At 31.1% G+C, this 59,871-nt stretch overlaps 5 protein-coding genes across 7 annotated transcripts; 2 read left to right on the top strand and 3 right to left on the bottom strand.

Annotated features, from left to right (window-relative positions):
* The first annotated feature begins 5,446 nt into the window (after positions 1-5,446).
* Positions 5,447-6,073, top strand: LOC130807732 (uncharacterized). The gene has a single exon (XM_057673054.1). The coding sequence runs from the start codon at positions 5,447-5,449 to the stop codon at positions 6,071-6,073; it is 627 nt and encodes a 208-aa protein (XP_057529037.1).
* Positions 6,074-13,658: 7,585 nt separating this feature from the next.
* LOC130807735 (receptor-like protein 9DC3) lies at positions 13,659-14,591 on the bottom strand. Its single transcript, XM_057673057.1, has 2 exons — positions 14,576-14,591; positions 13,659-14,494 (listed from the first exon to the last, which is right to left on the bottom strand). Exons 1-2 carry the CDS (start codon positions 14,589-14,591, stop codon positions 13,659-13,661), a joined length of 852 nt encoding a protein of 283 aa, XP_057529040.1.
* LOC130808052 (leucine-rich repeat receptor-like serine/threonine-protein kinase BAM3) lies at positions 14,517-16,927 on the bottom strand. 2 transcript variants are annotated; one of them, XM_057673489.1, is made up of 2 exons: positions 15,447-16,927; positions 14,517-14,822 (listed from the first exon to the last, which is right to left on the bottom strand). In XM_057673489.1, the coding sequence occupies exon 1, from the start codon at positions 16,522-16,524 to the stop codon at positions 15,586-15,588; it is 939 nt and encodes a 312-aa protein (XP_057529472.1). In that variant the 5' UTR covers positions 16,525-16,927; the 3' UTR covers positions 14,517-14,822; positions 15,447-15,585. The 2 variants fall into 2 exon arrangements, with proteins under 2 accessions (XP_057529472.1, XP_057529471.1); XM_057673488.1 differs by having other exon boundaries at positions 15,072-16,927.
* An 11,627-nt stretch (positions 16,928-28,554) lies between these two features.
* LOC130808053 (receptor-like protein 35) lies at positions 28,555-34,317 on the bottom strand. Of its 2 annotated transcripts, none has more exons than XM_057673490.1 (2): positions 31,787-34,317; positions 28,555-30,291 (listed from the first exon to the last, which is right to left on the bottom strand). In XM_057673490.1, the coding sequence occupies exons 1-2, from the start codon at positions 33,639-33,641 to the stop codon at positions 29,048-29,050; spliced, it is 3,099 nt and encodes a 1,032-aa protein (XP_057529473.1). In that variant the 5' UTR covers positions 33,642-34,317; the 3' UTR covers positions 28,555-29,047. The 2 variants fall into 2 exon arrangements, 1 of the variants encoding a protein (XP_057529473.1); XR_009040695.1 differs by lacking the exon at positions 31,787-34,317 and adding an exon at positions 30,436-30,964 and having other exon boundaries at positions 30,156-30,291.
* Positions 34,318-36,557: 2,240 nt separating this feature from the next.
* On the top strand, positions 36,558-45,921 carry LOC130808054 (uncharacterized). Its single transcript, XM_057673491.1, has 3 exons — positions 36,558-37,000; positions 43,881-45,697; positions 45,784-45,921. Exons 2-3 carry the CDS (start codon positions 45,242-45,244, stop codon positions 45,901-45,903), a joined length of 576 nt encoding a protein of 191 aa, XP_057529474.1. The 5' UTR covers positions 36,558-37,000; positions 43,881-45,241; the 3' UTR covers positions 45,904-45,921.
* The last annotated feature ends 13,950 nt before the right edge of the window (positions 45,922-59,871 follow it).

The following is a 59,871-nucleotide window of genomic DNA, read 5'->3' on the forward strand; positions in this document are numbered from 1 at the left end:
GCGAAGAGAATGCTATCATATGCAAAAATAGGTGAGAAATAGTAGGAACCCCTGCATGTACTAATGAGTGTTATTATTTTCCTTTTCTTTTTAGGAAAAATAACCCAAAATAATTCAACCTTTCTTCGATTTTCCTACAATAATTTCAAATATCAATTAATCATGAATAATCTCATATATTAACTCATTTAACCCATATTGTTGTTAGTTAACCTGCAACTAGACCTGGGAAAATTTGATCCGACCCGAAAATAAACCCGGGACCCGACCTGACAAAACCCGAACCCGACCGACCCGAAAGCGACTTAATCCGAAACATGACCGACCCGATAATTATCCGACCGAAAATGACCCGACCGGAAACCGACCCGTTTTGACAGATTTAATATCAATTTTTAGAGTAATTTCAATGTTACAATTCATTTCAAATAAAATTTTAGTTTTCAAAGTATCTCAACATATTGAGTATATCACTTGAACCCTAAAACTCATCAATAGATCTCAAAAAACACGTATTTAACGTCTTTTTAGCCATCGTAATTATTTTTCTTTAAAAACAGGACGTTATAATCATCTTAATTGAATACATGTATCTTGTTAAATCAGTCAAATGAGTTTTTAATTCTTCTACATTTCAGTAAGCAAATCAATATAATTTATACGAACGTTTCGCACGTTTGAATGAGCTTTTCAAAAAACGAATGTCGCTACCCTAAATTATAAAACGCGTATCTTATATGACGAAATAAGTATTTAGTTAGTTGTATATCTTTCCAACATGAAAATTGTGAAGATAATTTTAACGTCATTTTTATCTAATGTTACAATTATAATAAACAAAATAACTTTTATAAAGCGCGTATCTTACAAATCTTTCAAAATAAGTATTAATTCCCCTATTTTTCTTGCACTTAAATGAACCTGACATACCAACTATTTTTTGAAAATCGTACATGTAATTTCTCTAATGATTTTTTTAGACATTTTAATGATTTTTTTTAATGTTGAATTAGTCGATTGGATATTCTAATGTTTTATGGTAACCCGTTGGGTCAATCCGAACCTACCCGAAACCCAGAGTAATCCGACCTGAAACTGACTTGATCCGAAACTGACCCGACCCGAAAATGACCCGACCGAAATTGATCCGACCCAAAACCCGACCGACCAACCGTTTTCCCAGGTCCACCTGCAACCGTTACTATTATTTAAAAAGAAATTTCCTTTTTTTTTACTTTCCTAAATTCATTTTTTACTTCCCTTTTGCTGATTAATTCCTAGCAAATAACCAACTATCCTAAATTCATTAGTGCAGCTCGATTAGTACAGTAGCACATGCACACATCCTTGAAGGCAAAATATTTAGAAGCATGATATAAACAAAAAAGAGTTTAGTAATGAGCAAAATGTGGAATGTAAAAAGAGTTTATGCATTATTATCTCTGTTCTTCTTCTTGCAGGTGAATGGAGATCTATACAGTATGTAATAAGTCACACTAACACCAGATGGAACTTTATAGACCATCAGAACCTCTGGAGTATCCAAGTTAAGATATGCTCTTTTTATTTGGATGAGATGAGAAAAAAAAAATAGAGAAACAAATGAAGATCAGATGAAGAAAAGTGAAGTTTTTTGGTTTTAATGGAGTAAAATTGATAAATGAGGAAGATAAATACCTTTTTTCTGCTAAATCTTTTTTTTTTTCTGCTAACACCATAACAATATTTTGTATGAATTAGAACTGTACGGGTTGAGGGCTTATTTGGGGTTTGGAGCCCAACATTAAATATGCAGGTTTAAATGGATTTTAAATGGGTCAGCTTTTGAATGAGTTAGACTTTAAACGGATCGGTTATTTACATAAATTCAATGAGTCAAAATTTTTTTTTTTCTTTTTGAATTATAATACATTATTACATATTTATAATAGTTAATAAATCGATTATATATTATAAAAGTAAGTAATTAAATAATAAGAAATTTATCAGAAAGAAGGTAAAGTTCATATCTGGTGTAGGATCTGCAGATTCTTTTTTATTTAGCTTCTTCAAATATCTTATGTATCTTCTTTTAACTGTATTTTTTTTTTTTGCAAGTTTTTTGATCAGAAATTTTTTATTTGGTGTTGCATTGTAGGATTCTGGATTTGATAAATGAAGCTTCATCAATAATAACTTTAGATGATATCATTGCCAAACATGAAAAATCGATTTCTAGTCGTTCATATCAGCAGAAAACTGATTCCTGCAAGAGCATTACAATGGGGAAAGTAGAGGCTTCTTGCGAGGTATCATTTGTTGACATCATAACTGAGTTATATGTGATGCTATGATATTCTAGCATGCTACATTAATTGATATTTGTGTTGTTTGATTCTTTTATTGGAGCATGTATGTGGATAAAAAGTAGTATTTCCTTGGATGATGGAGGTAAGTGCTTGACTTCAGCCATGGAAGATCCTAGTGTTAGTAATATACAATTTGCTACATAGTTTTGTTAATTTAGTGAAAGTTGGCCTTGAATGTGCATATTTTGGTTCACAATATGCTTTGGGATCAGCAAATTAGGCAACACCTATACATCCTTTGTAAATTTTTTAAAGCCCTTTGTAGCGAAGCCTCTAAGTTGGTCGTTTTCTGTCTAATTAGCAATACCTTCAAAGCACCTTTTAGTGATGCCATCAAATTTATAATCTTGGCTTCTTGCTCCTTACCAAGGTGTTGTAGTATTTTCACCTTATTAGGTTAGCCCAGGCGTGACTTGGAAGCACATAATTGCGTTAAAATTTCATACAAAAAACTATGTCCTTTTTGATAATAGATAGTTGGTCGTTGAATGGATTAATGTGATTGGGTTGCAGGATATACTTTATAACTAGGCTGAGATAAATAGATAAATTCTAAAATTTTCAGTAGGATGTTGTTATCACTTTAAACTCACTGGTACAAGCATTATAATACAATAATAATCCGAAAGTAATGCCACAATAATATAAAAAAGGGAGATAAAACCATCAACAACGTAACAAAGTTATTATCACTTTTTCTACTCACGCCTGCGTGAAGACTGAAGTTCCTTCTCAAAATTTTTGTTGTTTTAAATCATGGGTAGCACGTGCTACCCAAGGTTATATACTGCACATGCCTAAGCTTCTAGTTATACGCTTATTCCTCCATGGCCTTTCTACTAGTTAACCTCATCGCCTTTTCCTTCCAAAGTCAATATGTAAAAACTTTCTACATTGTTTTGTTCTACTTGGTTGTTGATGAGATCAATGAAATAACTTAATTAATGAGTGTTTTGATTGAGAGATTATTTAACTAAATAAAAATCATACCCCATAATGTATGAGTACATAGCCATCTGTTGTCAGGTTTTAGTTTGTGGTTGTTGGTTTGGCTAGCTTATTGTGAGAGTTTATTATTCAATTGTTTGTTATGGTACTTATTTTTCATACTAAAAAGGGAAAAAAAAAACTTTTTTTTCGAAGATAAGAAACATTTGTTGTTTTATATTCCCTCAATTTCTATTTGTTGTTCCCATAAGGAATTATCTCAAGAATGATGAAAAGTTGAAATTTTGAAATGGTAGAGATATTATCTTATTTAATTATAAAGTTAATGGAGAAAAAGTGAGGAGGACTATAAGTATTAAAAAATATATAAATTAAAGATAGCGAAAAAAAATGAGACAACCCTAAAAAAATGTTAAATAAAGTTAAGGAGAAACATGTGGAGACCAAAAACTAAAAACTATTGAAATAAAGTTAGTGGAAAATTTATGGGGAACGAAAGCATTAAAAAATTATTAAAATCTGGATGGCTAAGACTAATCATGTCTACAAATTTTGTAATATAAAAAGAAACATTCTTTAGGGGAACAATAAATAGAACCGCCTGACGCAGAGGGAGTAGTAGATTAGCTGGAAATACAATCAGGTTTTCTGGTTCTGAACATACTTTTGACATTGATTATGTCTTGTTAAATTGCATCACTCAATGTTGGTCTTAGAGGTGAATATTTAACCTTTACCTATAAGTATTAAAAAATATATAAAATAAAATCAATAAGGTGGTTGAAAAAAAGGAAAATCCCAGGAACTCTGATTAAACTTGATTTTCAAAAGGCATATGATTCAGTTAACTGGTCTTTCCTGAAACAAGTCATGGAGAAGCTTGGCTTTGGTAGGAAATGGATAAGGTGGATTATGGACTGTGTTACCACGGCCTCGATGTCGATTCTCCTTAACGGCTCACCCTTGAAACCCTTCAAGATGGAGAAGGGCCTGAGACAAGGTGATCCCTTATCTCCATATCTTTTTCTTCTTGTCAGTGAAGCACTGGTATGCCTCCTCAGGAAGGCTGAGGAAAGGAATATGATCGAGGCTATGCGTATAGGAAAGTCCAATGTAAGTCTGAAACACTTACAATTTGCGGATGATATTCTAATCTTTGCGCCTAGAAATCCCACGTGCATCACGAATTATTTCAGAATACTCGATGTTTTTGCTCTGATATCTGGTTTGAAACTGAACTATAGCAAATCCTGCTTCATATCTTGGAACTCGACAGATCAAGATTGGGCAAAGGAAACTGCAAAGAATACGGGGTGCCTCCACTCATCTTGCCGGTTCACTTATCTGGGTTTTCCCCTTGGAGACAACATGAATAGATGCTCAGTATGGAAGCCGGTGATGGAAAAAATACAACATCGATTAGCATCATGGAAATCAAAAATTCTATCTCGAGCAGGGAGACACACCCTCATTAAAAGCGTTCTCAATAGCCTACCCGTGTACTATATGAGTATGTTCAAAATGCTAAAAGCCATTGTTCTGAAAATAGTTAAAATACAAAGAAGGTTTTTCTGGGGAGGTTCAAATGAAGACAACAATAACAAAAGGGATGCCCGATGATTAAATGGGAAAGCATTGAACTTCCGCAAGAACTAGGAGGTCTCGGAGTAGGAAACATGATGCATAAAAATCTGATATTATTATTCAAATGGTGGTGGCGGTTCTCCGAATCTGATAATACGCTGTGGAAAAGAATTCTTACATTTGTTCATGACATCAAAGGGCTCAAAGCCTCATCGGAAACATTTAAAAAAGCCAAGGAGGGTACATTGTTACAGTTAATGAGCAATGAAGCAGACACATCCAAAATTAGATCCATTGTTGAAGAGGGCATGCTTGTAAAAGTAGGGAATGGAAACACCGTTCGATTTTGGCATGACAGATGGTGTGAAGCAGGAATTCTTATGAGGTCATTCCCAAGATTGTATGCAATATCACTACAAAAACACTCCTTTATAAGTCAGATGGGGAAGTGGAATGATGAATCTTGGGCTTGGGATCTCAGATGGCGCAGAACCCTTTACGAGTGGGAATATGGTACAGTTGCCACACTCAAATAGCAGATTGAACAGATACGGCCAAATAGAGAAATGACCGATGGTGTGTGCTGGAATAATTCTGATAACGTCGGATACCCTGTAAAAAACATTGTCGAGAAGATGAGTGAATCTTATGCTCCCGCTCTCCCCAAACCCGTTATCAACCTGGTATGGCAAAAGTTTCTACCCCCAAGAGCTCAACTGTTGGTATGGATGGCAAATCTGGGTAAACTAAAAACGGGCGACCATCTAGCTAAATGGGGGATTATTGAAGCGCCGCATGCAGTGTGCCCGTTCTGTAACATGGAAACAGAAACAAACAATCACATCCTTTTTACATGCAGATTCTCATGGTGTGCATGGATGAAAATGTTAGAATGGTGGAATATCTCTGGTGCTCTACACAACCAGTGTATCATATTCAGCGCTCAATGGTTTGGCCTGGTAAAGAACCGATATTGTCGAAAATTATGGAGAATGATCTTAGGATGCTGCATATGGTCACTATGGTACGAGAGGAACAAAATAAAATTCGAAAGGCAATCTCCAAACATCCATAATTTCGTCGTCATGCTAAAGATCAGAATAGGAATATGGGCAAAAGAAATGCTGGGGGATTTAGGAATCTCACCCACTGAGGTGACATATAATATAGAATCGATGTTGAGACAAACATAGGAAAATGTAATAGAAATCGATATAGGAACTGGGATGGTTAGAATGACATAACTATAACTATGGTGTGTAAGGTGTGGAAATAGGCAAACACAGAGTTTTTTTTGCGGGTTATGATGAGATACGTTTGCTAATGCATAGCCCACCCCTATGCTGTTTCGGGTGGACTGTTTCATTGATCCCCTCTTTCCTATGGCTTTTTCCCCTACGTGGGTTTTTTATGCCGGCGGCAGAGGTGCGTTCTGGTTACAGTTTTTCTCTCTTTCCTTTCGATTTATATATTCCAATTTTTCAAAAAAAAAACAATAAAGTTAGCGAAAAAAAATGAGCACCACAACAATAAAAAAAATGTCTCAGAAATGATGAAAACTTGAAATTTTGAAATGGTAGAGATATTATCTTATTGAATTATAAAGTTAATGGAGAAAAAGTGGGGACTATAAGTATTAAAAAATATATAAAATAAAGTTAGCGAAAAAAAATGAGCACCACAACCATAAAAAAATTGTTAAATAAAGTTAAGGAGAAATATGTGGAGACCAAAAACTAAAAACTATTAAAATAAAGTTAGTGGAAAATTTGTAGGGAACAAAAGCATTAAAAAATTATAAAAATTAGGATGGCTAAGGCTAATCATGTCTACAAATTTTGTAATATAAAAAGAAACATTCTTTAGGGGAACAATAAATGGAACCGCCTGACGCGGAGGGAGTAGTAGATTAGCTGGAAATACAATCAGGTTTTCTTGCAGGGCATTGATTATGTGTTGCCCGCTTATTGCAAGGCAAGCTCAGAGTTTACCTTGCTCCTTTCCTTCATGGTATGCGCTATACATCGTTTGGTCGGCATTTTACCAAGTTTGAGAAGCTTAAGGAGGTACATTACCCTATTTTGATGGCTGAGAAATTGCTGTTATTGCTACTGCAGCATGGTATTTGTCTTATTAAATTTGTTCATTAAGATGAGCTCTAATTGCATCACTCAATGTTGGTCTTAGAGGTGAAAATTTAACCTTTACCTTAAATGTCATTTAGCCCAAGCTAACTTCCTAACACTGACCTGTTCTTGTCATTTAATTCTTCTGGTCCTTGTAAAATGCATTTGGTCCTTGTTTGAACTTATGTGTACTTGGATGAATGACCTTGATAGTAAGGAAATGTCGAACTACGGACTGGCGTGTAATCTGGCGCCCGTGTTTCCGGGCACGCAGAAATGCGGGGTTAGACAAGGGGTCCGGGAGAGTCCCATCCTGTAGAAGCTCGAGCATAAAAATTGGTGGAGTGACGACTTCCATCACTGTTAGAGTTTGGAATATGTTTCTCCTTTAGCCAGACCCTTACATATATCAGAAAGTCATTATTATGTGTGTGTGCAAATGTGATTTTGGGTCTAAGTAGATCCATTGGATGAATCTTATAGTTACTAGGTGTAGGTCACTGTAGCAAATATATTATTTACATTCGTGTGATGAATGTGAAAATTTTTGGAAAGTATTCGAGAATTAAAAATGAGAAACGAGAACCGAGGAATTAAAAATCGAGTTTTGAAATGTACTTTGGATATCTTTTGAATATATTATGATTGTCATAGTATTACATTGTTGAGGAGTTTGTACTCGGCGTTAGGCGCTGATTCCGATTCAAATGGATGTCATCCGTATCATGAATGACAGTATTTTGCAAGAAGGTTTAGCTTCAGGTTTCGATCCGGGCAGCAGCATTTACTATTTATCGAGAACTTAGCTGCTTTTTGTACCTTTCATGATGACTTGATGATGATGATGTATCTTTTTATTTTGAACAAATAGTATTTCTTATCAGACGTAATATTTTACTATTTTATTTTTAAAGAATTTTAGTTTTTATAATTTAAAGTTTTTAACAGTTCGGCATTTTGAGACTTAGGCAATATTATTGTATCCGACGTTATTATTATTATTATTATTATTATTATTATTATTATTAAATGATAATCATGTATCGAGAATACCGCTACTGTTACACCTAATCTCAAACTTTTGTTCTATTGAAAAGGTTAATAAAGATATTCAAGCTAAGGTTCATCAAACATAGATTCAATCATAAGAATTCAAATTTCATATAATTAATCAAATAAAATCATTCTATACATCATATTAGGGTCAATCCCTCAATCCTAGAGAGAAAATCTACTCACAAGACATAGACACTAAAATTTGAAATTAACAATAAGCAAAGCCCTAATTATGATGATAAACATGATGAAAATATATAATTAAAGACAATTAAATGAATATATAATTAATGAACAAAATAAAGATACTTAAGAATTGGACTGTAAATAAACCATGGATTGCATGAAAATAAATAAAAGAACATAAAAACTGAGTTTTTTAGACTAAGAACATAACTAGAACATTAGGGCATAAAAACTAATTAAAGACTTTGTAAATCTGAAATTAACTAACCTATTTATACTCCAAGGTTACTTGGGAGACAATTTTCCCAAAAAGTAATTGATTTCTAATAATAAAATAAAGCTAAAATAAATTAAATTATTGAAGAAGTCGGCGGAAAACCGATGCACTTGGAGTTCCAGCAACTGACGACGAGTCATTGCCATAACATTGCGGCTCGTCACTTCTTCAAAACACGCAAATGAAGAATTCCAGAACTTAGCGATGACTTGTCGCCCATAGGTAGTGTAAAAGCGACGAGTCGCGACCTTTTTCTGATCTTCATATTTAAAAGCAGTGAGTTGTGATGAGTCGCCGCCTCTCGGTCAGGCAAAAGCGACGACTCGTCTCCAACTTTTGCCTTGTGAGACGCTTGGATTTTTATGCGACGAGTCGTTTGCTTGGGCTTTCTTTGCTAGCAACTTATGCCCACTCAATACTTAAAATATTTTTGTGACTTCTTTTCATTCTTTAACTCATAGAGTACTACTTTCTTCCTTCCCATAGTGCCCTGCAATTGTATTAGCCACATTTGTTGCACAAATAATAAACAAGAGGCATCATCGGCCTTGTAACAAAATATCACCGCGGAATGATCATCGTCTAATCCTCTGTCGACATGCTAAGCATGGATCATGGTTCCAATGTAAACGCTTGAGTTTGAAGAAAGAAAAAGAACGATAAACTATTTAAGTCATACAAACCACAAAAACAACGCAACAGAAATAACTTATACAAAAGGAGAACATGTGCCTCAAACTCAAAATATAAACAACCTAAATGAAAAGAAGGCAGATTCAAAACAATAACATTAGTGCGCACTTCAAGATTCTCACTCATTTTCCCCCGTATGCAATGCAAAGAAGCTCCATCACCTGTAATGTCTATCTATGATATCCCCGCTACTCAACGTAAGATAATAGACCAACGTGTCGTACCAGGGCCATCAAAGACGAGCCATCAACAATGACAACAAATAGTATACGTCAGTAACTAACAACATGTTATCTATATAACCAACAATCAATATCAACATAACAATGACAAGATAAAGGAGACATTTCCATATGTAAGTATTAACTCTAACTACTTCTCATTACTTCTTAATGCCTTCACCATATTTCTTCTCTTCTTTGATTTCATATATTCTCTTATGTGACAAAAGGTCACCATATTCGGGTTTGCAAGACCCACATGGCAACACCTCAGCCAAGGGCGGTGACGGCCATGCCGGCGCCCATTGGAAAAGTATGATCATACCCCGTACAACAACCATATACAGATAGGGATGGACATGGGTTTTGGACCCAAAGGGTCTAGACCCATCTCGACCATAATTTAAGGGTTTGGATCCACCTATTTTTGGACCCTATGGGTCCGGGTCGGATCTAGGTCCATGACCTTAGGGTCCGGGTCCAGGTCCACACGTTTGAGACCCAGATCCAACCTAGATCCGACCCATGGAACCATTGACATCTTTTTTTCAAAATTATATATTAGCTATCATGTGTATTTAATTGTTTGATATGGAACTTTGTTATATATTGGAACATTATGGGATTTGGAACTTTTTCAGTGCATGTAATTTGTAATGTGGTCGTTGTATATATACTTTAAAAATCAAAATATTTGATGAATATTTCGTTTTTAACAACTTGAATGTTGGAAAGCTTCAAATATTTGGTTGTTCAATTAGTATAAGATATTAGAAGATACTTGTTAGTAGAAAATGTTTAAACAATTTTATACAAGCGGACGAAAATTATATAGGAAAAATTACCCTTAATAATCCAATCTTTCACTGATTTTCCTACAATAATCCCAACTTTTGATTAACCATGAATAATACCAGTTTTTAAGTTAATTACTCATAAATGTTGTTGTGCATATGGTAACCTGTTTTTGTATGTAATTTAACAAAAAAAGAAAATAAAATAGCAAAAATAACGTAACACCCCAAGATTTTCTGACGTCATTAATTAATATTTAATGACTTTTGGTTATTTTATAATTATATTAAAATTAATTTTGAAGTAGTTTTAATAAATTCCTTTTATATACTAATTTAAGTATTAACATATATTTATATTAAAAATACAATTACGATTTCTAAATAAAGAGGTTCGAATCAAAACAATTATTTTATTAAAATGTGTGAGCACACGAAGGTAAGTTTCTTAGTTGGGCCTCGCAAGAAGATATACCTAGGTAAATAAATAAATAAATAAGTAAATAAATAAAATAAAAGGATGTGTTAGGGTTGTGAGTACTCCTTCCCTCACTCACAAAGAAAATCACGCCACTCTTCTCCCTCCTTCCCTCTTTCCCTCTCTTCTCTCTCTTCCCCTTGTGTGTGCCGCCAGCTGCTACCCCAAATGGCTGCCCACGGAGCCCAGCAGCCACCTCCATTTCTCCCTCCTTCTCCCACGTCAAACCGCCAGCAGCACTAGCCACTTACTGACCGTGAGCTGCACCATAGCAGGGCAGCTGAGTCTCCCTTTTCACCATCAGCAACCGCGTCATTCCTTGCCGCCATCAACTAGAGGCTGTGACAACAACAGTATGAGCCGTGACTCCATCCACCACCACACTAACCACTCTTCTATTCACCCTTTTCTCTTGTTCACCTAAGTAAGCCATATCCTCTTCCGTAATTGATTTTCTCTTTTTTTTAATTAAAATTGTTATTAAGTTTATGAGTTAGTAATGATTTTTGTATTATTTTCATTGAATCTTTTGTGGGTAAGAGTTTGATTGATGAATTGAACATACTTATGATTTAGGGTTTGTAGTATGATTAGAATTATGGGTTGTGTTGATTGTGTATTAATTTGGTTTAATCTTAACATGGGTAATAGAAATGGTGTTATCCTTGAGCATTAAGTGGTTAGGGTTTGATTATAGAATGATTACTCTTAATCGTGTGTACTATCATACTACATTTTTGAAGTATTGTGGTCATTTGGATAGCTTTGAATAAGTATTAGTGGAAGAAATTGTGGTTGAATAGGGTGGTGGTATTGGTTTTAGTATTGGTTAGGATCGTTGGCCGCAAAGAATGTTTACTAATTGCCCTTATTATCTTTGTTAATGTTGATTAGTGATTATTGCTAACTAATCGTGGTTGTTGATTAATATCATTAGTCGCTAAAAGTTGTTATTTTACGATTGTATGGTTGTCGTTATTAGTTGTAATTATCGTTGTTATGCTTGGATATTTTGATTGTAAGTTGTGTAACCTTAGTATACTCATAAGTTATAGTGCTCGATGTCATTGTGAGTTACTTTGAACATACTTGGCGCTAACCCTTATTCACTATGGTAATTAACTATGAGAAATGTAGTGAATGGCATTATGACACATCATTTTGATTAATTGTCATCATGGTTATAAATGTTAGGTTATGCATTAAACGAGATTGGATGTATTAGTTCATTTTCTTGGTAATAAGTATTTCTAGAGCTCCAAACATTGTAAAATAAAGAAGGGATCTCTTGGGTGCTAGTCGTTATCAAAATGATTGAAAAAGTTGGTTTGGTTATTAAGTTTAGTTGATGTCGTGAATTCGTGATCAAAGTACTGATTATCACACTTTATAAAATAGCACATTTTATAAAACTTAATACAAGAATTCATTCTGATTATCACTACTTAACATCAATAACTAAAAAGAGACTACACAGTAAAAATACTTCCAAAAATAAAAAACCACTAGAACAACAACAATTTATAAACTTCATTATAAAATATATAAGTTAAATTCAAGAAAAAAAGAATATCTAAATGTTTGTCAAATTGACCTGTATTAAAAAGATAAATAGTTTAAACAAATTCATAAGTTAAAATCAATTCTGTATAAAAGTCATGCCAATTTCTTTTAGATGTCCCACCAAAATTAGAATGAATAAAATATCTTCCATTAAGAAATCCCTTTCTAACCCATCAAATCAACCCTCTAAATCAAGCACTCAAAAATCCATTCCAATTGACAAAACAAGACAAGAAAAACATGCAGTATGAAACGAAAGTATTTAATCCTTTTAGAATAGTTGATTTCGGCACTATTCATTAAGCAAACTCACTTTTATATTATTAGTAATTTATAAGTTAAAATATAGTCATATGAGACCTTATTTGAATTGTTTCGATTCAACGTTTATTAATTTCTAGTTTCCATAATTTTTTGATTGCATAAATAGAGATATTAACGATTGAATTCGTATATTGAAAAGTGTGAAAAAACAAATGGTACAAGTAAAGAAGAATGGAGAAATTCTTTCTCTTAATCAACAAGAAAATAAAGGCACAAATAACAATATAGTAATGGTTCTTTGGTTGCTTAATCTTTTTCTTGAATTTAGATTATTAAAATTTGTAGATGAATAGTGAAACGAGAAATAAAATGGCAAACTCTGAAGAACAAAAAAAAAAGTCTGTTATTTATCCATGGCATTGTGTGACTATTTCTGGGTAAAGACTACAATTACTTTTAACAGTTGAAAATTGTGATGTTTTGGAAAATTTTTAATCATTTATTAGAATTAATGTATGATTAATTGGAAAAAAGGAAAGATTAAATGAGACTGAGAGAAAAGTAGGAAAATAATAATCTAACATTTTATTTTCTTTTCCCAACTTGAAAATGACGATTAAATTTAATGGTGACTTAAGTTATTAGCCCTTTTCAAGATTGGGCCCTAGGCGGCAGCACTCCTCGCTTACACCCACGGTCGGGGTTGTGTTATTGTAAATAGAGTAAAAGCTGACAATTAATTTATTGATCAAACTCGGAAAAACAAAATCAACTGACTTAACAATGCAGTGGAAAACATGACATTTTATGCTTTATAGACATCTCATGAAATGAAATGTTTCTTTCATAGATAGATTATCACATTCACCCATTTGGCACATATTTATATTTTTTTATGGAAAAGAAATTTTATTATCAAAAAATATAATTATGAATAAAGTACAATGAAAAGTAATAGGAAATGCTACAAATTCAAGTAAAGCCCAAAAGAGCCCATTACATCACACTCTACTTCTTGCTACAAATGAAATGTTTCTCAGATAGATGATCACTTTTAGTTCTTTGTTCTTCTTGTTCTACTTCTTCTACTGAAATGGTGGTCATGAAAATCAAGTAAAACTCATTCCATCTTGTTCAACAATTTAAAAAGCCAAAAAGGCTTCCCCACTGACAATATGTAGTACCCCCAAGCCAAACCAACTATTGTACCACTTCCAAATCCAATCACTACAACTTCCCACATCGATAATTCTGTTTTTTCTTCCACATTATCATTGTTCAAAGATTGCACAATAGTATTGTTTTTGCATTCAAGTAATGGTGCTCCACACAATTCAAGATTTCCCTCGTACGAATTAGATGAGAAGGTATCAAAATTGTTACCATGGGGTATAGGCCTTTCCAGTTGATTATATGAAACATTAAAAACCTCGAGAAATGTTAAAATAACAAGTTCTTGAGGGATTTCTTCAATAAGCCTATTTGATGATAGGTCTAAACCATCCAAAAATGATAAGTTCCCGATGGATGGAGGGATGTTTCCGGTAAGTAGGTTATGCGAGAGATTAAGATTTCGAAGTGCTCGCAACATCCCTATAGAATTTGGAATCTCTCCTTCAAAGTGATTATTAGACATATCAAATGTTGACATAGAAGTAATTATCTTCGTATAATCCAGTTGCTTCCCCTTTACTATCATCTTGATGGAGTACATATAATTACAAAATTTATTTTCTAAGTACCTTGGACTTCCTATAGTAGACATGTCGATATCCATCATGGAACGAAATTGTTTGATGTACATGAATGGCAACTTACCACAAAAGTTATTGTTTGAAAGGTGGAGAATTTGTAGATTTGAAAAAGGAGATGTTGCAATCTTTGATAAATTGTTAGTTATATCACCATGAAATTTATTAAAGGGCAGGCTGAGAACCTCTAAAGACGGAAGGCTACCTAACAAATAGGGGAATACATCTTTGAATTTATTGTTCCTCAAAATTTAGGACTTTCAGGTTTCTACATTTAGATAAAGACCTAGGTATAGCTCCATCTAACTGATTGTCAGTGAAATCTACATATTCCAATAAATCACAAGTACAAAATGTTGATGGAAGGATGCCCTTGAAATTATTTGATTGGAGATTCAATACAACTAATTTAGTACTAGTATTGCCCAAGCAATGAGGAACTTCTCCATTAAACTTGTTATAAGATAAATCAAGGATTTCAAGATCAACCAAGTTGCAGATAGAATAGTTTTTAAAATTCGTGATATTGTATCCTGGAATGCATGACAAATATGAAAGAATTTAGAGAAAGTTGTAGCTTCATATAATAATGTATAAATACATCATAGTAAAAGAATATGCTACCAAGAAATTTAATCTTTTTTGAAAACAAAAAAAATAAATTTGACCACATGACTCCTTAAAAAAGTTAGAGTACATGTAAGCACGTTAGGATAATTCCACTCAACTTTATGGAATATCTTGTTTTAAAAAATAAAACAATAACTATAAACTTAGTGTACCTGTAATCACGTTAGGATAATTCCACTCAGTAAACTGTGCGGTGATGCTTCCTATGTTGGCATATTAGATGTGAGATAATTGATATATTATTTTTTTATAATCTTTATTAATGTATACAAAATATAAATATCAAAAATCAAAGAAATACATTATAGAACTTGTTTAATATATTTTTATTGGTTACATTAATCAATGTTATAAAAAAAAAAAAGCAAATATGAAAAACCTTAATAATACAAGAAATATATTTTTATTAGTGACAAGCGAATTCAAAAAAGAAAATAATAATTTAACAGTTGGAAGTCTCAATGTATGCAATGGCGAACTATTTTGGAAGACGCAATTTAGATAGGCATTGCTAAAGACTAGTGTACCTGTAATCTGTGGTGTGATTTTTCCAATCAAGTTATTGTTGGCAACCAACAAATAACGAAGACTCGTAAGCTTTCCAATGTTGACAGGTAACTGACCCGTGAGTTGATTATCTGTCAAATTTAGAAAATATAGTGACTTTCAACTCCCTAAACTCTCAGGGATTGGACCACTAAGCTTATTTGAAGAAACATCTAGGACACTCAATATCCCATTCGTCCCCAACTTACGTGGAATTCTTCTTGGAAAGTTATTATCCCAAAAAACAAGTACTTCTAACTTAAATAAATCCCCAATAAACTCTGTTATGAAACCTTGTAAGTTGTTTTGACAAAGACTTAAGGACGTCAAGTTTGTAAGAAGAGAAAAAGAATTTGGTATCTCACCATGTAATTGATTATTTGATAAATCCAATTGAATCAAATTTGTAAGAAGAGAAAAAGAATTTGGTATCTCTCCATGTAATTGATTATTTGATAAATCCAAATAATTCAAATTTTTAAGAAGAGAAAAACAATTTGGTATCTCACCATGTAATTGATTATTTGATAAAAACAAAGTAATCAAATTTGTAAGAAGAGGAAAAATATTTGGTATCTCACCATGTAATTGATTATTTGATAAGAACAAATAAATCAAATTTGTAAGAAGAGAAAAAGAATTTGGTATCTCACCATGTAATTGATTATTTGATAAATACAAACTCCTCAAATTTGTAAGAAGAGAAAAAGAATTTGGTATCTCACCATGTAAAAGGTTATATGATAAATCCAAATAAATCAATTTTGTAAGAAGAGAAAAAGAATTTGGTATCTCACCATGTAATTGATTATTTGTTAAACCCAAATGAATTAAATTTGTAAGAAGAGAAAAAGAATTTGATATCTCACTATGTAACTGATTATGTGATAAATCTAAAGTTTTCAACCTCTTTAAGAATCCTAATTCATAAGGAAGTAATCCCCAAAGATTGTTGTTAGAAAGATCCAAAACTTGAAGCTTTTGAAGTTTACTAAACTCTGGCGATATTGTACCAGAAAAGTAGTTCCCAGTAAGGGAAAGGCACCGAAGCTCCGACATATTAACAATTAAAGGGAGTGGACCACTAAATTGGTTTAATTCTAGGTCGAGATATTGGAGTTTTGTAAGGATAGGAAGAGAAGACGGGACATGCCCATAAAAATTGTTATAAAGGAGAGATAGCTTTTGCAGGTTTATAAGAAAACCGATTTGAGGAGAGAGAGTACCACTGAGTTCTAAGTTGGAGATGTCCAGGGAAATGACAGTGGGAGAGTGAGAAGACGAAGAGCAAGTGACGAACGACTAATTGCAATGGTGAGTAGTGTTTTTCCAAGATGATAAACTTTTATGAGGATCATCTATAATGGCAGATTTAATAGCTAATAATGCTTCTTGTTCTGATAATGTTCCGCCATTGATGAAGCTAATATTCAGACAGTGAATAAACAAGAAAAAAACAAGAATTCGCATTTTGTTATTTTTGTTTCTTTTACTTTGATGGGTAGAATACTAGAATTAAGATAAATGATGAGAGGAAAATGAAAGACTATTTCTAATGTGTTAAAATAATCTACAAAAATCTAGGATTTTAATTAAATATAAAAAATATCTAAATTAAAGAATTAAAAAATTAAAAGTATTTAAGATAATATAATAGAAGTTTCTAGAAAAAGTAATTAAAAAGTAAAAATATTTAAGATATCTTTAGTAAACTTATAACTAAACTCATCACTATAAATATCCATTGATGTAATCAATTTGGAGCAATGAATAAGAATAGTCATTTTATATATTCACTTATCTTCCTCTCCAAATAAATCAATTCATAATTTTACCATCTAAATTTTCCTACACAATGCTATGTAGTTCTTTTTGAAAGCAACTTAGGATACTACTTTAATGTATCCTTAAATATGTATCTATCGTATTCAATTATAGAAAATAATTTCATATATTTTAAAAGTAAATTGAATTATATGTTAAGGTCATATGGTGTTTTTAATCAAAATGTATTATTTAGATTGAATTGAACTTAATTGTTTTTAATCAAAATGTATTATATTATATGATTTTTCCTTATCATTGAAATTTATTCTTATTAATTTTGTATTCTTTTTCTTATTCAAAATTACTAATTTTGATTGAATTAAAACTTTTTCTGAACTCAAAATAAAATTTTAACTTATAATAACTTATTTTTACGACATAAGCTGATTTTTACTGATTTAAACTAAATTTTATCAAACTTTAATTATTTTTATTTTTTAATATGAATTTAAGATGAATCTAATAAGTTCTTGAAAAAAAAATAAATGTCAAGAATTAAGTTTGATTAAGTGGGAATGATGATCTCTTCAAAAAAAACTGAGAATGATGATCAAAGAACGAAGTCATAATTGGGAGACGTTTGTTAAATCTATTTTCATGTTTTATTCAGTGGTAATGAAAATTAATGAAAAATAGATTTTGATCATATAATAAAAATGCTCCTTCCGCCTCTTTTATTTTGCTACGCAATACATAAAAACCTTCCATTTTTATTTTCGTATTGTAGCAAAATTAAGTGGATAAAAGAGTATATTTGTACTCTAAGAATCCTCCCCAACGATTTTTTTGGCAAGATACATAAATGTTATTTTGCACTGACATATAATTCGAATCCCTCAAGTGATAATGAATGAAAATAATTTTGTAGAAGAAAATTTATTTTTATTAGAATAAGACAATCATAATCATAAAGTCCGTTAAATAATTTAATATATTCAAATATATTAAAGTTTTATTTTTATTCTCATCAATTAATACAATAATTAATCGCATTACTAGTAAGCTAGATAATATAGTACACTTACTCAAAACAATTGAAGCTACATACTTTCTCCGTCCCTTTTAATTTATTTCTAAAAGATATAATTTTTCTTATAACATATTACATATATAACTTTTACGCGATTCAGTGTGTTATGTCGATCATTTATATATTGAAATATGCAAATCTAAAAATTATAAAAAGTTAATATTATGAAAGTATGCGATTAGACGATTCAAACAAGATCTCACTTGACTATATTTCTTCTTACACATTAATTACAATAGATAAAATAAGCTTGAAGGATTAATAGTATCAAAAACCGTAATATAGCAAGTATTTCAGAACCGAAGAAGTAGATATATAGTAGTACAAGTCTACTAAAAAGCCAAGTCATCCATGACTTTAATTAATGGAGCATAAGCTATTAAGGCCTCAAGGTACAACTTTGTCTTTATAGACAAGACTTTGACTTGTATCCGTCAAATGGACCCATGCCCCTCTGAAACCTTCGTTACGCTTACGCTTATGGAGAGATACTCTCTCCATCTTATGAGAAAGCATTATATAATTTAAAAATTTGAGTGTTTTTTAAGTCATATGTTATCAATTCAGAGAGACAACGGAAATATATAATTATTTAAGGAAATTAATTATGTGGGTATGAACTAAGTTGGTTGCAGAACGAAGAAAATTTTGACATTATCAATTTCCTTCATTTGCGAAGGAAACAGTCTAAAAACTAAGCTTTAGATTGTATATTTAGGATATGTTATATACTTTATTATATCTTTTCACACGAGAGTTGTTTCAAGTACAAGAGTAAATGTAGTTACAACACATACCTTCTTCAAAACAAATGCTAAATCACCGACTAATCGGAAACAGTCGGAAATTTTCGTGTAACTTACCGACTAACTGTAGTCAGTCGGACATTCTGACTAAATTCCTACTAGCCCAAAATTGTAGGAAAATCCGACTAATCACCGACTGAAAGATAATCGGGAATTTTCGACTGCCCAATATAGTCGGTATTTAGTCGGAATATTTGGAGGAGGAGGGTTGGTAGGTATTCAGTCGGTGGATAGTCGGAATTTTATATTTACGATTTCCCAATCGCAGTCCTTTTCCATCCTTTATCATCCTTTTCCCTCAATTACCCTCAAATTCTACAACCAAATATACCTCACTCTCTCAAAAATTTCTTCTCCCTACCCTAAACAATTTAATTTCTTCTAACAAAAATATCATATAAGTATTCAACAAAATATCAAGGTATGTTATTTATAAAAGTCATATTTACATTATTTATTATTTTAAATATGCTTTATGTTATATTTATTATGTAATGAAAAAAAATTTAATAAGCTTTTTAGTGCAGACATTTATTCGTAATAATTATAAGTACTTACTAGAAGAAGTAGTTTTTCTCTTAATTATATTCACCTATGTACTATAAAAATGTGTTAGAAATGAAGAAAATATGTTACTCAAAGCTAATGAAATTCAACATCGTATTCTTTACTTATAGTAATACCTCCCCGCTAGTTGCAACAATCAAATTTTGCATAAAGATACAAAAAAATTTAACTACTAAAATAACTAAAATTTTATTGTTGCAATTTATTAGCATAAGTAAAGTTTACAATACTGGATTTCACTAGATTTGAGGAACATATATTCAACATTTCCACCTTTTTATAGTGCATAGGAAAGTATTAATAAGAGAAAAACTATTATTTCTACTAGTAAGTACTTATAATTATCATGCAAAAATTGGCTGCACCGAAAAGCGTATTAAATTTTTTTTTAAGAATTACCGACTATTTTCCCACTGGAATTCAGTTGGAAATTTCAAAATTCGGTGAACAGTCGGTAAATTGAAAAGCCGATTCCCTTTTCAGCTGTTTTTGTTAAATTATTTTACGGATTTCATAAATTGTTATTTCGCAGAATAATAGACTTACGTAGTGAAAGAAGTTGGATGTATAAGCGAAGTTATAAAGGAGTTTATAATATTATATATTTAGAAGGGGTTGAGAAATTTATACAATTTGCAGAAAAAAAAATCATCTAATCTTTAATAATATTTTGAGCACAGTTCAAATCATCTGATCTTCTTTTGTCCTATATACAGCTCTATATAAATTAGTTGTCATATAATTCATAGCACACTAAACTAATTATTTGTTATACTATTCATGTAAATTGTAAAACTACAACTATATAGTTGTTTACATAGAGAATTTGAGACTTCTATAAAAACAAATTATATCATGTACTACTTCATTTTCCGTTATATATTTTGTTTTCATCTAAACTTGTATATACCGCTTGCCCACGGTTCCCACCACTAAAAAAAAGGCGTGTGGTGACAAAAAAAACTCAAAAAAATCGCCACCCTTTTACGCAATCCGGTCGCGTGTTTTTACGCGACTATATCGCGGTCCAGTCGCGTGTTTTACGCGACTAGATGTACTAAAAATCACTGCAAAGTTTAAACGATTGTCATTTCTTGCTCGATTAACGGAATTGGGCATATATATATAGTTGGAAAGCTCTTGAAGTCTAGTTTCTAATGCCGCAAAACCTTGCATTAATGCGATTTTTCTACAAAAAGTTATGGCCAAAAGATTGAACATGTATCAAATTTCAGCACAACACAAACTTTAAACGATCGTCATTTCTCGCTCGGTTATCGGAATCGGGCATATAATATAAAGTTTAGGTTCTAATGCTACAAACATTGCAATTATGTAATTTTCCTATCAAAAGTTATGGCCAAAAGAGTGAACATGTATCAAATTTCAACACAAGCAATTGTTTTTTTGAAATTAAAGATCGTTATCGATGATTACCGAATCTTTTTGGTGATTATTTTCATTTGTCATAGTGTTTTGATATTGAATTTTAGTTCAAAGAGTTTTTTTAGAGAGAAGTTAGAGAGATAAAGTAATGAAATTTCATTAAGGGTAATATTGAAATTTTAATATATAAAGGGTGGCGAACACAATGAAAAAAAATGGCGACTTTTAATAATGCCCAGAAAAAAAAAAACTAAACCTATTAAAATATGTCGGCTTTGCAATTTTAGACCTACTGGCAAATTTTTTCAGTTAATCATGATTCATTATCTTGTTAGTCCTCAATTTATTTTTTAATATTTGAAACACCAAATTTTGAGCAAGAAAATGTTGAATTACAGTTAGAATTGTATTAGCTTTATTGTTAGTATAACTTATAAGAGTTGTATAGCTTTATTACATGCTTCATTGTAGCTTTCTTTTGATCACATAATTAGTTATTAGTTGAAGCAAACGATACAAATAATAAATTTTTTGTATAATTACTATTATTAAAAAATATTATTTGTATCATTTGCTTGAAACAAACGATACAAATAATCTTTGGTTTCCAAAAGGTACAAATAATGTGTTATTTGTAACCTCTTATTAATAACCCACAATATAAAATACAAATAGCCTTAAACCATAGATACAAATAAGACTTTTTCCACCAGCAAAATACTTGTTAAAAATGTGGAAAACCCTGACATTGCTAAATGAGTTACTTTGTGTTCAAGAAAAGACAAAAGAACTTGAAGCAAGGCATGCTTCATCAAATAAGGATCATCCTACTAAAGGTAATTTTGCAGAATTGATTTTGGTTTGATTTTTTCTTCCATATATTCTAATATGAATGTTGTGCGACATGATCACATGTTTTGATGGATTGGTTTCGAAGTTTCAAAATATGTTTGTAACATTAAACAAACGTTCACATCTTTACATATAGTTGTGGATGGAGAAAGTCTTTACATTGGATATAATTCTTCAATTAAAATCTATGGCAAAGGACAAGTAAAACTTCTGTTTACATTGATAAATCATTTAATCCTAAAATATGTGTGTTTTGCACCCGGTATTAGTAGAAATTTTGTTTCTAACCCCATATTGAATTGTGTAGGATATAACTTGGTGTTTGAAGCCGATAGACTACTCTGACTGAAACCTGATGAGATGGAGTTAGTATGTTTCATTATTTGATATATAGTGGCTATATCTCGTATTTATTAAACTTTAACTCTATTTTTAATTTTTAATAAATAAAAATAAAATAAATAAATAATGCCAAACTAAATAAGGTCCTAATTTAATTTTCCCACACAATATGATACAACATGTCACTATTAGTAGGAAGTGTTTCTGAACAAAGGTAATATAAATGACGACATAGTAGTGTAGTGTTTTTTCAATTATTTTTGGGTTAATAGTTACTAAGTTTTTTTTTTGATATTTTCTTTTTCCGACCAAATCATTGAATTTAGGTATTCAAGTATAGATTGTTAATTTATTGTATTTTAGTGATTAACTAGTGCAAAAACCAGTGCAAAGCACAATTTTTTTAGCATCGACATATATAAACATATGATATAAAAAAAATAAAGTGAGATATTATGCAGTAGAAACACTCAATTTTGATAGTTATATTTATAAATTAACTCTATAATTTTAAAAATTGTCAACAATATATTATGCAATATATTATAGGAAAAAATGTTTCTAAAAGGCCAACATTTTGGCCATCTGCAAATAAAAGGCCAATGTTTCATTTATTCTTTAAAAATCCAACCTTTTGCTCAATTTTGCAAAGAAAGAGCTATTTTACTAGTCACCGGTAAAATCATTAAATTCCTATACCAACCAAGTCATAGCTGTCAGTTAGACTTTATTTCAAAAAATAAAGGTTACTATCTTCTTCTTCACACATGGAATTACCTTCTTTAACCAAAAATAATCTAACCTTCAGCATTCTTGTGATGGAGGTTCAAGCAAAATTTTAAGGCAACTTCCCTTTCTTCGGCATTGCAAAGGAGATTTCGAGAAAAACATCACAACACAAGTAAGTTTTTAATTTTAAATTCGCAATTGATACCTTATTATTCAACTGATAATTTTTCGATTTTTGCTTAGACATTAGGTTTCACTCATTGGGTTGGGTCTCATCTTCTCATCCAACATACCACACTGTGCCTCTAGCTCTACCAATTTTCCAAACATAACATCTGAATTTTATGGAAATTTGAATTCTTCATCCCACTCAAAGAAGAACACAATCACCATTATTGAAAACAACATAAAAAAAATTAACACTTTCTTACAACCACTACAAAAAAAGCACCAAATGGTTACGGGTCCTTCTCGTCTCCATCCTGTCGCGATCACCCATATGGCGACAGGATGGAGACAGGAAGGACCCATAGCCATTTTTGTCATCGCCATCAGTATTTTAAGTAGTGATCCTGTCTCAATTGTTTGCGTCAGAAACCTAATGTCGTCACCATTTTATATCTTGAACTTCCTATTATATTTCAATATTATTATTGTATTATTATTATTTTATTATTATAAATATTATTTTATTATTATTAGTATTTTAATATTAATTAATACTCCCTCCGTTGCATTTGAGTTGTCCCATTTAGTTTTTTGACACTATTCATCGATCACTCTCAATTTGTATTTTATTCTTAATCTAGACGTCAAAATATAGTCATGTGGGATCTTGTTTGATTCTTCTCAACATTTTATTAATATCAAATTTTTATATTTTTTAATTATGCACAATTAAAGATATTTAGAATTGAATTAGTGCATTGGATAGTGTGCCAAAACTAAATGGGACAACTCAAATGGATTGGAGCTAGGAGTAAGAATTAAGAGTTTATAATTTATAATTTAGGTTTTATTTTAATTAAAATAACAATAAATATATAAAATTACATAAAACTAAAATAACAAAACAAATATACGACAAAAAAAATTATATAAACAATAAACTAATTATATTCATATAGAAAATAATAACAAATATAATACAAAAGGTTAAAAATACTAAATTTACATATAAATTATTTTTGAATAAAATGTACAACATCCTAAATCATCTACTAATTACCACTACCACTTCCACCACCCCGCCGCATACGGGACTTGCACGAGCCACTTGGAGCACGTGTGTTACGAGATCCTTGGGAACTACGAGATGCACCGCGACTTCCACCATGAAATTAAAAATTGAGATTAACAAAAAATTCATTATTTAACAAATAATTAAAAAAACTAATAGCTAATTACCAACAAACAAACACAAAAAAATTCAAAAATTTTTAAAAAAATCTAAAATTAAACATTTGGACAGATAAATCAAAAAAATCTGAAATAAAAAAACTCGAAAAAAACAGAAAAATAACTATCAAGAATTAACAAAAAAAATCTACCAACAACAACATACAACAATGTGAACTAACAGAAAAATCTACATATAAATAAAAAAAATTAACAAAAACTATCATATAAACAAAAAAATTAACAAAAATCAACATATAAACAAAAAAAATTAACAAAATCTATCAACATTAATAATTACCAACACATACAGCAACATACAAATTAAAAATTATCAAAAATGAACAAAAAAAATGGATGATGCACAAACTGAAATTTACCACCAACAACATACAAATCGAAAAACAAATCTACATATACACTATCATCAAATAACAACAAAATATGAACTATCAAACAAAACTAAAAAATATTAGAAAACTAACCGAAAATAGATAATGTCGGTTGGATAAATGTTGAAGGTTGAAGGTTGATGGTTGAAGATTGAAGGTTGAAGAAGATTGAAAGTTGAAGAATAAGTGCAAGAGATTGAAGATTGAAGGTGTAAGTGAAAAAATAAAGGGGAATATGAAAGCGAAAGTGAACAATTTATAAACCCAAGTTCCCTCCTTCTACGAATTTGAATTCTCACGGAATATTAATGGCAAAGGGATAAAGACGGAAAATTTATCATCTTAATGGCCAATTTGGGCAAGAATATAAATTATCTCTTATGTTTGGTCCTCTATGAACAATTCCCAATTTCGCCTTCAATTTGTGATAACATCTTAACATTAACTGAGTTTGCACTGCATCCACAAGAAGAAGAACCACACCTACTCATTTGCATCTTCAACGAACTGAATGAGTGGAGACAAAGAGAGAGAGAGAGAGAGAGAGAGAGAGAGAGAGAGAGAGAAAAAAAAACCAGAGACAGACATCGAATGAAGATTTTCAAGGAAAGTGAAGAGTTTATTAGGTTAAGATATTAATTTCTTTTACTTTTTTAAATTACTAGGGTTAACCTATTACAGTAGGTAAGCATTACCTGGAAACTCTTTCTTTGCAAAAATGAGCAAACGGTTGGATTTTTAAATAATAAATAAAACATTGGCCCTTTATTTGCAGATGGCCAAAAGGTTGGCTTTTTCGAAACAAATTTTCCGATCTTATATTGTCTAATATACTCAATTTAACTATAAATAAATGCTAATTAAAGATATTTTAATGGTAGAGATATTGGCCAAAATCAAATGCAATGTCATTTTTATTTAGCCAATAAATGAGTTACACTTCGCAAACTCTCTTTAGTTGTGACATTTAGAATTTTCCATGTTTTTTAGTATAATGTATGATTATTATTTAATTTTGAACTAATTCAAATAACATAATAATTTAAATAAATATATTTTTTAAAAATAGTTTTTTTTCTTACGTATAAAATTTTTTGTTTGAAATAATTATTTTCTTAAAATTTTTTATTAATTTTGGTATAAAGAATGAATGTAATAAAATGTTTTAATACTTATCTTATTTAGTTTAAATTTATTGAGGAAAATTAATTTCCATGCAATCAATTATGGCCTTACTAAAAATACTTACCAATTATTTATTTATATAAATATAATAATAAAATAATTGAAAAATCCATCTCATAAATTAATTAATTAATGATTCTCTATAATTTATGTGAATCTTCTATTTTAGTAATTAAGTTATTTTAACAACGAAAAAAATAATTAAGTTATTTTAACAGAGAGGAATTAAGTTATAATATAGATAAATTCTTTTATCTTAATTAAAAAATTAAATAAATAATAATTTATTTATTTAACTAATAATAATAATAATATAATAGGAAAAACCATCTCATAAATTAATTAATTAATGATTCACTATAATTTAGGCAAATATTCTATTTTAAGAATTAAGTTATTTTAAGAGAGGATTTAAGTGAATTACATGTAAGCAAATTAAGTCCACTAATATTATTACATTTGACAAATATTATTACATTTGGCAGTTTTTCTTGAACTATGAAATGTGTCATTTTCCAAGTCTTTTAGTAAATACTATGATTAGAGGTGTTCATTCGGGTGATAGGGTCGATTTCTGACGGGTGTCATTCGGTTCAGTTTTATTTCGGATCGGTTATTTTTCGGATGCGTGTTACGGCAGGTCACACTCAGGTCAGGTCGGTTAGTCACGGTTTGGTTGAAGATCAGTTATTTGAGCTATCGGGTTAGCATCGGTTCGGTGTCTATTGAAGTTCGTGTCGAGTATTCAATCGGTCTCGGGCTGTCATCTGTTAATAATTTGTTCGGTTTTACCGGGTACAGATCGGGTTCGGGTATTATTTTCCAATAGAAATCGGCTATAAATTACTACTACTAATTACTATAGATCGAGTCAATATCAGATTAAGTTGTTAGACATTTTTTAATTGATCATAAGATTCCCCTTACTTAAGGCAAAATAGTTAAAATGCAAATTAGTTAGTGATTATTACTTTGTTATTTTTACTTGTGTGACTGTAAATTAAAATTAAAGTTTTTTCATTTTTCATCTAATTTGATTAATAATAGTTAAATAAACATTGACCATTGATTATTAACTCTAAATATAGGAAACCATGTATGTATAAAATTTAATTTATTAAAATTTCTATTACTTTATTAGATTAACTAATAAGATGATTGAATATGACTCGATCATACCTCTATGTTAAAATTTGGTTCAAGTTTACAGCATTTCGATTAAAAGTTCGTTCGGGTTAAGTCGATTTTAGCCTGATCAAGTTCGGTTTTGAGCATGATTCGGGTCGGGTATGACTCGGGTCGATCACTATTAGGTTCGGGTTATCTTGGTTAACGGTTATATGTCGGTTATAAAAATCGGTCGCAGTTCGGGTTCGATTTTTACGATTTTCGGTCGTAAATCGGTTCAGGCGCAGCTTCGGTTCGGATAATGTCGGTTCGATAAACCTAAAAAAGAAACATATTTTCCGGTCGGTTAACTTTCAGTTTCGGGTCGTGTTACTTTTGAACAGCTCTAACTATGATTGAGTTAGATACGCAAAGTATTGTCTTATTTAAACAATAAAAAAATTAACACTCTATCAGTGATATATTTGAAAAGTGAAACATGCGTTCATATTTCTTTCGCTAAGGGCCCCTTAAATATCCAAGACGACCCTGTTACCCAATGTGGGATCATCCTACATCTGAGAAACAACCAATGCAAAGAGCAAAGATATTTAACTATTAGAGTTTAAAATATAAGAAATTACATTAAAAATAGAATTTACAATAATTTTAAATACCAAAATTTCTATAGAAAATTCAATAGAATTCCGTTTGTAAATCGAATAATCTAAATTGAATTTTTTTGACGTAAAGAGTCAACTTTCAAGTATAAAACCAATGTTTTAAAACAAAAACCAATCAGTGGCACAATAAACGAATCTTCCAACAATTAAATCGCCTGGCAGGGTGAATTTTTTCCTCAAACAATACAACATATCAAAAAAAGTTAAAAAATAATTTTACATAATTTATTTTTATTTATAAATTTGAATAAGCCTAATTTATATTGATTAGAGATCTTTGTGGTTTTTCCCTCACCAGGTTAAGTTAACAAGATAATCCAAAATTTTGTCTATAGGAAATTTATGATTTCATTTATGATTTCATAATTGAAATTCATATTTTAAAATGAAATACTTGTTCTCAAACACTACATATTACAATTTCACACTTGGTTTACTGATGTTGAATATCGCTCAATGGCTAATCTCACCTGTGAATTGAACTGGTTGGGGGGTTACTTCTATAATTTACTGATGGGAAGAAATATTATTAAGAAATAAATCGTATGTAAATATTTGATTGGAATAATGTTAGCAATAATTAAGCAAATGAAATATATTAAGCAAAGTAAATAATGTTAGCAATATTTATCCATGGCATTGTGTGACCATTATTTCAGGGTAAAGACTACAATTACTTTTAACAGTTGAAAATTGTGATGTTTTGGAAAATTTTTAATCATTTTATTAGAATTAATGTACGATTAATTGGAAAAAAGGAAAAATTAAATGAGACTGAGAGAAAAATAGGAAAATAATAATCTAACATTTTATTTTCTTTTCCCAACTTGAAAATGACGATTAAATTTAATGGTGACTTAAGTTATTGGCCCTTTTCAAGATTGGGCCCTAGGCGGCAGCACTCCTCGCTTACACCCACGGTCGAGGTTGTGTTATCGTAAATATAGTAAAAGCAGAAAATTGATTTATTGATCAAAATCGGAAAAACGAAATCAACTAACTTAACAATGCAGTGGAAAACATGACATTTTATGCTTTATAGACATCTCATGAAATGAAATGTTTCTTTCTTAGATAGATTATTACATTCACCCATTTGGCACACATTTATATTTTTTTATGGAAAAGAAATTTTATTATCACAAAATATAATTATGAATAAAGTACAGTGAAAAGAAAAAGGAAATAATACAAATTCAAGTAAAGCCCAAAAAGGCTGATTCCATCATACTCTACTTCTTGCTACAAATGAAATGTTTCTTACATAGATGATCACTTTTAGTTCTTTGTTCTTCTTGTTCTACTTCTTCTACTGAAATGGTGGTCCTGAAAATCAAGTAAAGCCCATTTCATCTTGTTCAACAATTTAAAAAGCCAAAAAGGCTTCCCCACTGACAATATGTAGTACCCCCAAGCCAAACCAACTCTTGTACCACTTCCAAATCCAATCACTACAGCTTCCCACATCGATAATTCTTTTTTTTCTTCCACATTATCATTGTTCAAAGATTGCACAACAGTATTGTTTTTGCATTCAAGTAATGGTGCTCCACACAATTCAAGATTTCCCTTGTACGAATCAGATGGGAAGGTATCAAATTGGTTACCATAGGGTATAGGCCCTTCCAGATGATTATATGAAACATTAAAAACCTCGAGAAATGTTAAACTAACAAGTCCTTGAGGGATTTCACCGATAAGCCTATTTGATGATAGGTCTAAACCATCCAACAATGATAAGTTCCCGATGGATGGAGGGATGTTTCCGGTAAGGAGGTTATGCGAGAGATTAAGATTTCGAAGTGCTCGCAACATCCCTATAGAATTTGGAATCTCTCCTTCAAAGTGATTATTAGACATATCAAATGTTGACATAGAAGTAATTATCTTCTTATAATCCAGCTCCACCCCTTTTACCGTCATCTTGATGGAGTACGTATACATAAAACTACCAAATTGATGATCATTTTCTAAGTACCTTGGACTTCCTATAGTAGACATGTTGATATCCATCATGGAACGAAATTGTTGGATGTACATGAATGGCAACTTACCACAGAAATTATTGTTTGAAAGGTCGAGAATTTGTAGATTTGAAAAAGAAAATGTTGCAATCCTTGATAAATTGTTAGTTATATCACCATGAAAATTATTAAAGGGTAGGCTGAGAACCTCTAAAGACGGAAGGCTACCTAACCAATAAGGGAATACATCTTTGAATTTGTTGTTCCTCAAATTTAGGACTTTTAGGTTTCTACATTTAGATAAAGACCTAGGTATAGCTCCTTCTAATTGATTGTCAGTGAAATCTACATATTCCAAGGAATCATAAGTAGAAAATAATGCTGATGGAATGATGCCCTTGAAATTATTTGATTGGAGATTCAATACAGCTAATTGAGTACTAGTATTGCCCAAGCAATGAGGAACTTCTCCATTAAACTTGTTATAAGATAAATCAAGGATTTCAAGATTAACCAAGTTGCAGATAGAAGAGTTTTTAAAATTCGAGACATTGTATCCTGGAATGCATGACAAATATGAAAGAATTTAGAGAAAGTTGTAGCTTCATATAATAATGCATAAATACATCATAGTAAAAGAATATTCTACCAAGAAATTTAATCATAGTAAAAAATAAAACGATAACTATAAACTTAGTGTACCTGTAATCACGTTAGGATAATTCCACTCAGTAAACTGTGCTGTGATGCTTCCAATGTTGGCATATTAGATGTGAGATAATTGATATATTTCTTTTTTTATAATCTTTATTAATGTATACAAAATAAAAATATCAAAAATCAAAGAAATACATTAAAGATAATTCGATAGAACTTGTTTCATATATTTTTATTGGTTACATTAATCAATGTTATAAAAAAGAAAAGCAAATATGAAAAACCTTAATAATACAAGAAATATATTTTTATTAGTGACAAGCGAATTCAAAAAAGAAAATAATAATTTAACAGTTGGAAGTCTCAATGTATGCAATGGCGAACTATTTTGGAAGATGCAATTTAGATAGGCATTGCTAAACATTAGTGTACCTGTAATCTTTGGTGTGATTTTTCCAATCAAGTTATTGTTGGCAACCAACAAAAAACTAAGACTCGTAAGCTTTCCAATGTTGACAGGTAACTGACCTGTGAGTTGATTATGTGACAAATCTAGAACAAAAAGTGACTTACAACTCCCTAAACTCTCAAGGATTGGACCACTAAGCTTATTTGAAGAAACATCTAGGTAACTCAATATCCCATTCGTCCCCAACTTATGTGGAATACTTCCTGTAAAGTTATTTTTCGAAAATCGAAGTTGTTCTAACTTAGATAAATCTCCAATAAACTCTGGTATGAAACCTTATAAGTTGTTTTGACATAGAATTAAGTACGTCAAGTTTATAAGAAGAGAAAAAGAATTTGGTATCTCACCATGTAATTGATTATTTGATAAATCAAAAATGAATCAAATTTGTAAGAAGAGAAAAAGAATTTGGTATCTCACCATGTAATTGATTATTTGATAAACCCAAATGAATCAAATTTGTAAGGAGAGAAAAAGAATTTGGTATCTCACCATGTAATTGATTATTTGATAAATCTAAAGTTTTAAAACTCTTTAAGAATCCTAATTCATAAGGATGTAATCCCGAAAGATTGTTGCTAGAAAGATCCAAAACTTGAAGCTTTTGAAGTTTACTAAACTCTGGCGATATTGTACCAGAAAAGTCGTCCCACTAAGGGAAAGGCACCGAAGCTCCGACATATTAACAAATAAAGGGAAAGGCAATATATTATTTCTAAATATCAAAAATCAAAGAAATACATTAAAGATAATTCGATAGAACTTGTTTGATATATTTTTATTGGTAACATTAATCAATGTTATATATAAAAAAAAAAAGCAAATATGAAAAACCTTAATAATACAAGAAATATATTTGTATTAGTAACAAGCGAATTTAAAAAAGAAAATAATAATTTAGATAGGCAATGCTAAAGATTAGTGTACCTGTAATCTGTGGTGTGATTTTTCCAATCAAGTTATTATTGTTGGCAACCAACAAATAATGAAGACTCGTAAACTTTCCAATGTTGACAGGTATCTCACCATGTAATTGATTACTTGATAAATCCAAAAAATTAAAATTTCTTAGAAGAGAAAAAGAATTTGGTATCTTACCATGTAATTGATTACTTGATAAATCCAAAAACATCAAATTTGTAAGAAGAAAAAAAGAATTTGGTATCTCACCATGTAATTGATTATCTGATAAATACAAATCACTCAAAATTGTAAGAAGAGAAAAAGAATTTGGTATCTCACCATGTAATTGATTATTTGATAAAATCAAAAACTTCAAATTTGTAAGAAGAGAAAAAGAATTTGGTATCTCACCATTTAATTGATTATTTGATAAATCCAAATGATGCAAATTTGTAAGAAGAGAAAAAGAATTTGATATCTCACCATGTAATTGATTATGTGATAAATCCAAAATCATCAAATTTGTAAGAAGAGAAAAAGAATTCGGTATCTCACCATGTAATTGATTATTTGATAATACCAAAATATTCAAATTTGTAAGAAGAGAAAAAGAATTTGGTATCTCACCATGTAATTGATTATCTGATAAATCCAACTCACTCAAATTTGTGAGAAGAGAAAAAGAATTCGGTATCTCACCATGTAATTGATTATTTGATAATACCAAAATATTCAAATTTGTAAGAAGAGAAAAAGAATTTGGTATCTCACCATGTAATTGATTATCTGATAAATCCAACTCACTCAAATTTGTAAGAAGAGAAAAAGAATTTGGTATCTCACCATGTAATTGATTATTTGATAATATCAAAATATTCAAATTTGTAAGAAGAGAAAAATAATTTGGTATCTCACTATGTAATAGATTATTTGATAAATACAACTCACTCAAATTTGTAAGAAGAGAAAAAGAATTTGGTATCTCATCATGTAATTGATTATCTGATAAATCCAACTCACTCAAATTTGTAAGAAAAGAAAAAGAATTTGGTATCTCACCATGTAATTGATTACTTGATAAATACAATCTACTCAAATTTGTAAGAAGAGAAAAAGAATTTGGTATCTCACCATGTAAAAGGTTATATGATAAATCCAAATAAATCAATTTTGTAAGAAGAGAAAAAGAATTTGGTATCTCACCATGTAATTGATTATTTGATAAACCCAAATGATTCAAATTTGTAAGAAGAGAAAAACAATTTGGTATCTCACCATGTAATTGATTATCTGATAAATCCAACTCACTCAAATTTGTAAGAAGAGAAAAAGAATTTGGTATCTCACCATGTAATTGATTATATGATAAATCCAAAAACATCAAATTTGTAAGAAGAAAAAAAGAATTTGGTATGTCACCATGTAATTGATTATCTGATAAATCCAACTCACTCAAATTTGTAAGAAGAGAAAAAGAATTTGGTATCTCACCATGTAATTGATTATTTGATAAATCTAAAGTTTTTAACCTCTTTAAGAATCCTAATTCATAAGGAAGTAATCCCGAAAGATTGTTGCTAGAAAAATCCAAAACTTGAAGCTTTTGAAGTTTACTAAACTCTGGCGATATTGTACCATTGAGATCTAAGTTGGAGATGTCCAGGGAAATGACAGTGGGAGAGTGAGAAGACAAAGAGCAAGTGACGAACGACCAATTGCAATGGTGAGTAGTATTTTTCCAAGATGATAGACTTTTATGAGGATCATCTTTAATGGCAGATTTAATAGCTAATAATGCTTCTTGTTCTGATAATATTCCGCCACTGATGAAGCTAATATTCAGACATTGAATAAACAAGAAGAAAATAAGAATTCGCATTTTGTTATTTTTGTTTCTTTTAATTTGATGGGTAGAAAACAAGAAGCTAAAATGAAAGACTATTTATAATGTGTTAAAATGTAAGACTATTTATGATGAGTCGTTCCAACTATTGTTAAAATGTGTTAAAACAAGAAGCAACGTAGGATACTACTTTAATGTATCCTTAAATATGTATCTATTGTAGTCAATTATAGCAAATAATTTCATATATTTTAAAAGTAAATTGAATTATATGTTAAGGTCATATGGTGTTTTTAATCAAAATGTATTATTTAGATTCAATTGAACTTAATTGTATTATATTATACTGATTTTTCCTTATCAATGAAATTTATTCTTATTGATTTCGGGTATATAATATAAAGTCTAGGTTCTAATGCTGCAAAAATTGTAATTATGTAATTATCCTATCAAAAGCTATGGCCAAAAAGAGTGAACATGTATCAAATTTCAACACAAGCAATTGTTTTTTGAAATTAACGATCGTTATCAATGAATACTGAATCTTTTTGGTGATTATTTTCATTGGTCATAGTGTTTCGATATTGAATTTTAGTTCAAAGAGTTTTTTTAGAGAGAAGTTAGAGAGATAAAGTTATGAAATTTCATTAAGGGTAATATTGAAATTTCAATATATAAAGGGTGGCGACACAATGAAAAAAATGGCGACTTTTAATAATGCCCAGAGAAAAAAACTAAACCTATTAAAATATGTCGGCTTTGCAATTTTAGACCTACTGGCAAATTTTTCCAGTTAAACATAATTCATTATCCAGCTAGTCCTCAATTTATTTTTTAATATTTGAAATATTTATTCACTCCATAAAAATTATCAAAATAAGTACACTTATCCAAAATATTTAAAGCTTTAATTTACATGTCTACTAAAACCTAAGTCAACCATATGACTAAAATTTTACACAACTTTAATGGATCATCATCCACTTAATTAGAAAGCTTAACTTGTAGAAGTCGAATGGAGCATCATCCACGTTAGAAGACTTTAGCGACACATTGGTTCCAGCCACAAGCATTCAACACGTTATACTTTATACCAATTTGCCCTGTCTGCTATTTCAGTTCATCTCAATGAATTTGACCAATATTTTTTTTGTCTTAATGGTATATATAGTGGATTCAGGAACATTTATTAGCCTTTTTAGCAGCATAATAAAAAATCATACTAAAGCATTCCGCGATATAGGATCTAGTGACATTTCTCATAAATGTCGCTATAGGCTGTAGATAAAATTACATATGTCACTAAAGGCCAAATAAAGTGTCATCAAATCACTTTATAGTGAAACTTAATACACTAAAAATATAAATCAATGACATTTTTTTAAATATCACTAAATCCTGTGACGCGAAAATTTAGTTTTATTGTAGTGTATCCACCTTGAACTATTATAACACAATTACATAAAGTTTACACAAATTGTTGTGAGAGATGGTCTCTCCGAGAGACGTATTAGATATATGGGCAAAATATCCCAATTAATACAAAATTAAAGAGATAATAAAAATGTGGGCTTTTTGTTTTGAGGTCGTCTCTTTGAGAAACGGTCTCTCGCAAGAGTAGTTGTAAAATATACCTACAACCTTTAATCCATAAATTTGGAACATAAAGTTCACAAATATTCAAATTGTGAAGAAAAAACATATTATGACTTTGGTCTAAACAATTTAGTCAAATTGTGAGTAAAAGACATAAGTAGGATGACAAGATCTCAATGTGTTTGTTGTGTCCATGAAACACCAAATTTTGAGCAAGACAATGTTGAATTACAGTTAGAATTCTTTCATCTTGGATTTCCTTTATTATTTTTATTTGATCTATAGCATTAAAAAATAAAATAACAAATAAATTATTTGTATAATTACTATTATTAAAAAATATTATTTGTATCATTTGTTTGAAACAAACGATACAAATAATCTTTGGTTTTCAAAAGGTACAAATAATGTGTTATTTGTAATCTCTTATTAATACAAACCATAGATACAATTAAGACTTTTTCCACCAGCAAAATACTTGTTAAAAATGTGGAAAACCCCGACATTGCTAAATGAGTTACTTTGTGTTCAAGAACAGACAAAAGAACTTGAAGGCAAGGCATGCTTCATTAAGTAAGGATCATCCTACTAAAGGTAATCTTGCAGAAATGATTTTGGTTTGATTTTTTCTTCCATATATTCTAATATGAATGTTGTGCGACATGATCACATGTTTTGGTGGATTGGTTTCGTTTGTAACAATAAACAAACGTTCACATCTTTACATAAAGTTTTGGATGGAGATTTACATTAGATATAATTCTGTTTACATTGAGAAATCATTTAATCCTAAAATATGTGTATTTTGCACCCGGTATTAGTAGAAATTTTGTTTCTAACCCCATATTGAATTGTGTAGGATATAACTTGGTGTTTGAAGCCGATAGACTTCTCTGACTGAAACCTGATGAGATGGAATTAGTATGTTTCATTATTTGATATAAGTGGCTATATCTCGTATTTATTAAACTTTAACTCTATTTTTAATTTTTAATAAATAAAAATAAAATAAATAACTAATACCAAAACTAAATAAGGCCCTAATTTAATTTTCCCACACAATATGATACAACATGTCACCATTAGTACGAAGTGTTTCTGAACAAAGATAATATAAATGACGACATAGTAGTGTAGTGTTTTTCAATTATTTTTGGGTTAATAGTTACTCAGTTTTTTTTTTTTTGATATTTTCTTTTTCCGACAAAATCATTGAATCTAGGTAGTCAAGTATAGATTGTTAATTTATTGTATTTTAGAGATTAACTAGTGTAGAAACCCGTGCAAAGCACAATTTTTTTAGCATCGACATATATAAACATATGATATAAATAAAATAAAGTGAGAGATATTATGCAGTAGAAACACTCAATTTTGATAGTTATATGTATAAATTAACTCTATAATTTTAAAAATTGTCAACAATATATTATGCAATATATTATAGGAAAAAATGTTTCTAAAAGGCCAACATTTTGGCCATCTGCAAATAAAAGGCCAATGTTTCATTTATTCTTTAAAAATCCAACCTTTTGCTCAATTTTGCAAAGAAAGAGCTATTTTACTAGTCACCGGTAAAATCATTAAATTCCTATACCAACCAAGTCATAGCTGTCAGTTAGACTTTATTTCAAAAAATAAAGGTTACTATCTTCTTCTTCACACATGGAATTACCTTCTTTAACCAAAAATAATCTAACCTTCAGCATTCTTGTGATGGAGGTTCAAGCAAAATTTTAAGGCAACTTCCCTTTCTTCGGCATTGCAAAGGAGATTTCGAGAAAAACATCACAACACAAGTAAGTTTTTAATTTTAAATTCGCAATTGATACCTTATTATTCAACTGATAATTTTTCGATTTTTGCTTAGACATTAGGTTTCACTCATTGGGTTGGGTCTCATCTTCTCATCCAACATACCACACTGTGCCTCTAGCTCTACCAATTTTCCAAACATAACATCTGAATTTTATGGAAATTTGAATTCTTCATCCCACTCAAAGAAGAACACAATCACCATTATTGAAAACACCATAAAAAAAATTAACACTTTCTTACAACCACTACAAAAAAAGCACCAAATGGTTACGGGTCCTTCTCGTCTCCATCTTGTCGCGATCACCCATATGGCGACAGGATGGAGACAGGAAGGACCCATAGCCATTTTTGTCATCGCCATCAGTATTTCAAGTAGTGATCCTGTCTCAATTGTTTGCGTCAGAAACCTAATGTCGTCACCATTTTATATCTTGAACTTCCTATTATATTTCAATATTATTATTGTATTATTATTATTTTATTATTATAAATATTATTTTATTATTATTAGTATTTTAATATTAATTAATACTCCCTCCGATTCATTTGAGTTGTCCCATTTAATTTTTTGACACTATTTATCGATCACTATTAATTTGTATTTTATTCTTAATCTAGACGTCAAAATATAGTCATGTGGGATCTTGTTTGATTCTTCTCAATATAAATTTTATTAATATCAAATTTTTATAATTTTTAATTATGCACAATTAAAGATATTTAGAATTGAATTAGTGCATTGGATAATGTGCCAAAACTAAATGGGACAACTCAAATGGATTGGAGGGAGTAAGAATTAAGAGTTTATAATTTATAATTTAGGTTTTATTTTAATTAAAATAACAATAAATATATAAAATTACATAAAACTAAAATAACAAAAAAAATATACGACAAAAACAATTATATAAACAATAAACTAATTATATTCATATAGAAAATAATAACAAATATAATACAAAAGGTTTAAAATACTAAATTTACATATAAATTATTTTTGAATAAAATGTACAACATCCTAAATCATCTACTAATTACCACTACCACTTCCACCACCCCGCCGCATACGGGACTTGCACGAGCCACCTGGAGCACGTGTGTTACGAGATACTTGGGAACTACGAGATGCACCGCGACTTTCACCATGAAATTAAAAATTGAGATTAACAAAAAATTCATTATTTAACAAATAATTAAAAAAAACTAATAGCTAATTACCAACAACCAAACACAAAAAAATTCAAAAATAAAAAAAAAATCTGAAATTAAACATTTGGACAGATAAATCAAAAAAATCTGAAATAAAAAAAATCAAAAAAAAAAAGAAAAATAACTATCAAGAATTAACAAAAAAAATCTACCAACAACAACATACAACAATGTGAACTAATAGAAAAATCTACATATAAATAAAAACAATTAACAAAAACTATCATATAAAAAAAAAATTAACAAAAATCAACATATAAACAAAAAAATTAACAAAATCTATCAACATTAAAAATTACCAACACGTTCAGCAACATATAAATTAAAAATTATCAAAAATGAACAAAAAAAATGGAAGATGCACAAACTGAAATTTACCACCAACAACATACAAACCGAAAAACAAATCTACATATACACTATCATCAAATAATAACAAAATATAAACTATCAAAAAAAACTAAAAAATGTTAGAAAACTAACCGAAAATAGATAATGTCGGTTGAATAAATGTTGAACGTTGAAGGTTAATGGTTGAAGATTGAAGGTTGAAGAAGATTGAAAGTTGAAGAATAAGTGCAAGAGATTGAATATTGAAGGTGTAAGTGAAAAAATAAAGGTGAAAATGAAAGTGAAAGTGAAAAATTTATAAACCCAAGTTTCCTCCTTCCATGAATTTGAATTCTCACAGAATATTAATGGCAAAGGGATAAAGACGAAAAATTTATCATCTTAATGGCCAATTTGGGCAAGAATATAAATATCTCTTATGTTTGGTCCTCTACGAACAGTTTCCAATTTTGCCTTCAATTTGTGATAACATCTTAACATTAACTGAGTTTACACTGCGTCCCACAAGAAGAACCACACCTACTCATTTGCAGCTTCAACGAACTGAAAGAGTGGAGACAAAGAGAGAGAGAGAGAGAGAGAGAGAGAGAGAGGAAAAAAAACCAGAAACAGACATCGAATGAAGATTTTCAAGGAAAGTGAAGAGTTTATTAGGTTAAGATATTAATTTCTTTTACTTTTTTAAATTACTAGGGTTAACCTATTACAGTAGGTAAGCATTACCTAGAAACTCTTTCTTTGCAAAAATGAGCAAAAGGTTGGATTTTTAAATAATAAATAAAACATTGGCCCTTTATTTGCAGATGGCCAAAAGGTTGGCTTTTTCGAAACAAATTTTCCGATCTTATATTGTCTAAAATACTCAATTTAACTATAAATAAATGCTAATTAAAGATATTTTAATGGTAGAGATATTGGCCAAAATCAAATGCAATGTCATTTTGATTTAGCCAATAATTGAGTTACACTTCGCAAACTCTCTTTAGTTGTGACATTTAGAATTTTCCATGTTTTTTAGTATAATGTATGATTATTATTTAATTTTAAACTAATTCAAATAACATAATAATTTAAATAAATATATTTTTTAAAAATAGTTTTTTTTCTTACGTATAAAATATTTTTTTGAAATAATTATTTTCTTAAAATTTTTTATTAATTTTGGTATTAAGAATTAATGTAATAAAATGTTTTAATACTTATCTTATTTAGTTTAAATTTATTGAGGAAAATAAATTTCCATGCAATCAATTATGGCCTTACAAATCTTTTATGCAAAATAATAATATAATTGAAATATCCATCTCATAAATTAATTAATTAATGATTCTCTATAATTTATGCAAATCTTTTATTTTAGTAATTCAGTTATTTTAACAACAAAAAAAGTAATCAAGTTATTTTAAGAGAGAGGAATTAAGTTATAATATAGATAAATTTTTTTATCTTGATTAAAAAATTAAATAAATAATAATTTATTTATTCAAATAATAATAATAATAATAATAATAATAATAATAATAATAATAATAATAATAATAATAATAATAATAATAATAATATAATTGGAAAAACCATCTCATAAATATATTAATTAATGATTCTCTATAATTTAGGCAAATATTCTATTTTAAGAATTAAGTTATTTTAAGAGAGGAATTAAGTGGTACGGCGGGTCAAACTTAGGTCAGGTCGGTTTGTCACGGTTTGGTTGAAGATCAGTTATTTGAGCTATCGGGTTAGCATCGGTTGAAGTTCGTGTCGAGTATTCAATCGGTCTCGGGCTGTCATCTGTTAATAATTTGTTCGATTTTACCGGGTACAGATCGGGTTCGGGTATTATTTTCCAGTAGAATTCGGCTACAAATTACTACTACTAATTACTATAGATCGAGTCAATATCAGATTAAGTTGTTGGACATTTTTTAATTGATCATAAGATTCCCCTTAGTTAAGGCAAAATAGTTAAAATGCAAATTAGTTAGTGATTATTACTTTGTTATTTTTACTTGTTTGACTGTAAATTAAAATTAAAGTTTTTTCATTTTTCATCTAATTTGATTAATAATAGTTAAATAAACATTGACTATTGATTATTAACTCTAAATATAGGAAACAATGTATGTATAAAATTTAATTTATTAAAATTTCTATTACTTTATTAGATTAACTAATAAGATGATTGAATATGAGTCAATCATACCTCTATGTTAAAAATATGTTCAAGTGTACAGCATTTCGATTAAAAGTTCGTTCGGGTCAAGTCGGTTTTAGCCTGATCAAGTTCGGTTTTGAGCATGATTCGGGTCGGGTATGACTCGAGTCGGTCACTATTAGGTTCGGGTAATCTTGGTTAACGGTTATATGTCGGTTATAAAAGTCGGTCGCATTTCGGGTTCGATTTTACGATTTTCGGTCGTAAATCGGTTCGGGCACAACTTCGGTTCGGATAATGTCGGTTTGATAAACCTAAAAAAGAAACATATTTTCGGGTCGTGTCACTTTTGAACAGCTCTAACTAGGGATGGTCATGGGGCGGGTCTGGCCAGACCCGGACCCGGACCCTTGTATTTTTTTGGATCCAGACCCAGATCCGGACCCTAAGGGTCCAAAATTTTCAGACACAGACCCGGACCCTACGGATCTGACAGGGTCTAGGGTCCTTAATGGGTCTTATACAAAGCCTCTTTGATTTGTCAAAATTGAACCTTTTTCGAGTCTTTTTGTATTTTTGTAAGCAACTTATTATCGTATTACAAATACTTGTTCGAGTCCATGAAATTCAAATACAAAATAATTACTAGAACGTAAAAACACTTGTCTAAATACATAATTAAAAATCAAATATAAAAGACTAAATGAGAAATATAGTTTATATTCCATAACATTAAAAATACAATCAATTTTGATCAATTTTTTTCAACTTCATCAAGATCCTAAAGGAAATATCAAATAATTATAAGTTAATTTTTCAATAAAGAAAAAGTAAATCAAAATAAATTCATTAAAGTTAAAATATAAAATATAAAATATAAATATAAAATTTAAAAGTTTAGGGTCCGGGTCTTCACCTTAGGACCCGGACCCGGACCCGTCAAATTTTTTTTGGATCCAGACCCGGACCCGGATCCGATGGGTCTAAAAAATTAAGACCCAGACCCTTAAAAAAGGGGCGGGTCCGGGGCGGGTCCAACAGGGTCCTGGACCCATGACCATCCCTAGCTCTAACTATGATTGAGTTAGATACGCAAAGTATTGTCTTATTCAAATAATAAAAAAATTAACACTCTATCAATGATATTTTTGAAAAGTGAAACATGCGTTTATATTTCATTTTTCGCTAAGGACCCCTAAAATATCCAAGACGGCCCTTTTACCCAATGTGGGATCATCCTTCATCTGAGAAACAACCAACGCAAAGAGCAAAAGACATAAACTGTGTAAGTAATTGCAATTAGTTAATAATTTTGTTAGAAATAAATAAAAAGATTCAAATATTTTATAAGCTAATAAGAAAAAGTATTATAGAAAATGCAGATGAAGTTTTAGAGTTATATATACATAATGATATTCAATTAGCATAGTGGAATGGAGTTCTTCAACGCCCAAAGAAGGCAATGCAGTGTGTCTCTCTAGGCAGCGGCATTATTCTCCGGTACGTTGTCAAAGGGTCTCTTTAAAACACTCCGATATTACCCAATTACTTAAACTAATACGAAAGCTTAATACTTATATCAAGCTACTGTATCGACAATATAATCAATTACTTAGCTAACTATATTATCCACTAAACATCTATCAAGATATTTAACTATTAGAGTTTAAAATATAAGAAATTACAATAAAAATAAAATTTATAATAATTTTAAATACCAAAATTTCTGTAGAAAATTCAATAGCATTCCATTTATAAATCGAATAATCTAAATTGAATTTTTTTTGACGTAAAGAGTCAACTTTCAAGTAAAAAACCAATATATTAAAACAAAAACCAATCAGTGGCACAATTGACGAATTTTCCAACAATTAAATCGCCTTGCAGGGTGGCTTTTCCTCAGACAATACAACATATAAAAAAAAATTAAAAATAATTTTACATTATTTATTTTTATTTATAAATTTGAATAAGCCTAATTTATATTGATGAGAGATCTTTGTGGTTCTCGTTGTCATTGACTTTCTCAATAACAAAATTTTTCCCTCATTTAACAAGATAATCCAAAATTTTGTCAAGGAAATTTATGATTTCATTTATAATTTCATAATTGAAATTCATATTTTGAAATGAAATACTTATTCTCAAACACTACATATTACAATTTCACACTTAACCAATGATGTTGAATATCGCTCAATGGCTAATCTCACCTGTGAATTGAACTGGTTGGAGGGGTTACTTCTATAATTTACTGAAGGGAAGAAATATTATTAAGAAATAAATGGTAAGTAAATATTTGATTGGAATAATGTTAGAAATAATTAAGCAAAGTAAATATATATAGGACTATTGTTAGGCTTAATTTTTGGATTATAGGTTGTATATATTATATTAATAACTTGTATATAATGAAATTTGGGTCTTATCTCAATTAGAACAAATATAGTTTTTTCCAGACAAGGTTATGGGATCGAATCTCACCTAATCCTCTCTTTCCTCGGTCTATCTTGTAATCAAAAAAATTTCTTCACACTTCATTAGTTTGATTTTTTATATTCTCTCTCTCTCTCTCTCTCTATATATATATATATATATATATATATATATATATATATTATATATATATATATATATATATATATATATATATATATATATATATATATATATATATATATATATATTTATATATATATATATATATATATATATATATATATACCACATACCAAGTGCATCTGTGTCTTTCTAATTTTGCATCGAAAAACTAGGGGAGTAATGGTGTTAATGGTGAGGTCATATCCCAAAAGTTTTCTAAATGTGGATGATGCTCCAATAAAATTGCGGAAAATTTTTAGTAAAAGCTGAGTTGGGTAATTTTAGTGGACTTGTAATATGAAGCTTAAAATCTTTTGGGTAAGTGTACTTATATTAACAGAAAATTATAATAAACTACCTATTGTATACCTCTATTTGCAAAAACTACCTTATCTAAAAATTTTTTGTAAAAAACTACCTTATATAATACATTTCTTTGCAAAAGACTACCTTATAACGGTTTGTAGCGTTTGACCGTCTTAATTAACGGTTGACTATCACGTGATAGTCACGTGAGCTTATAATTCTTTCCTTCTTCATTTCAGAATTTTCCAGGCATTTGCTTCCCATTCTTCATTCGAAAAAATCAGTGCTCTAACTTCTTGAATTCGCTCCCTTCTTCCTTGCGACATCTTCTTGCAGAAACATCTAAGCTTTAGAGGTATGTAGTATTACTCAATTAAGGTTTTGTTCTTCATTGTTGTATTTTATTTTGTCTTTAAAATTGAATTCGTTTTACAAATCTGCTTCCTTTGGCTGCGGTTTTTCCTATTCAATTTCCTGTTTTTATCTTGTAATTTGTTAATTGATTGTTGTTGTGTGCGAATAATGTATTAGGGTTCCTAAAATTAGATAAATCAATAAGATGAAGAAATTGAAAATCTGGAAAAAAGCAAGTAGTTCGAAAATGCAGCATTCTGAGTTGGCAACTGAGTTGGGCAATGTTAGGGTAAATGAGGTGGAGCTCGAAAGATCTCATGTGGCACATGAGGTTGTGCATGAGTTGGAAAGAGCAAATGTAGATGTTGATGTTGGGCAAATGGGACCACCAAACACATATACGGGTTATAAAGAATGTGTAAGTGCTAACCCTAGATTTAAAACAAATAACTCAGCTGCTATTTCTACCCTAAACCTTACACCAATTGAGAGAGGCCACATACAGCAAGAAACTTTCTGATTTTGAGGATAGCAGTGATGATGATTACAGTTGTGGTGATGAGGATGAATATGAGGATGATTCTGATTTGTTTGCAGAAAATGTAGTTTATGGTCTCGATGATGTGTTTATAGGTGATGATGAAATTGATTGTTAGTAGATAAGGAGGTTGATGAGGAAAACAATAGAGACATATACTTTAATGATGATGAACTGGAGTCTGATGATGATGATTTGGGTGCATTGAATGTTGATGAGGAAGGTATAGGCAGCTATCCTACATTCAATCCTGAGGTTGATTTTAAGGGTAAGATCAATTTGTCTTTAGGCCTTAAGTTTCCTTCTACATATGTCTTTAGAAAAGCATTAAGGTACCATGCTATTGAATGTGGTTACAATTATTATTATCCGCATAATGGTAGAAGTAGGATAAGTGTGTATTGCTACAATAGATGCGATTGCGTGAAATCGAAAGCTAGAATTGTGAACTGTGTTTGTGGGAAAGATAAGAAGTGTTACTTTAAGGTTCATGTTGTAAAGTTGAAAGATGAGGAGACACTTCAAATAAGGAGTTATTTTCCCGAGCACACTTGTGGTCACCAACACCAAAATAACAAAGTCACTGCTTTGTATTTAGCTGAGAAATACATACAGGATTGGAGGGAAAATCCAAATTGGGAATTAAAGGCATTTAGGAAACGGGTAAACAGGGAGTTAGGTTGTGAAGTGAAGTACTCTAAGTGTTACATGGCTAAAAGAATTGCTAAGAAAATGATAGTTGGTGATGATAGTGAAGAGTATAGCAGGGTGTGGGATTATGCGGAAGCAATAAGGAGGTTTAACCCAGGAAGCACTGCAATCGTGAAATGCATCGGAATAGACACACCTCCACCCTTGTTTCAAAGGATGTATATATGTTTGCCAGCATGTAAGGAGGGTTTTGTTGCTGGCTGTAGGCCTATTATAGGTGTGGATGGGGCACATTTGAAGGGACCTTTCCCTGGGGTGTTGCTGACTGCTGTAGGTAAGGATGGGAACAATAACATCTTCCCTGTTGCATGGGCTGTGGTCGAAACTAAAAACGTAGAAACTTGGACTTGGTTTCTAAATCTCCTCGTAGAAGACCTAAAGTCGGTTAGTCCATCAAGTAGTTGTGTAGAAGCAGGATGTGAAGATTTTACCTTCATGAGCGATAGGCAAAAGGTATGAATGTAATAACTTGTTAACACATATCTTGTTTCAAATTTAACTAATGTTATAACCCTAATACTAATTTGTGGACAATGTAGGGTTTGATTGAAGCTTTGAACTCAGTGATTCCTGAAGCTGAAATTAGGTTCTGCTGTAGGCATATTTGGGCTAACTTCAAGATCAAGTTTCCTGGAGAGTTGTACAAACATCACTTTTGAAAAGCAACAAGAGCTTACAATAAGGTATGGAAAGAGTTGTACAATTAAATATTTGAATGTAATGTCGAACTAATTTGTGGACAATCTACCTTTTACAGTTTCATTTTGATAGAGAAATGATTGCAATAAAGAATATTTCTGTTGAGGCATATGAATATCTAGCTGTTATTCCTGCTAAACACTGGTCTAGGCATGCTTTTTCTAGTAGGAGTAAGTCTGGGATGTTATTAAATAATTGTTGTGAGTCATTCAATAATGTTTTAGTAGAAGCAGGGGGGAAGCCCATAATTTCTCTTATGGAGTGGATTAGGAGATATGTGATGCAAAGAAGTGCATCACAAAGAGAAGGGTTGAGTAACTTTAAAGGTGTGTTAATGCCAGCTATCACCAAAATGATTGAAAGAAATTCAAAGGAAATATATGGTTTGAGGGTAATCCCAGTGGATGTGTCTGAGTTTGAGGTGGATGATGATGAAGAATCTTACGTTGTAAACTTGACCAATAAGACTTGCCTTTGTGGAAGTTGGAATCTTCTTGGTATCCCTTGTAAACATGCAATGGCTTGTATTGTTATCAGAAAATTAGATCCCAGTGAATTTGTCCATGAGGCGTATCTTGTAGAAACGTATGCAAAGACGTATTGTAACACCCCGGCCCCTCGGACTTTCCAGCGCACTTTGGCCTCACTCGTGCGCACCCAGGAAAACTTCGCAGGAGGTCACCCATCCTAAGATTGCTCCCCACCAAGCACACTTAACTGTGGAGTTCTTAGCAAATGGGCTCCCTAGAAAAGAAGATGCACCTTGTTGATATGTGTAGTTTATCAAGATGCACCTTTTTCAAGCTAAATCTGGGGTATTACACTCACCCCCACTTAAGAATACAACGTCCTCGTTGGATCGTAACTTCAGGATCGTAACTTCAGGATCGTAACTTCAGGATCTTTTCCCCCGCTAGGTGCACTGAACACTATCAGCCACGGTCGCAAGGTTGCTCTGATACCATTTTGTAACACCCCGGCCCCTCGGACAGCTGTGACTACTCATGGAGACTGTAGACTAACCCCACAAACCAACACAAGTCTTTCCAGCGCACTTTGGCCTCACTCGTGCGCACCCAGGAAAACTTCCCAGGAGGTCACCCATCCTAAGATTGCTCCCCACCAAGCACGCTTAACTGTGGAGTTCTTAGCAAATGGGCTCCCTAGAAAAGAAGATGCACCTTGTTGATATGTGTAGTTTATAAATCCTTTTTCAAGCTAAATCTGGGGTATTACACGTATGCTCCAAAGTTTTACGGTATGCTAGGACACAAAATGTGGCCGACAACCACTTTAGCCAAACCTCTACCTCCGCCATTTCGAAAGATGCCTGGAAGGCCTAAAATGAGGAAAAGAAAAAAAGAAACTGATGAAGGTAAAGGATGTAAGAAGCCTGTAAGTGCTGTTCGAGAATTCAAGCAACGGAGATGTGGTAATTGTGATGATTTAGGTCACTACAAAAAAGGATGCAAGAATCCAGCCAAACCACAACCAACTAAGACGAAGTCAAAGGGTGGAAGGCCTAAAATGGGAACTTCTTGTACTCAACAGTCCACACCAAATGATGTTCCTTGCTCCAGTAGTCAACAAACGCAAAGTGCAACAGCAGCATGTACTCCGCCATTTCGAAAGATGCCTGGAAGGCCTAAAATGAGGAAAAGAAAAAAAGAAACTGATGAAGGTAAAGGATGTAAGAAGCCTGTAAGTGCTGTTCGAGAATTCAAGCAACGGAGATGTGGTAATTGTGATGACTTAGGTCACTACAAAAAAGGATGCAAGAATCCAGCCAAAACACAACCAACTAAGACGAAGTCAAAGGGTGGAAGGCCTAAAATGGGAACTTCTTGTACTCAACAGTCCACACCAAATGATGTTCCTTGCTCCAGTAGTCAACAAACGCAAAATGCAACAGCAGCATGTACTCCGCCATTTCGAAAGATGCCTGGAAGGCCTAAAATGAGGAAAAGAAAAAAAGAAACTGATGAAGGTAAAGGATGTAAGAAGCCTGTAAGTGCTGTTCGAGAATTCAAGCAACGGAGATGTGGTAATTGTGATGACTTAGGTCACTACAAAAAAGGATGCAAGAATCCAGCCAAACCACAACCAACTAAGACGAAGTCAAAGGGTGGAAGGCCTAAAATGGGAACTTCTTGTACTCAACAGTCCACACCAAATGATGTTCCTTGCTCCAGTAGTCAACAAACGCAAAGTGCAACAGCAGCATGTACTTCATGTATAGTGGATCAACAAAGTCAAATATAGAGCTGTATAAGTAAATTGAAGTTGAATGTAATGTGCTGAATTAATGTAAGACATATACTGTGTACTGTGTTGAACAACATGTAAGCAAATCAGTATTTGAATTGAGAATGTACTTTGTTTCATTGACTTACTATCTTGAATTAAGTAAATTTGTTAATTATAGTAACCTCACTGTGTTTTGAGAAGTAGTCACTGTGTGCATCATTCTTCATATGGCTACTGAATGTAAGCATGTAATAGCTGTACGTAAGCAACTTGCTGTATGTAAGTATATGAGATCAATGTTCAGATGGTTACTGAACTTGATTAGTTCTGAGTATGTGCTGAAGTTGATTCATTAAGTGCATTGTGTTGTGCAGCATGTAATAGCTTTAGGTAAGCAACTTGCTGTATGTAAGTATATGAACTGAGAGTGTACTCTGTTGTTTAAAATCAATGTTCAGATGGTTACTGAACTTGATTAGTTCTAAGTATGTGCTGAAGTTGATTCATTAAGTGCATTGTGTTGTGCAGCAAAAGAATTCATTGAGTATGTAAGCAAATGAGCCATCTAATTTCCAACACCAACATAAAACAAAAGAATTCAGTTACTGTCAATTAAGTGCAGCAAATTTAGTCACTTTGAATAATTCAGTTACTGTGATGAATTGTGTACATCTTCATTGTGTACATAAAACAAAAGAAGGCAGTAACTTATGCAACAGTAGTATTGAGTCAGTGCAGGAGCATTCTTGAAAAACAAAGCTGAACTAGTGCTGAAACAAATCAGTGCTTTGAAAACAAATCAGTGTTCTAGGCAGACACAACACAGCAAACACAGCAAACACAACATACATTGCATAAACAGATCAAATGGATATTACAGAGCAAACACAGCCATCTGATTTCCATGCATAAACAGAAAGCAAAGACAAGTGTATTTACAATACCTGCAAAGAAATTAAATGGAAAAAATAAAAACTTAATTCATTCATTTATCATGATCATGTTACAATACTCAAATCACTGTTACAATTATTCTTAAATAGGTCCTAAACTTCAATTACTAGCCTTGATTAATACAAGAAACACCAGTAGAAAACAAAAGAAAAACCCTAATACAAAGCTTGTAATCTGATTTCAATGCTTCCTCTCATTCATCCATTTCTTCTTAATCCTTTTAATTTCTGAAATTGCTTGTTCCTTTTCATGTTCCAAGCAACAAACCCTTGATGTCAAAATCTTGATTTTGGTTGCCAATTGTCGCTTCTCCTCCACAAGTTTGTTAGTGACTTCTCTTTGCCAAGCAATCATTTCAGGTACATCAACCCATTTAAACTTTTTGCATCCCCTCCAATTTGTATAAGGATCATAAAAAACGCAAGTCTTAAACCTTCTTCCTGGATTTTCCTTGGTCCATGAAACCCTCCTTGCAAAGGGAACTCCACACCCATATTTTTCAGGTATCGAATTTTGGGTTGAAGAAGAAGACATTACTAATTACCTGGAAAAAATTGGGTTCTTTGAATGATTTAGGGATTGTAAATCAAGGGATTGATAGAAAGAAGGGAGAAAGACAAATTACAGCAACAATTTAGGGTTTTTCGAATGAAGAAGGAGGAGCAAATGCAATGAAGATTCTGAAATGAAGAACAAATAAAGGATTATAAGCTCACGTGACTATCACGTGATAATCAACCGTTAATTTAGACAGTCAAAGGCTAAAAACCGTTAAAAGGTAGTCTTTTGCAAAGAAATGTATTATATAAGATAGTTTTTTGCAAAAAATTTTAGATAAGTTAGTTTTTTGCAAATAGAGATATACAATAGGTAGTTTATTATAATTTTCTTTTATATTAATAAATTTGTGGGGTGAATAAAAAATTTTAAATAATAAATAATTATTCGTATCTGCGTGTTTAACAGGGTGATCAAACCAGGCTTAGTGGGCAACACATTCATAAACCTAAGCTAAAATCCTAATTTATTTCTTTGATCGAGTTAGTTTCTTGACACGTGAATATGTTATAGAATATATATAAATATATATATATATATATATATATATATATATATATATATATATATATATATATATATATATATATATATATATATATTTTAAAGTTTTGTTGATTTGGTTACTCTATATGATATTCGGCGTCAACGTCAATGTAACATAAAGTCACGTGTTTAAATTTCATCTGCCCTTTAATTCTAATAGAATATTAGCATTAGTTTTGAAAATGATATGTGTTATTACTACATTTATTCTTGTAATCTCTAAAGATACAATCATAAACTAGACAACTATTTTGTTCCAAAATGAAGGAAATAAAAATTTTTAAAAAGTTAATATTATGAAAATACGCATTAAGGTGAATCAAACAAGATCTCACTTGACTATGTTTTACATTATACATGGAGGAATATATCAAATAAGATCAGTTGATGAATAGTAGTTGCTACAGAAACTGTAACAACTAATAAAATCCAGAGGAAGTATAATAGAAAGATCTAGAAAGTTTGATATACTTGTGGGATCAAGAGGAATAATATGTTTTGCCAGCAGCTTGTTCATCTGAAACATATCCGTACAGTCAACTTCAAATACCAATCGCAACTCATCATTGCATATTATCTTTCTTTTGTTACTCGGATCTTGGAGATTGTTCTTTCTTATATATGCCCAAAGTTGCCTGACAATCTTCAGCAGATAAATACATTAATTTACCAATCAAATTTAGTACATATGCTTCAAAGAAGTTAATGTTGTTAAAGTAACAAACACAGCTCTAATTAAAGCCTCAAACCATATTTCCATAAGTCATGATTCGATACTTCCATAAGTCAAATGTAAGCCTTAGCCAAAAACCTCTCAAAAAGCCTCAAATCAACAAGCATTGAAGTTCTTCCTTTTTATTTTACTACGCCAGACATTCACTTTTTCTTCCATCTCACGTTGCTCGTCGACTGAAAAGTAGGCAATCTTTTCAAATTCAGTTACACAATTGAAGATCAAAACTTGACCATTGTCCATATCAAAAAACACCCATTTTTACAAGTGCCAGAGAACATAAGATAACATGGGAAAAAACAAGAGATAAACACATCACCAAAGTAGTCAAAATTTTAACAGAGCAATCAATTAACCAAATCCAAAAAAAGTTCTGCATATAAACTTCCTCTGGTTTTCTTAGTATACTTCTCACAACTTTCCAGCTATGGAAGTTCCAAATACCTTGCAACACTTCCTTTTCTGGCTTTAGCTTCATACTTTCCCTTTCCTTATCACAAATCATTATAAACAAGTTCTTCAGAGTAAAATAAATTAACCCTTGTCCAAAAACCCTATCTCATCAGAAGATAAAATGAGAAAAAAGCCCCCTTCCTCACCCCTCGCAAAAAAGTCTAAACTTTTACATCCCAAACATCCATTACTTCCTCGTTTTCCTACCAGGAAAAAACCCCAATTGATAACATTGGTTTAATTCCTCATTTTGCACAATTTCAAAGTACCAAATTTCAAAAACCCCAACCCATCGTGAACTAAAATGAGAAAAAATGATTATTATGTGTGTGTAGCTTTGGATAATAGATGTAGTAGTAAAGTAGATGATGAGCAGCCCAACCATAATACTGAAGTACTCGGGCACATCATATAGCTAAGAAAAAGAAATTAATGCTTTAGAATATGATGGAACATTCATAGGAATTTTTATTTTAACTGCAAGCGCACCGTGTACGTGTAGCTACGGGTCGAACACAAGGAAGCGAGTTAATGAATTTGTTCAATTAAAAACCACGGGATACCAAAGAAGCAAATACAATTATTGATATTAAATCTAATACTACTATGAAAAATAATTAAAATTGCGTAAGTAAAATGAATAAATAAAGCAAGAACGATAAATTAATGTGAAGATAATAATAAATAAAGTCTAAGATATCGGGAATCACCCAATTATAGCATGAAAATCAATTACTCTCCTAATTATATGAAATTGAATATTTAATATGATTAAAAGCGATATAATTAATCTCAAGCTTCCGATCTATTGATCAATATCTTTTTAAGGCCTTACTAATTTTAATCCTCAAACTTTCGTTTTATTGGCTAAACTAGTATGAATTTAACCTATATATACCTCAATCCTAAATTATTCCTAATGTAACAAACTCAAAATTCTTAATTTTAATCTTCAGATTAATCACTCCAAATATTCAATTCAAATTCCAAATTCTTTAGTTATCCACAATTCAAACAATCTTTATTTCCTTTTTTTTTTTTAAATTTTGTAATTTCTTCCAAATATAAAAGCTTAAATATTAATTTATTTTAAATTTTTTTATAAATACTTAAATATTATTTTCTTATTATATATTGCGGAAAATAAATTTTTATTATATTTACGGTTTTGTTAAAAAGGTACGTTTTAATTTCCTTTCCTTAAACTAACTTTATTACCTATTAGTTTAACTTTATAACTTTGATTTAATTATTTTATACCTAAAAATTGGCCATATTTTACTATTAACTTTAAGTATAGTTTTAAGCAAAATTTTCCAAGTAAACTATTATATTTTCATAATCAAACCTTAATCAAAGTTGCCCATTATTCAAAAGCATATTCACTTGTACAAATTCGAACAAAAAAATTGATGAACCAAAATCCTTTCTATTTAACCTATGATGTTTGTCAGTTACACAAGCTAACCTTCTTCTACACTCCAACTCTTACACATCTCTTATATGCTCACTTAAACAAACTCCAACTCTTACACATCTCTTATATGCTCACTTAAACACACTCCAACTCTTACACATCTCTTATATGCTCACTTAAACATACTCCAACTCTTACACATTCACTTACACACTCTAAATCACTTACACAAGTTAATCTTCTTCTATACACCTAACACTCTTTTTTCATGTAATTTTATGAACTAGAAATGTCCCAAAATCCATTATAAATACCCCCTTATCCATGAGATCACTTCCACAACCATCATCAAATCTTTCTAACATTCTTTCTTATATTTTCACTTCATTAAAATCTTACTAACTTAATACCTTTATTATTAGTTGAAGGAATTCAAAAAGATAAAACTTATAACACTCTTTATTTAGCTTAAATTATCATTATTTTAGGGTGATTACTTTGGGTACTTACAAGAACATTATTTTAGGAGTTGGGCACTTATTTTTGAGCTTGGAGTATTTATTTTGGAGATTATTATTCTTGGAGATTCTTGAAAAATATATTATTTTGGGAGCATTTTCTTAGTCTATTCTCTATTTTGGCCTTAGTGCCACTTGCTATCTAAATTGGTACACACTTCTTAACCTTCTTATTATGTGGCATTTATATTATATTTAATTGAATATGTGAAAGATATGACAATATGTTAAATTGAATTAATTATATCTTGCATGTTGATTTAAAGTAAGAATAACATATTCTTGTGTTAAAATAAGAAAAATAAAGTGTTCATTATAAATTAAGTATATGCATGTTAGAAGTTGAAAATATATGATATTATTAATGGATATATGTTTATAATGTGTATTTTTGCTTTAGTTTTCATGCATGTTAATTTTATGAATTTCTATTATGCAAAAATGCAAAAAAATGGTGTTTTGTGGTATTTTTGTGAAGTTATTGTTGTGAATGAATTTTGTGTGAGTTTAGGAACTTTAGGAGTATACTTTCTATGAACTCCACAATAGATAAAAATTAGAAAATCATTTACGTTCATTTCCTTAAAATCATTTACTTTCTAATATATAAAAGGGGGTTAAATATATTCTTAATGGATAAAATTATTGATAAAATCATATTATGATGTGCCCTACAAGTTTGGACAAGAATATAAATTTTTGGTATTTTCTTTGAACTTTTACTAAGTGTTTGGCTATTTACCAATAAAATGTAAAACGTTAAAATATGAAATAATTACTAAATGAAATTATTTTGAGCTATAACTTTTATGAGAGCCTTATATGGACAGTTGGTTTGGAATTTGATCATTGGATAAGCCTATATGACCATCTATGGAACCTTGAGAATTTTAAATAAAACTATAAATTCAAAAACGATAAAATATGAAATAAATACTAAATGGACTATTTTGGACTTGAAATTTTTATGAGACACTCCCATATACCGTAGGATCATATGAGGACCCTTGGAAAGATTTTCGTGTGTAGGAATGCTAATAGATGATCGAAAGCAACAAGAGGGGGGGGGTGAATTGTTGTGTAGTATGTTTAAGATTTTCGCCTCTAACTTTTGCGGAATTATATTATGTAAAGAACAAAAACTTAAACTCAAAAACGAAAAGAAAAATAAAAGGAGACAAGAATTTTTACGTGGAAACCTTCTTGGCCTAATAAGAAGGAAAAACCACGACCCCCGGGATTTCAAAATTCTCACTATGTTAAGGCAATCAATTACAATTACACATAACAATGTTTTGCTTCACTTGAAGCTTCTCAATTCTCTAAATGCTTTTCTCAAAGCTTCTCTACTTAGACCTAATTCTCTTCTCTTCTATTCTCCCTTTCTCTTTCTCTTCTCACGTTTCTCTCTTCTTCTACCCTTAGACTTCCCACAAGTCTAATTACAACACAACACTCAATTACCCTTTACAAGGCCAATTCTCATGAAGATCAAAATTAAATAGTTGCTCAAGAAAAATATAATGAATTAATTGGCATTAAAAACTTAGAATATTTTTCTCAATTAAGTCTCCCTTAGATGGACACTCTCAATGCATACCCAGCTGAACCGTAGTTTCCCTCTTTTATAAGGGGAACAGCAAGCAGTGCACTCAGCCCATGTTCTCCATGAGGTACACTCATCCCACGACTTCCATAACATACTTGCTCCCAAAGAAAACGGGAAGTTAGTTGAAAGTAGGAGTGGAATGTAACTGCTGTATGCTTGCACGGTTAAAACTACATGGGTTAAAGGAAGATCCTAAATTGTAGGAGACCAAATCAAAGTAGAGAACAAGTCTCTTGGATATCCGAGTTTATAGGAGATAAACAAGGAATTGATCTTCTCCATGTTTTTAGGCGAATTAAAATTATTTTGCCAATTAATAAATAAATTTAATTAAGCAACTAATTAAATTTTAACCTTTTACATTAACTAAAAACAGAAAACATAATTTTCGTAACTTCCAGTCAATGTCTTCTTTAGACCTGTATCGTGGGGAACAGCGCACTGTCTCCATCTACAACATTCATCAGAACTTCAACTCTGGGAACAGTAAACTGTCTTCCAAAGCAATTGCCCAACTTCTTGGATATTTGAGACATGTACAGCTTCCACGAATCAAGTCATAGGCTTCATCAACGATTCACATTAAATCGGATATATACCTACAAAACAATCTCTAATAATATGTTTGTTTATTTAAAAGTGAAGTCATCATCAAAACCTTAAGAGGCCAACAAATTCCCCCTTTTTAATGATGGCAAACTTTATAAACAAACTTAAGAAAAATAGAGTAAATCAAAATACATAGAGCATACTAGAGATTAAAGTAACTCTGATTAACTTAGCAAATAAACTTGTTAAAATATAATTTACCAAGTCATCCATAATCAAACAGTTTACTCCAAAATAACAAATACTTTTTCAAAAATTTTCAAGATAAACTATCTTAAAACTTAAGTGGAATAAACTAAGTTAAACTTAAAATAAATAACCTGACATAATTCAAACTAACATAATTAAACTAACACAGTAAAACTAACATAATTAAACTAAGAACGCTAATATAATAAAAATAACATAAATAATTAAACTAAGAAAATATAAAACACACATTGTTAAATAATTTCAACAGACTTGTTCAACAAATATCCATGAAAACTTAGCAACACAGATGATCACTAAACTAGCATAAACACAGCATCACACATTATCATCCATAAGAACATCCATAGGAATCAATATAAATCAACTAAGATATGTAACTGTGTAATCACTGCTCCTGTTAAGTTTGTGCATAATCTTCCCCCTTTTGACATCAATCAAAAAGAATTGGGAGTTATCAAATCTCAGCACAAACCATATAGATTTGTTAGTGATGAAAACAACAAACAACAATAATAAAAGCAAGTGCTATGAACAATGATCAAACCTGCATAGAGTTAATTCACAGACCATAAAAATAAAAACAAAGAAGAGTAGCAATTGTTCAAAGTTACAACCACAATGTACCCCAGATGGTACAAAGTAAAAAGAGAAATTGTTTGATAATTGATACAGCCAACAAATTCTTTATAAACAGAGGGAGAGGGTTCAAGGGTCAGTCTCTTCGTCAATGTACTCAGTCTGCACCTCCACAGTGTCCAGCTTGGCACCAAGGCGTTGTTCCATTTGGTTTAGCTGATCCACAATAGAAGCAAGTGAGACACGAGTCTCATCCTGAAATGCAATTAATTGAGACTGTAGATCAAGGAGCTTGGAAAGGATTGAGTCAGAGGATGCTGTAGGAGTAGGGTTAGCACAACCAACACCAGGAGAGGATGGAAATGGTGGTGGTGTACAGTGAATAGGTGATGGAGGTGGTGATAAGGTTTGATTTGGTGGTGAAGAGGTTGGCTTGGGAGAAGGAGGTTCATATGAAGTAGGCTCAGGAATGGTTTCTGAAGTGATATCATCAACCTTTACAGCCTTACCTTTTGAAGCAAGTCTCCTACTTTTTCGTTGAGTAGCTTTACCCTTCCTCAGCAATGCAATCACGACCTCCTCATCACTAGAATCTCCTAAAGTTTCTTTCTCTCCTTGTTCCCCCTCAATTTTTGTCTCCTCTTCCTGTTCCCCCTCAATTTCTGCTTCATTGGGAACAGGCCCTTGTTTTTCTTCTTCTTCTTTTTCTTTTTCTTCTTTTTCTTTTTCTTTTTCTTTTTCAATTCCTTTTTCTTTCTTTATTTTTACTTCTTTTTCAATCTCTTCTTCTTCTTCTTCTACTTCCTCATCATCAGAACCGACAAAAACTACTTCTTCTAATTCGTTGATTAACACTCCTTCATCATTTACTTTCAAATGCAAATTTTTCAAACATCTTGCACCGATTTTCATATTGGGTCCCATTGGGAACTCCAGCCCATCCAATGGTACCCCAAATTTACGAAAAATCCAAGTTAACAGCCCCCCATATCCCACAACATTCTTCTTCTCTATACAGTCGGATAAATGCGATATCATTAAAGATGGAAAATTGATTTTTATTTGATTGTCCATGCAATAAATCAGAGTTGCATCACGTAGACTCACCTCACTCCTCTTGGAGTTTCGGGGCAAGATGAATCTCCGTGCTACATTGTAGAGTAATTTATGCAATGGAGACAACACATTGTGACTGATTTTACCCCTTTTCTGTTCAACCCCTAAAAACTTAAAGATCGTTTTTTCATTTATGCCAGAGAAAACTATCTTAGAACCAACACTGTATGTATCAAACCCTACATTCGGAATTTTAAACCATTCTGCCAACAAAGCGCTGTTAAACTCTAATTTGATGTTCCTAACCATACTGGAACACATACCACAATCATTTGAAAAGTTTGAAATAAACTCTCGCATGATGTTTGGGAAGAGAGAATTGCAACTATATTCAGTCATCAAAACCTCCCATTCTTGAAATTTTAAAATATTGTGAAGTTGAGGAAAGTATGTAGAGTCATACCAGAATTTATCGACTCCAAATCCAACAGACATCTCCTTAGCAATCTCCTCGGCACAGTTAGGGTCGACTTGCTTCAAACGCTTGGCAGTTTGGGTGGATGATTCACTTTTTGGTGTGAATGATTTGCGTTTTGGTCGAATATTGTCAGTGGTTTCTTGTGAGGGTGATGGTGATGGTGCAGCTTTTAGTAATGGGGATGGATGAACAATTTTTAAGGGTGTAGGCTGGATGGTTTGGTGGGATGTGGACGTTTTCTTTCCAGATTTTAAAGTGTTCTTGCTTGATTTGGGAGTTTTCATGTTTGAGTTTTGAAGGTTTGAGGGAGAAGAAGGACGGTTTCTTGTGACGGTCTGTGAAGAGGGAGAATGATGGTTTGAGTGATTTGATGTGGTACAGGGATTTTAAAGAGGGTTGACGGTTTCACGTCCCTTCTCATCAATGCCATTCATCATGGCTTTTGGATATTGAAAGATTGTGTGATTTTGTGATTAAACCGTTTCCCATTTAATTTTTAATTTAAGTTGGCTATACAATTTTCCAAACAATATGATGATATAATAAAAAATGTGAAATCAAAATAAAATAATTTTTCGAAAACAAAATGAATTATGATATTATGAAATATTATGGAGAAAGTAATGAACATATTGCTTTGGTCTGTTTGAATTAACAACATGCAAATCGTAAAAACATTCATAGTACAAACTTTATTACGTGTTTACCTGATCCATGCAATAATTGATTTTCAATCAAGATTTTGAGATTGATTCCTGACCTTTTCATTCTCATGATGCTTCAATGGGAAATATATGCAACTAACTTTAGTGGAGCTTGATCATACCAAGTTCCGATCTCATCTTTTCATATTGTTCCCTAGGAAGTGGTTTGGTCAGAATATCTGCAACTTGTTCATTTGTATTAACATGCTTCAATACAATATTTTTGTGTTCTACGTTATCCTTAAGAAAATGATGTCTAATATGTATATGTTTAGCACGTGAATGATGCACTGGATCTTTGGATATACATATGGCACTGGTATTGTCACAATAAATAGGAATGCATTCAACTTTAATACCAAAATCTCTGAGTTGCTGTTTTATCCAAAGCATTTGGGAACAGCAAGCTGCTGCTGCTACGTATTCAGCTTCTGCAGTGGATAATGCAACTGTGTTTTATTTCTTGGAACTCCATGAAACTAAACATGAGCCAAGAAATTGTACCATACCTGATGTACTTTTTCTATTAACAAGATCACCTGCATAATCTGCATCACTAAAACCTTTTAAATCATAAACATCACTTTTAGGATAAAATAGGGACAAGTCGTCTGTTCCCTTCAAATATCTCAAAATTCGTTTGACTGCTGTGAGATGTGATTCTTTAGGATTTGATTGAAATCTAGCACATAAACCAACACTAAAGGAAATATCAGGTCTACTTGCAGTTAGATACAATAAAGAACCTATCATGCCTCTATACATGGTTTGTTCTACGTTAGTCCCATTTAGGTCTTCATCTAGTCTAACATTGGTAGCCATAGGTGTATGGTTGGTTTTAGCATTGTTTAGTCCATATTTCTTAAGAAGTTCTTTGATGTATTTTTGTTGATGAATAAAAATACCATTTTCAGTTTGTTTAATTTGCAAACCAAGAAAGAAATTTAATTCTCCCATCATGCTCATTTCAAATTCTGTACCCATAAGGTTAGCAAAATCTTTACATAATGAATCATTAGTAGCACCAAAAATAATATCATCAACATAAATTTGAACAACCAAAATATTAGAACCTTTATTCTTAAAGAACAAGGTTTTGTCGATTTTTCCTCTTACAAAGTTATTTTGAATTAAAAACTTTGAAAGTCTTTCGTACCATTGCCTAGGAGCTTGCTTCAAGCCATATAGGGCTTTGTCAAGCTTGTAGACATGATTAGGACATGAGGTATTTTCAAAACCTGGGGGTTGTTCCACAAA

The sequence above is a fragment of the Amaranthus tricolor genome, chromosome 3 (assembly GCF_026212465.1).
Source record: "Amaranthus tricolor cultivar Red isolate AtriRed21 chromosome 3, ASM2621246v1, whole genome shotgun sequence".
In the NCBI taxonomy this organism is placed as follows: domain Eukaryota; kingdom Viridiplantae; phylum Streptophyta; class Magnoliopsida; order Caryophyllales; family Amaranthaceae; genus Amaranthus; species Amaranthus tricolor.

Bases quoted from the DNA above. Each gene is read 5' to 3' on its own strand.
- LOC130807732 (XM_057673054.1), top strand. From the start codon at position 5,447: ATGACCGATGGTGTGTGCTGGAATAATTCTGATAACGTCGGATACCCT.
- LOC130808052 (XM_057673489.1), bottom strand. From the start codon at position 16,524: ATGTCGGAGCTTCGGTGCCTTTCCCTTACTGGGAACTACTTTTCTGGT.
- LOC130808053 (XM_057673490.1), bottom strand. From the start codon at position 33,641: ATGCGAATTCTTATTTTCTTCTTGTTTATTCAATGTCTGAATATTAGC. The intron at 30,292-31,786 runs GTACACTAATCT...CATGCATTCCAG, and splicing joins AATCACACCACAGATTACAG to GATACAATGTCTCGAATTTT.
- LOC130808054 (XM_057673491.1), top strand. From the start codon at position 45,242: ATGGCTAAAAGAATTGCTAAGAAAATGATAGTTGGTGATGATAGTGAA. The intron at 45,698-45,783 runs GTATGAATGTAA...TGGACAATGTAG, and splicing joins TCATGAGCGATAGGCAAAAG to GGTTTGATTGAAGCTTTGAA.